This window comes from Herpailurus yagouaroundi, unplaced genomic scaffold (assembly GCF_014898765.1).
Source record: "Herpailurus yagouaroundi ecotype Mexico unplaced genomic scaffold, PumYag 182, whole genome shotgun sequence".
Taxonomy (NCBI): Eukaryota; Metazoa; Chordata; class Mammalia; order Carnivora; family Felidae; genus Herpailurus; species Herpailurus yagouaroundi.
This window is the reverse complement of record NW_024412413.1, coordinates 1833-72475: the sequence shown is the minus strand read 5'-3', so window position 1 is coordinate 72475 and position 70643 is coordinate 1833. Positions and strand designations below refer to the sequence as shown.

The 70643-nt window shown below is 46.6% G+C and overlaps 3 protein-coding genes and 1 pseudogene across 4 annotated transcripts in view; 2 read left to right on the top strand and 2 right to left on the bottom strand.

Moving 5' to 3' along the window:
- The window catches only part of SHANK3 (SH3 and multiple ankyrin repeat domains 3), a gene marked incomplete at its 5' end in the record, with an annotated part of 47355 nt that extends 41721 nt beyond the window's left edge, over positions 1-5634 (top strand). Inside the window, one exon of the mRNA XM_040491807.1 lies at positions 3079-5634. Within this exon, the coding sequence (XP_040347741.1) occupies positions 3079-3670 (592 nt within the window). The remainder of the gene's footprint in view (positions 1-3078) is intronic.
- A 3087-nt stretch (positions 5635-8721) lies between these two features.
- ACR (acrosin) lies at positions 8722-14677 on the top strand. Its single transcript, XM_040490439.1, has 5 exons — positions 8722-8849; positions 9707-9913; positions 10120-10403; positions 13320-13465; positions 14013-14677. The coding sequence occupies exons 1-5, from the start codon at positions 8773-8775 to the stop codon at positions 14568-14570; spliced, it is 1272 nt and encodes a 423-aa protein (XP_040346373.1). The 5' UTR covers positions 8722-8772; the 3' UTR covers positions 14571-14677.
- Positions 14678-24918: 10241 nt separating this feature from the next.
- On the bottom strand, positions 24919-26343 carry LOC121041017 (glucose 1,6-bisphosphate synthase-like; annotated as a pseudogene).
- Positions 26344-41599: 15256 nt separating this feature from the next.
- RABL2B (RAB, member of RAS oncogene family like 2B) lies at positions 41600-65713 on the bottom strand. Of its 2 annotated transcripts, none has more exons than XM_040490437.1 (9): positions 65580-65713; positions 63732-63903; positions 49996-50025; positions 48825-48904; positions 48046-48125; positions 44745-44856; positions 44315-44412; positions 43864-43947; positions 41600-43688 (listed from the first exon to the last, which is right to left on the bottom strand). In XM_040490437.1, exons 2-9 carry the CDS (start codon positions 63836-63838, stop codon positions 43608-43610), a joined length of 672 nt encoding a protein of 223 aa, XP_040346371.1. In that variant the 5' UTR covers positions 63839-63903; positions 65580-65713; the 3' UTR covers positions 41600-43607. The 2 variants fall into 2 exon arrangements, with proteins under 2 accessions (XP_040346371.1, XP_040346372.1); XM_040490438.1 differs by having other exon boundaries at positions 44315-44409.
- Between the last annotated feature and the right edge of the window lie 4930 nt (positions 65714-70643).

The window sequence follows — 70643 nt, the reverse complement described above, 5'->3', positions numbered from 1 at the left end:
AAGGGGCAAGGGGCAAGGGGCGAGGCCAGACCCCAGTGGCTGAGGAATCACCAGGCAGCAAGACAGTAGCAGGTTCAGACGTGGTGGAAGAGACGTCCGGGGCCACGGAGCCTTGCGGAGCCATCTGGAGGAGGATGCTGACGGCATTCAGGGGTGCCCGGTGAGGTACCGCTCGTCAGGGGGCGGGTGGCCCAGAAGCCCTTTGGGAGGCTGGCGGGTGCCGTGATGTGGCCACACCGTGGCTGGGGCCTGGCTGGGGCGGCGTCAGTTGAGAGTGGCGACGGACGGTGACGGCCGTGCCGAAGTGGCGTGGAGACTTGGCTGTGGACGCTGCTGGGGTTCCTGCTCAGGGGACGACGTGGGCAGTTCCCTGCTCCCCTGGAGGAAGGGAGGAGGGGCAAGCACTTGGGCCATGGGTACCCTTGGCCGCTCCCTGCTGTGTCCTGGGGCCTTGGGAGGCCACAGACTTCCTTATGCTCTTCTTGTAGGCCTCCTGCCATGTCCACCATGCTCTGGGCATCCTTAGGACTGGCTCTCTCCCCACTTCCCCACCCGGTGGAATACGGCTCTTCATTCCCTCACTCATGGCACCTCCTGGCATCAGCCACATTTTCTCCAGCAGGTGCCCATCTCCTGGCACCCACCACCTCTCCTCGGGAGGCTCTGCCTGGGTGCCGCTAGAGCCGGCCTCACCCCTCTGACAGGAGGGAGCGCTTCGGCACTGGCCAGAAGGGCGTCCTGGAGCCCAGACCCTGCTCTGGGCTCAGGCCAGGCGTCTCCACTGCCCTCCCCAGCACCCGTCCAGTTCTCTCTGCCTTCACAGCTCGGCTGTGGTCCTGCCAACTTGTCAACATGCTTCTGTCACACCGGAGACCCTGGGCACACCCACACGGTTCCACTGAAACTTAACCCTTGGGGTAGGGCTAAGCAGGATTCCCTCCTGAGACACGAGGTCCTCAGGCCTGGGTCGCTGTGTGAGAGTCGTGGCGGAGCTCTACCGGGACCATCCCCTCCGCACCTTACCCTGCACTGCAGCCCCCACCCTAGCATTTCCCTAGCAGTCCCCGCCACCTGGGCACCCACCACCCCCTTGCAACATCCCCTTGGGTACCCTCCCTCTCTCCTTCACTGCCGACCCGCTTTGCCCCAAAGCCCAGGTGGTGCCAGGGAGATCAGGTGTGGTGGGAGCAGGGAGGGTTTCTTTTGGCTGGTGCCTGTTCCCTGAGCCCACCCCAGGTGTCCTTAGAGCCCCTCGTCATGGGGGGTAGGGCGGAGGGAGGCCTGGTTTCAGGAGGCTCTGCTGTGGGTCTGAGCACTGGGGGGAGGCAGCGGGGAGAGCGGCTGAGGGGAGAAAGCCGGTGGAAAGTGATGGAAGCTGGAAACTGGAACTGAGGTCAAGCGGGAGGGACAGACAGAACTGGATCTTTAGGGAGAGGCTGGTCTTGCCCAGGTGGGAGATGAAAAGACAAAGCCTGCACGGAGGCGCGGAAGGGCGCCCAGGGTGCCCTGTGCGGTGCGAGACTGGCACCAGTCAGGATAGAGCAGAGGTGGATGGGGGCACCCAGAGGAGGCTCCTCAGCCCGGCAGGGGCAGGGGCAGGGGCAGGGAGGGGGGATGGCAGCTGCAGAGGCCAGTCAGGCTGCAGAGAGTGTAAGGGGACATGAAGTGTCACCCAAGTGCCAGGTGTCTGCCGAGCACTTGCCACACAGTGTCCCAAGGAAAGCCTGTGGAGGTCACACAGGCAGACCCGGAACCCACCCAGATCTGCCCACGTGTGGCCTGCAGGTCCCTTTCCCCGGCAGCCCCAGATTTGCTCTCTCCCATTGTACCTGACTGAGTTCCTCCCCCAGTGGGTGTCTGGCCAGGGAGACCTGTACCTGGCTGCCATACTGTAGCTGTGACTGTGGGCCATGTGCCTGCTGTGTGGGCCTGGGCTGCTAACACTCTTTCTCATTGCTCTCTCCTGCCCATCTGCATGTGGCTGCTCTGTCTAGCTGCGCGGTGGTCCCGAGCGCCGGCTGTGTAAGTGAGCATGCCCATCCCATGCCTCTCACTGTCCATAGCTGCACCTGGTCACCCTGGTCTCTGCTCTGCTTGGCTTCGTGAGGCTTCTGTGCCACCGACAGCCCCCTGAGGCTTCCCCTGGGCGCAACTGGGGATAGGGACCGAAAGGAGGGGGTGGGAGAGGGGAGTGGGTTTTCTCTGGAGGTGCCCCCAGGTAGGCCTCCCACCATGGCCATGCTGGAGAGGGGCTGCAGGTCTGGGGGTCCTGTCAGGTGATGTTGGGAAGAGAGGCATCATTTGTGTGTGTGTGTGTGTGCGTGTGTGTGCGTGTGTGTGTGCGCACACGTGTGCTGCTGTGTCCCTGTCATGAGCAGGCTGCTGCCATTCCTGCCGCTGCTGCTGCATGTCTGTGACGCGTGTGGGTGCCGTCTTGTGCAGGGAGGCCGACTGTCATGGGTGTGTCGCTGCCTGACACCTGCACATGCTGCTGCTCTGTGTGGGCATGAGCGCTGCCTGGTGTCTGTCTCTGACTCATGGACTTGGTCAGTCTGTGCAGCCACCAGCCTTCATCACGACTCAGCCGTCCCTGAAGCCTGCCCAGGTTTCTCTGGGTCTCCTCAGGAGAGCAGAGCTGTGTGTGGGAGTGGGGAGAGGTACTGCCAGTCTTACTGTCCAGGACACGGGCGGATGGGGCAGTGCCCAGAGCCTGTGTCGGAGGCCGTCAGGGATGGGGCAGTCGGCCCTTTGCCACGAGAGGCTCTTTCCTCTGGTGGGCTGCTCTTGGATCCCCATGGAGGGAGGGGGCCCTCTGTTTTTACTCTTTATGTTCCGTTCAGTTTAGGCTCCTTCTCTCCCGGCAGGGCCCTGGCTCTGACCCTGGGGGCCAAACAGAGGGGCCCTATCATGACCACAGGACCCCACCCTTCTTTCTTCCTGTGGCCCTAAGGCTACCCCCACCCCAGCCCCAGTACCCACCCGACCTGCGTCCTCCTGGCCACTGGCCCCTCTCCCCTCTGCCTGCCCCCACATCTCCTGGCGCCCCTCACCTGGCCTTGACCCCCTCTCCCTCCGCAGGCTCTTCAGCAGCCTCGGTGAGCTGAGCTCCATCTCAGCGCAGCGCAGCCCTGGGGGCCCGGGCGGCGGGGCCTCCTACCCGGTGCGGCCCGGCGGCCGCTACCCCGTGGCGCGGCGCGCCCCGAGCCCAGTGAAGCCCGCGTCGCTGGAGCGGGTGGAGGGGCTGGGGGCGGGCGCGGGGGGCGCGGGGCGGCCCTTCGGCCTCACGCCTCCCACCATCCTCAAGTCGTCCAGCCTCTCCATCCCGCACGAGCCGAAGGAGGTGCGCTTTGTGGTGCGCAGCGTGAGCGCACGCAGCCGCTCGCCCTCGCCGTCGCCGCTGCCCTCGCCAGCGCCTGGCCCCGGCCCCGGGGCCCCCGGCCCGCGCCGGCCCTTCCAACAAAAGCCGCTGCAGCTGTGGAGCAAGTTCGACGTGGGCGACTGGCTGGAGAGCATCCACTTGGGCGAGCACCGCGACCGCTTCGAGGACCACGAAATCGAGGGCGCGCACCTGCCGGCGCTCACCAAGGACGACTTCGTGGAGCTGGGCGTCACGCGCGTGGGCCACCGCATGAACATTGAGCGCGCGCTCAGGCAGCTGGACGGCAGCTGACGCCCCCTCCCCACGTCCCAGCCGCGCCCTGCCGGCAGGGCCCCCCCCACCCCCACCCCCGGGCCGCGGGCTCGGCCTGCCCCCCACAAAGGCGCCCGGGCCAGGAATGTTGCATGAATCGTCCTGTTTGCTGTTGCTCGGAGACTTGCCCTGTACATTGCTTAGTGCCCTCCCCGGCCGGCGAGTCCCACCCAGCACACGGTCAGGAAGGGCGAGGGCCAGGGAGGCTGGAGCGGGAGAGGGTTGGGGGTGGGGTGCTCCGGCCTGACCATCTCCCGCACAGCTCCTGGTGGCTACTCTCCCAGAGGGGGGGACCTAGTCCAGCATGCGAGGTCAGGACACACCTTGGTGACTCGGGGGGAGGGGGGAGACTTGGGGTTCTCGGTTGGGGGCCTAGGAGCCCCCCCCCTGTTTTGCATATTTTAATCCACTCTATATTTGGAACGAGAAAAGGAACAAATATCTCTGTCCTTAATAGCTTCCCTTCCCCTCCCTTACAGTGCCCCCCCCCCCCCCCGCCCCACCACCACTGGTTCCGCTGCTGCTGCCCAGTCTTCCATCTCTGGCCCCTCACTGCCACTGCCACCCCACATGGGGCGGGGGACGCTCCAGCTGGTCTGGGGTTGGCCAGGGTCCTAGTAGCCCGCCCTGGGGCCCCAGCTCGGCCCTCTCCCCTCGCTGAGCTATAGTGTGCCCCACCGACCCTTCAGGTGCTGTGTGGAGGAGGGGCGGCAGGCAGCGAGTCCTGCTGGGCACTAGCCAGGTCAGGTGGCCTGGGAGACCATTGCCCTGGGGAGGGGCAGGGCCCTGGCATCCGCCCCAGCCAAGTCCCTCACAGGGTCCCTTCCCAGGAGGGGTCTAGCCTCCTCCCCACACTGTTGGGCAACCACAGCAGAGAAGCCTCCCTGCCTCAGACCCCAAAGTCTCCTGTTCCTGCCCTGTGTGTGTGTGTGTGTGTGTGTGTGCGCGCGCACGCACGTGCGAGTGTGTGAAACTCTGGGTGCGGCTGAGTGCGTCGGAGCCCTGTGTGTGCCTGACTGGAGTGTGGTCCCAACGGGCAACTCTGGACTAGTGTGGGGGCTTCAGCAGTGTGCACAGGGTGCATATATGGGTGTGTCCCTGTGAAAGCACCCAATTTCCACTTCCAAAGAAAGTCAGAGGCACCCTAGGACCTGCTGTTTGCCCAGCCCGTCCTTCCAGAGCCTCGTCTAGCCTGAGCGGGCCTCCTTGGTGAGGATCTGCTGCTTGGACAGGCTCCCAAGAGCCCTTGGAGGCAGTGCCCCGCCCCCCACTGGGCTTCTGGGGGGGGGGGATCATAGAGGACCCCTAGAGTCAGGCCACCGCAAGCCCTGGGGAGAGGCAAAGACCCCAGAGGGCACCCCAGCCCCCCTTACTGTGACTCCTCACACTCAGCAATGACCTGTGGGGTGGGGGGCCCTGGGACGTTTTTAAACCTAGGGTTTGGAGTCTGGACTAAGCTCCATCCACGTCACTCACAAGTTTCTGTTTATATTTCTAGCTTTTTTTAATAAAAAAAAAAAAAAACAGAAAACTGAAGTTTCACAGCCCAGGGGCCTGGCACGCCGGTCTGTGCCCGCCTGCCCCGCCCTGGCCCACCGGCCCCATTCCCTGGGCAGAGTCACACCCAGTAACCCTCTCACCGACAGACCAGGTCACACACAGCAGCAGTCACTGTAACAGACTGCCACATACACCCTCAGTCTCACACTCACCTGTGGGTTTTTGGTTCCGTTCAATTTGGGTTTTTAACTTTACAGGGTCAGTCCCGCTTCACCCCTCCTTTTGTATGGAGTTCCATCCGGGGGATTTCACCCCTGCTCCAGTCCTGAGGCCTCCTGACCCTGACGTTGTGATACACCCCACAGAGATCTATGTTTCTTATATTATTATTATTGATAATAATTATTATAATATTATTATGTAATAAATTTATAAGAAATGAAGCCGTCTCTCAGTTACCTGTTTGAGGAGGTATTGGGAGCACAAACTGCTGTCCCCTGAATGGGACGAACCTCAGCCTTGACATGAGCATTCGGCCACATGCACTGGTGACTCTCAGCCCTGTCTCAGTCTCCTTGTTGACCCCACGTCCCCATGCCAGGCTTCTCTTCGCATCTCTTCCGGACTCCTGCTGGGCCTCAGCTCATGCTTCCTGTCTGGAAGCTTTTCTCTCTGCCCACCAGCTCACTGAGTGTAGCCCTCCTGAGGTAGGAGTCCAGTTGTCCTCTGTCCCCCTGCCCCACCTCCCCCACTGTGTCCATTTGTTTCTGAATTCTTTGAACCTTCTCATGTCTGTGCCTGCTGTCCTGCCCCCATGGCTACTGCCCTTGTCCGGGCTTTACAACCCCCCCCCCCCCCCCCCGCCACCCGAGCTGACAGTCATGTGAGCAGCTGGCTGCTACCAGCCAATGATGTGGCAAGGCTAGTGTGGCACCGGGTGGGGCGTGGCCCACCCACAGGAAGGGCAGAGGCACCTTAAGGGTGGAAGAGAGGGTGAACAGTGTGGATGGATGGATATCTTCCCACAGAGTGGGCACAGGAGGCCCAGTGGGAGTTGGGAGAGGGCTCCTCAGGCATCAGTCACCTGACAGGGTCTTGGCAGGGGCAGTGCCTGCAGATCCTGGCCCCACTGGGTCAAGGTGGAGTGCAGATCTGACAGAGTAATAAACGTGGACCTTGACTTGGGTTATCGATGGTCAGGGGTGGGACCAGTGGGAGATACCACCGGCAGGTGTGAAGATCCCAGAGGGAGTGAAGTGGCTGGAAGACGGACAGACTCCAGTGTCTTCACCCAGAGGAGGTGGGGGCAGGCAGAGGTGCTTTGAGGGAGCAAGTGCAGGTCTGGCTGGCCTGGGAGGGAGGGTGAGGCCCCGTGAGGCTTGGACCTTGAGAGGCTTGCAGGCTATATAGAAGGCCCCACAATTTCAAATTTTCAACTTTTTCAAAATTTTAGTTTTCATTTTCTTTATAAATTTTTTTTTCAATGTTTATTTATTTTTGGGACAGAGACAGAGCATGAACGGGGGAGGGGCAGAGAGAGGGAGACACAGAATCAGAAACAGGCTCCAGGCTCCGAGCCATCAGCCCAGACCCTGACGCGGGGCTCGAACTCACGGACCGCGAGATTGTGACCTGGCTGAAGTCGGACGCTTAACCGACTGCGCCACCCAGGCGCCCCTTGGCAGGCATTCCTAAGGTGTGTATATCAATCTCCAAGGTGCCCGGAACACGTAGCCCCAAGGGAGGTCACTGAGAAAACAGGAACAAGATGGAGGGCCAGAGATGGAGTCAGTATTGTCAGCAACCCTAACCCAGTAATAGGAGAGGGAAGATCTTCTGGCCTGCAAGAAGAGTAGACTTGGGGACACTCGTGTATAGAAAATGAGAGCTTCTTGACAATTGGGTAGTGAGATGAGATGTCCGGACAATCGTCTAGTGGAAACGAGACATCTGACAATTAGGGAGAAGAGATGGAAACACTGGACATGCAGGTAGGGAAGGCAAGGACTTGTTACACTCGAATAGGGAAGAGGAGACCCCTTGGTTGCTAAGAGAAAAGACCTGGAACCTCCAGACATAGCAGAAGAGGTGAGTGACAAGATCTCCTGACTCTCTGGTGGAGGAGAGGTCCGGATGCCCTGGAAGGAGACAGAAAACCTTCAGGTAGTCAGAGAGTTGAGACAAGAATATCAGATATTTACAGAGCAAAGGAGACCTTGTGATATTCAGGTAGAGAAGATGAAAGCTCATGACTTTTAGGGAGGGAGGGAGACTTCCTGGCAGCCAGGTGGAGGACATGAGAGTTCCTGGCAATTGAGCATGGCAGGCGAAACCTCAGGGCACTCACAGAGGTGAGATGTACTTCCTGAGCCTCAGATAGGGGATATAGGACCTCTTGGTTCTCAGGTAGAGAAGATGCAACAAAGTGACACTCAGGCGGTCCAGACGAGGCCTTTGGCCTTGAGATGGAAGAAGAGAGACATCCTCACATTCAGGAAGAAGAGATGATAGCTCCTGATACTCTGGTAGGATGTTCAAGACCTGCTGGACATTCAGTTGAGGGGGATGTGACCTCCTGAAAGTTACGTGAGATGAGAAGGTATGACATTCATATTTAGAGGAATAAAGATCATCTGGAAATCTGAAAACCCTTAATACTAAGGACACGAGGTGTCCCGACATTCGGGTAGGAGAGGTGCACCCTCCGGACATTCAGATTGACTAGTGGAGAACTTACACTCAGGTCAAGGATGGGAGACTGCCCTTCATGCAGGTAGAGATGTGATCTCTCACACTCTTACAGAGGAGGTGAAACGTGTTAACACGCAGGTATGTGAGGTGAGCCTTTGTCAACCTCTGGTAGGTGAGACACAGTCTCCTGACAATCAGAAGAAATGAAACTTCCTGATATTCAGTTAAGTGTAATGAGAGTTCTTTACACTTAAGTATAGGAGACACACCTTGTTGCACATAGGTCCCAGAGGGGAGGCCTGGAGACACTCAGGTAGGAAACACCAGAGCTTGTGATACTCAGGAAGGAATAGAAAGGTGGGCTTTGAAGTACTGAATTAAGGAAATTCAGAATGGCTCTCTGAAAAGTGTGCTGATAGCATGTACTTGGAAGAGGAAAGACAGTTTTCCCCACACAGTATTAAGGATCGATTAATCTGACCTGATTAACCTGACCCCTTGTAACCACTGACATGCGCCATCTTGACACAGAGGGACAGAGCTGCCCTTCAATCCATGTTTGGAACAGGAAATGTGCTTACAGCCTGCATGAGGGGCAGACCCTGAGCTTGCACAAAGCTAGAACCTCAGATGATATGGGACCTCAGAAGGGTAACTCGGAATGAAGATCCTGGCCTTGGGACAGAGGGAGGGGGCTGCACCCAGGAGTCAGGGGGAGCCCGAACAGGAAGCTGGGAACTCCTCTGAGCCTGAACCAGTTAAGCGAAAGGGCTCCTGCCTGGGCTGATGCCTGGGGGGGGGGGGGGCCGCGCGGTCGCACTGCTGATTGGTCAGGAGGCCACAGGGCTTTGTGAAGTCGCTAGGGTTCCAGGCCAGGCTGGGGCAGGAGTATGGTGGAGATGCTGCCAACTGCCATCCTGCTGGTCTTGGCTGTGTCTGTGGTTGCCAAAGATAACGCCACGTGTGAGTAAGTGTCAGGGACACCTTTGGGGTGTGTGTGGAGAGAGTGTCTTCTGAATAGTAAGCCCCACCCAGACTCTCCGTCCAGGGCGAGGGAGGAGGCCAAGCGCGGGCCTTAGTCGTTCCTGGGTCTCACAGGTGTGACTTACACCCCCCACTCAGACCGTCCTTGTTCCCAGCTTCATCAGCCCATGGGCCCCAGGGCTGACCCCTGGGTTCCTGTGGCTCCCACAGCACAGACACTGGGACCTCTTCCTCACCTGGAGACTGGCCTCACTGCCTCTGGAACATCAAGTCTTACTTTTTAGGAGGCCTTTTATTCCCACAGATACTGAGGTGTCCCCACCTGTGTATGACTCCTAAGGCCCCAGGATACCATCACGCCATGCCTCTGGGATCCCCCCTCCAACTTAGACTCCTACAGCCTCCAAGATACCCCCAAACTATTGTGGCCTCTCCCCAGCTCCCAGAATTCCTGTCCCTGGACCCCCGCGGCTCCCCATACCTGGGGCCACTGGACCTGCCCTGGCTACTCTGCCTCCTCTGCCACCACCCACCCCTGCCTTGCAGCCTCGACACCTCTAGCCTCCCCGTCTGCCTAGGGCTCTCCTACATTTCTAGGGCCCTTACCATCTGTCCTGCTTCCCGTGGCCCTTTCTTTCCCCCAAACCATTTCCTAGACGCTGTAGCTCCTGGCCTCGCCACCACCCTGACAGCGCTTCTCCTCAGCATCGTCCCCCCTGGACTCTACCTACTCTGGGCCACCCCACTTTCAGCGGACCCCTGGCCTTACCTCCCCCATTGTGCAGGTAGGACAGGCTGGACCTGTTCTCGGTTTGAACCATGCCCCTGGTCTCTCCTCAGTGGCCCCTGTGGGTTACGGTTCAGGCAGAACCCACAGGGGAGTGTCCGTATCGTCGGAGGAAAGGATGCGGCACTCGGGGCCTGGCCCTGGATGGTCAGCCTCCAGGTCTTCACTTCCCACAACAACCGAAGGTATCACGCGTGCGGAGGCACCCTGCTGAACTCCCACTGGCTGCTGACGGCTGCTCACTGCTTCGGGTCCAAAAAGTACGTGTGGGAACGCGTGGAGGGAGGTCTGAATTCAGGAAGGCTGTTCTGGGGCAGGGACTTTCCCCAGAGCTCTCTGTGCAGTCTCCTGGGCCTAGTGGCGACCAGACCTTTGACAGGGGAGGGCTCTGAGGGTCACCATCACCAGAGGTTTCTGTCGAGCCAGTCCCTACTGAGGATAACCTGGCTTGCCTCTGTGCCCACAGAAAAGTATATGACTGGAGACTGATTTTTGGAGCAAGGGAAATTGTGTATGGGAGCGATAAACCAGTGAAGCCGCCTCAACAGGAGAGATATGTCGAGAAAATCATCATTCATGAGAAATACGTCCCCAGTTTAGAGTACAATGACATTGCTCTCTTGAAGATCACCCCTCCAGTTCCATGTGGGCAGTTCATCGGACCCGGCTGCCTGCCCCAATTTAGGGCAGGCCCACCCAGAGTCTCCCAGGCCTGCTGGGTGGCTGGCTGGGGATTCTTAAGAGAGAATGGTGAGTATGGAGGGGGCTCTCAAGGGGGGACACTGCTGGTCATTCTCTTGGTGGTCTCTGAGGGGAAGGGGTAATATGTGCTGCCTGGTGGAGTGACACCCAGACCCCACCGGAGTCCTGTAAGTAGGTTCCGTTTTATAGCCGGAGAAACTGTTCAAAGCCTCACAACTTATGACTAGTGTGGTCGCCGAAGGGAAGGCTGAACGCAGGCACAGGAGAACCTTGGTGCTCTTAGCACGGGGACTAGCCTGTGTCTGTATCTGGGCCTGGAGCCTAGCTGCTGCATTCTGGAAGTGGGTGCTCCTGAAACTTGGAGAAGAGCTCTGGATACGGTTTTGTGGCTGTGGGCCAGTCCCTCTCCTCTCTGGCCCTCCATTTCCCCATCTGTGAATGGAAGGGGCCGGTCACGTGGTCTCTGAGCTCTGAGCCGCCTGAGCCCAGCCCTCCTGGTCCCGATCAGTGCACCTCTCCTCCCCACCCTTGGCGGTCACAATGCCAGAACCCGCCCTGCCCTTTGGAGTTACTTCGTTTTCACTGTAGGAGAGGTTTTTTTGCAGGTCAGCAGTGGGCAGCAAGGGTTTGGCCAGCAGGTTAGGCCTTTTGGGTTTCCAAAGGGGGGGGGGCTCATGGAAATCTTTACCCAGTCACACTGGGGATGTGAAACAAGACTGAAATCTCTTGTGTCCCTTGATGATGGAAAACCGAGGGTTCCCAATTCAAGGCACTGCAGTCGTTTGGAGTCAAAACTCAGGCTTTCCTGGTGACAGAACTTTGGCAGTTTCAGGGTGCTTCCTGGAACTCTTCTCTCTCAAGGCTGGTTCCGCTCTCTGGCAGGTTTGCTGTCCGTTCTGTCCCTCAGGGAGGGGCTTCTCTTCCCAGGCACCCTTGCTCTCACTGGCCTCTGCCGGCCCGTGGCCTTCTCTCCCTGGCCCGGGGTGTCACCCTCTGTCTGGCTGTTGATGTCCATGGCTCTGCCGTGGCCTCTAGAGCATTCTTTTTTTCCCCACTCACCGGCCTACCCTGCTCTGCCCACCCACTTGGACGTGGGCACAGCATTCCGGGGTTCTTGCCATCCCTGGGGGGACTGATCTCAGGGTTCCCATCTGCACCCCCACCCCCCACCCTCGCCTTTGCTATCCTTTCGCTCAAAAGGATTCTAGGCTCCCAGCTACACCCTGGACATCATGCAAAGTCTCTTTTGTTCTAGAATTCCCCTCAACGTAATGGGTTTCCTATTATTTTTTGGTGAACACTCCCCCACCGCCAAGGCCAAGTCTTAAAGAAATCTCCAGCCTCCAAAGTTCTGTGACATTCCTTCAGACCTTTCTTTTTCTATGTCTTCCTTGAACCCATACGCTCTGGGGCTGAAAGAGCACTTTGGGGGTGGTCTTCCTTTTCTACCGAATTTTGAATGCTTGCAGACCTTTTTAGCATTTTTCCTGTAAAGCCAAGGTGTCGGGATTGAGAACCCCCTTTCTGTTTCAGGACACCTGGCTCTTGACAATGAAACTTGTGGCTGTCCAGACTCTGTAGGCTGTGCCATAGATTTAAAAGGTCACCTCAGGGGTGCCTGGGTGGCTCAGTCAGTTAAGCGTCCGACTTCGGCTCAGGTCATGATCTCACGGTTTGTGAGTTCGAGCCCCACCTCGGGCTCTGTGCTGACAGCTCGGAGCCTGGAGCCTGCTTCGGATTCTGTGCCTCCTTTTCTCTCTGCCTCTCCCCCACTTGTGCTCTGTCTCTCTCTGTCTCTCAAAATTAAGTAAAAAATGTAAAAAAAAAAAAAAAAACTCACCTTAAATGAGCAGGCTTCTTGTGGCAATTTCAGTGTCACCCCTGTCTCAGGGACGGGGCACATACAACACTCTCACTGCTGCTTAGATGGTATGCAAAGCTGAGCTAAAGGGACCCGAAACATGTTCAAAGCCACAGAGATGCACATTCAGCTGTTTTCCGGGTGCCTACTGTGTGCCTTGCTGGCCCCCCCCCCCCTTGCTGCACATGGCTCTGGCTTCACGTTGGCCTGCATCGCCATGTTCCAGGTCTGACTGCCACCTCGCCACCTATATGCAGGCAATTTCAGACTCCCCCGCCAGGCGGTGGCTGGGCTGTGGGTGATGCTGTAGGGGGGCCCTTCTGTTTGCGGGGGCCACTGGTGAAGGGGGAATGGCTGCACCTATTCTTGAGCTCTGTCTAAGCCAGATGCAAGGTTGGCTGATTGAGGCATCGCCTGGGCTGGACCTTCCTTAGCCCGAAGGTCATGATGGAGCATCTGGGGCTGTAAAGGAAGTTCTGACTTGGCTTCAGGTCATTCCAACCACCTGCACCCCTGACAGGTCTGTCTGTGTGTGGACACGACCCCACAGCTCTTCCCTTTATAGAATCTCCTCAAAGCAGAAGGGAGGCACGCGGGAGGGACTCCTCCCGTCCACAGCTGAGCAGAGGCATCCCGGGTGAAAAGCAGGGAGGGTGACCCAGAGCTGTGCTATGGGGGATGAGACGTGTGTCTTGGGCTTAAGTGTAGAGGAAAACCTTGGTCTGAATCCCGGCCTCACCACTTCCCTGCCAGGACGAAATGGAGGAAAGGCGAGTCACAGTGCTCCACGCAGGGGGTTGCTGTGGGCTGTAAATGAGGTGACACACTCTGGCTGTTAATCTGCCCTCAGCACACACAGCCCTGGAGCCGCATCTGCATCTACCGACTGCACACGCCCACCTCCACCCCACACCCCGCCTGCTCTTCTCCTCAGGGTTATGTGAGGAGAGGCCAGGGGCATTCGCTCCCACGGGTTTAATGGTTTTATTTCATGGGTTTAATCAGAGCATTTGGGGGCGGTGGGGTTCTGTGGGGGGACGGGGCAGGGCTTTCCCAGCACACGTCTGTGCTCGCTGACCACTGAGCCAGGCGCCTGGCTGCAGCCTACAGGACGTCACCTACACTGCAGGAGGCACGCGTGAACCTCATCGATCTTGACTTATGTAACTCCACCCAGTGGTACAACGGGCGCATCCGGTCCACCAACGTGTGCGCAGGGTACCCCGAAGGCAAGATTGACACCTGCCAGGTAACTCCCCTCAGGTGCCCACTTCCAGCCGACTCCTCTTGTTTGAGTCCCTCTTGTTTGAGCTACACTACCGCTAGGGCCCTGCTCCAGTGACCCCTTCCCTGGCCCCATCTTCCAGCAGTGAGGGTGGGGGGAGACACTAACCTGCTGCCCCTACAGAGGACTAGTCGCCACACCGAGAGCTTTTCTGCCATGGCACGGGGGTCAAACCACCAACCGCCACCCCTGAAGAGAATGCTTGCCTCTCTTCGCCAGAAATCAAAACCTCCCAATCCACGTGTACACAGGCCCATGTATGCGTGAAGCCACATGCACGGACGCATGGGTCGCTTACTCCCTCCTCACTGGAAGGAAACCCACGACAATCCATACCCTTCTCACATTCCAACCGAAGATGTTGGTACCAACTCAAACTTTGCCACAACCACTGTGTTCATGGCAGCAGGAAGTCATGTGACCCAGAGACTGTCCTTCCAGAGCCTATGGCCCTTCTGGGCAGGGGAAAAGTGGCTCAGGCAGAGAGTGACTCCTGTGTCCTTCTGGGCAGGGGGACAGCGGCGGTCCTCTCATGTGCAGAGACAACGTGGCAAATACCTATGTGGTCGTGGGAGTAACAAGCTGGGGGGTAGGCTGTGCCCGAGCTAAGCGCCCTGGAGTCTACACGGCCACCTGGCCCTATCTGAACTGGATTGCCTCCAAGATTGGTTCTAATGTCTTGCACATGGCTCAAGTGCCCACCCCGCCCCCGCCCCCTACTCCCGCACCCCCCGTGAGGCCCCCCTCGGCCCACCCTTCTGCTCGCCCTCCTTGGTACTTCCAACGCCCTGTTCAACCACTTCCCGCGCATCCCCCTGCATCTCAACCTCGACCCCTACCCCGACCCAAACCCCCAGCCCCGTCCCTGCCTCCACCCCCACCCCCGCCTCCATCCCCATCCCCACCCCCTCCCGCACCCCCACCTATCACTAAACCTCCCCAAGTGCTTTCTTTTGCCAAGCGGCTACAGCAACTCATAGAGATCTTGAAGGGGAAGACCTTTTCTAGCACAAAGGGGTATTACGAAATGGAGACCACAGACCTCCCTGAAATGACGGCTGCTTCCTGATCCAACCCCATTCCCAACAGACCCAGTGAGCCCTTCACTCTTGAGAAAAAAAAAAAAAGATGAAATAAATAACTATAACTATAACTATAAATACATATCCATGAAGAGATGCTTTCTGGAGTTCTTCCTACCTGCCCTCTCCAACTCAGTCCAAACCCTCCCACATCAAATCTACCCTACCTCTTTCACCCTCCAACAAGGTGGACTTGCTTATACGTTAACATAAGTTGTGGTTTTTTAAATCTTGATTTTTATCTTTATTTTTATAAAGCCTTTTTTTTTTTTTTTTTTTTTTGAGAGAGAGAGAGCACAAGCAGGGGAGGGGCGGAGAGAGAGGAAGACAGAGGATCCGAAGTGGCTCTGTGTTGACAGCAGTGAGCCTGATGGTGGGGCTCGAACTCACGAACCATGAGATCATGACCTGAGCTGAAGTTGGGTGCTCAACCAAGTGAGCCGCCCAAGTGCCCCTAAATCTTGATTTTTAAAGTTGGAACAAGGTGACCTGGGGCCATAGGCCAGTTATGGTCTTTATTTCACACTCAGTGTCTCTGTATATTAAATTAGTAGGGGTGGGTGCTGGCAGTACTCCTGTGAGCTGAACTGATTCAGAAGGAGGAGTGTGCATCTGAATCCATTGGAAGAATGACCCCAATCTGAAGTTTTGTAGAGTGGCCGACCAGTGCTCAGTCCGCATGGCCGACCCCGGGCAGGAGTCTGCCCTCAACCAGAATTGCTCATGTCCATTTGTAAATCCTGAGAAAGATCTTGATGGGCTCAGGTCAACTGCCTACTCTGGTCTGGGCATAAACCAAACCTAAATGCTGGATTAACCACTTGAGAATTAAAGATGGCAAGCTCCAAGGGGGCCTGGGTGGCTCAGTAGGTTAAGTGTCCAATCTTGACTTCGGCTCAGGTCATGATCTCATGTTCATGGGTTTGAGCCCCGTGTCGGGCTCTGTGCTGACAGTGAGGAGCCTGCTTGGGATTCTCTCTCTCTGTCTCTCTCTCCCCCTCCCCTGCTTGCTCTCTCTCTCTCTCTCTCAAAATATATAAAAGTAAGCTTAAAAGAAAAGATGGCAGGCCCCAGAAAGAAACCCTCTTGGCTCCTGGCTGGGCAGTTGCTGCAAGAAGCATCCATTCTCTTCTCTGTTCACCAAACTGTCTGTGCACGTTTCATGTGCGAGATGGTCCCATGTGCTGGTTGCAAAGACAGATGGCAGAAGGTGCAGGAGCATGAGCGAGGAACCTGGGGTGAGGAAGACCAAGGACCCTGTCCTCTTCCTGCTGGGGCAGCAACAGAGACGGATGAAGCAGCACGCGTCTTCGTTTTCAGGATTCATCAGTCTGACTGGGTTCAAACAAACACCCTGCTTTACCCCTCCTCAGCTGTGTGGCCTTGGGAATATGGCCAGAGGGTTGTGTGACAATGAAATTAGGACAGATAGGAAGCATTCAGAGCAGAGTTGACACGCTGTAAATGCTGTAATTTAGAGCCAACTGGCGAGGAGATGCTGGGTAACCTCATGTTTATCTGCAGAGGCGCTCTGGTGCATACCATCTGCACACTCATGATCCCTGAAATGCTAGGCTACAAAGGAAAGCTTGCAAATTGGTCTGGGTGGCCCATAGCTCTGTAGTGTAGCAATGTTTGATTAAATTAAAACCCCACATCTTATCTGCCTTGGCTAAGAACTGACATTGCTAAGATTGTCCATTATTCTTTTTGTTGGCTTTGGTCTGTCTCTTCTAAAGCCAGTTTCTTACTCTCCCTACTGGGTACATAAGCTTTGTACCCTGGTATCAGATGCTAGATATCCTCTAAACACTGAATAAAACTCAGAGTCAGTCACACAGCGAGACAGAAACCAACTGTGGGCCACGTGATCCAGAACAGAAACAGTCATGGCAGCAGCGCCGGACCTGCCCTCACCCTTCCTGGGCAGTCCTGAATCCTGAGCCAGAGCCCCGTGGATCTGCAGGTGGGAGTGGTGGGGCAAGGTGTGCTCAGGCTAGGGAATGGGGGTGGGTGTGGAGGGTTTGGGACAAGTTTGGAGGAGCTCCAGTGCCAGTGGTTTCCTTCCACCTTCAGATCGTCCCTCCTCCTCAGAGCCTCCCAGGATCCAGAACACATTCTTCTGGCGCTCTCTCTTCTTCTTTTTTTTAAGCATTTATTTTTTTTATTATTTTTAAAAAATTTACATCCAAGTTAGTTAGCATCTAGTCTAACAATGATTTCAGGAGTAGATTCCTTAATGCCCCTTACCCATTTAGCCCATCCCTGCTCCCACACCCCCTCCAGTAACCCTCTGTTTGTTCTCCTTATTTAAGAGTCTCTTATGTTTTGTCCCCCTCCCTGTTTTTATATTCTTTTTGCTTCCCTTCCCTTATGTTCATCTGTTCTGTGTCTTAAAGTCCTCACATGAGTGAAGCCATATGATACTTGTCTTTCTCTAATTTCACTTAGCATAATACCCTCTAGTTCCATCCACGTAGTTGCACATGGGAAGATTTCATTCTTTTTGATTGCCGAGTAATACTCCATTGTGTGTGTGTGTGTGTGTGTGTGTGTGTGTGTGTGTGTATATATATATATATATATATATATACCACATCTTCTATATCCATTCATCCATCGATGGACATTTGGGCTCTTTATATACTTTGGCTGTTGTTGATAGTGCTGCTATAAACATTGGAGTACGTGTGTCCCTTCGAAACAGCATACCTGTATCCCTTGGATAAATACCTCATAGTGCAGTTGCTGGGTCGTAGAGTAGTTCTTACTTTTTTGAGGCACCTCCATACTGTTTTCCAGAGTGGCTGTACCCGTTTACATTCCCACCAGCAGCGCAAAAGAGATCCTCTTTCTCCGCATCCTCGCCAACATCTGCTGTTGCCTGAGTTGTTAGTGTTCGCTATTCTGACAGGAGTGAGGTGGTATCTCATTGTGGCTTTGATTTGTATTTCCTTGATGATGAGTGATGTGGAGCATTTTTTCATGTGTCGGTTGGCCATCTGGATGTCTTCTTTGGAGAAATGTCTACTCATGTCTTTTGCTCATTTCTTCACTGGATTATTTGTTTTTTGGGTGTTGAGTTTGATAAGTTCTTCATAGGTTTTGGATACTAACCCTATATCTGATATGTCTTTGCAAATATCTTCTCTCATTCCATTGGTTGTCTTTTAGTTTTGCTGATTGTTTCCTTTGATGTCCAGAAGCTTTTTATTTTGATGAGGTTCCAATAGTTCATTTTTGCTTTTGTTTCCCTTGCCTCTGGAGACGTGTTGAGTAAGAAGTTGCTGTGGCCAAGATCAAAGAGGTTGTTGCCTGCTTTCTCCTCGACGATTTTGATGGCTTCCTGTCTCACACTTAGGTCTTTCACCCATTTTGAGTTTATTTTTGTGTATGGTGTAAGAAAGTGGTCCAGGTTCATTCTTTTGCATGTCGCTGTCCAGTTTTCCCAGCACCACTTGCTGAAGAGACTGTCTTTATTCCATTGGATATTCTTTCCTGCTTTGTCAAAGATTAGTTGGCCATATGTTTGTGGGTCCATTTCTGGGTTCTCTACTCTGTTCCATTGATTTGAGTGTCTGTTTTTGTGCCAATGCACTCTCTCTTCTTTACACGCTCGAATCCTCATCCCTCTCTCTTCATTGGGCCTGTCATCTGTCGCTGACACTTGGGTCTCCTCCTTGGAGAGACAGAACCTATGCTTTGGGAATACTCGTGGGAGGCCATGGATTGGGTAGAACCTGCAGAATCCACGTGATGGTTTCTTGTGTATCTTCTGGAAACTTTCCATGCCCATGAATATATTTATATATGATCTAATCCCCTTATTTATTCGCTGTTTATGCTACTCTGACTTCCTTTTTCATGTAGCAAATTAGGCATATTTCCATCTTAGCACATAGGGACCCACCTCCTCTAAATTATGTTCTGCAGTAGGGCTCCACATTTCCTTCCTGGGAGGGAATATCTAGCCTTCCGCTTTAGCCTTCCCTCAATGTGCCCATTTCCCCATATGTAAGCCAACACTGGTTTATATCAAACTCACTGATGTTTGCAACACTAACAGATATTCTAATTTACATTTTAAAAATTATGAATGAATTTGTTTATAAGTGAAATGAGACTCTTCTGATAGCCTTCATGTCCCTGTGGATATTGTAACCCTGAAAACGGCTCCCAGATCCCGGAGCAGGTACTGCTGCACAGAGATGGAAAGAACAGGGGAGAAACACACAGGCTGCATGATGAGCCAGCACCAGAGGGCATCAGGGCATCTGAGGGATATGCTCACTGCTTCCTTGTAGGGTGGTTAGGCAAATGATAAGTATTTTTAAAGAATAGAATTCATACTGAATTTTATTGCTAAGAACAGTAACAAAGTGATTTGACAGTGGCTAAATCTGTGCACATGGTAAAACCCTGACTCCTGAGAGTTCGGTGGGGGGGGGGGGGGTAGATGTGCAATAATGAGTGTAGGTACAAGTTCTAATTGTGAATTTGATACATACATGAAATTTTATATTTTCAAGGAAAAAAATGATCCCAATGAATATAATTTTGGTAAATTAAAAAATTAAAAAAAATTTTTTTTACATTGATTTATTTTTGAGAGACAGAGTGAGATGGTGTGAGAGTGGGGGAGGGGCAGAGAGAAGGAGACACAGAATCCGAAGCAGGCTCCAGGCTCTGAACAAGGTGTCAGCACAGAGCCCCACATGGGGCTCGAACCCACAAACTGTAAGATCATGACCCGAGCTGAAGTCTGACACTCAACCGACTGAGCCACCCAGGAACCCCTAATTTTGGTAAATTTTAAGTGGAAGCAGAAAAAATGGAGGTAGTTCATTCTTTTTTAAAAGTTTATTTTGAGAGAGAGAGAGAGAGAGCGAGCGAGAGAGAGAGAATCCCAAGCAGGCTGTGCACCACCAGCACAGAGCCTGACCTGGGGCTCGAACTCCAAATCATGAGATCATGATTTGAGCCAAAATCAAGAGTTAGACACTCAACTGACTGAGCCACTCAGGCTTCCCAGTAGTTCATCTTTAATGTGTAGAAAACTGTTCAAGAAACAGAAATCAGCTTAATGTAGTTTTCTGCAGAAAGTACTCTTGGATCAAGAATCATCAGTGACCTGCTTCTGGTCACTATAGTTGAGCCCATATACGTCTCTTGGGTAAATACTCAGACTGTGCAATGGCTGGGTAGTATGTCAATGTAAATTTTGACATATGAATGCACCCAGGGCACCAGCACCACAGTCAAAATAGTGAACCTGCCCATCACTTTGAAGGCTCCCTTCTGGTGTTCTGTCATCCCTGCAACCCCATTGGCCCAAGCAACTTCTGATCTGTTTCTCTCATTGTGTATTCATTTGCATTAAAAAATTATAAATGCAATCATACAGTGACCGCCCTTTTTTTTGTCTAGCTTCTTTCATTCGGTGCAATCATTTTGAGATTTGTCTCTGTGGCAGTGTGTTCCAGCAGTTTCCTGGTCACTGATGAGTGCTCCACTGTGTGCCTGAACCACAATTTGTTGTTCTGTTCACCAGGCGATGGACTTTCAGCTGTTCACAGTTTTTGGCCATTGCAAATAAAGGAGCTATGAGCATTTGTACACAAGTCTTTGTGTGGGCATATGCTTTCGTATCTCTTTGCTAAGTACTTATGTGCTGGATCATGTGGTAGGTGTGTGGTTAGCATTTTTTTTTTAAAGTTTTTTTTAAATTTTTTTACATTGATTTATTTTTGAGAAACAGAGTGGGACAAAGTGTGAGCAGGGGAGGGGCAGAGAGAGAAGGAGACACAGAATCCGAAGCAGGCTCCAGGCTCTGAGCAAGCGGTCAGCACAGAACCCGATGCGGGGCTCGAACTCACAAACTGTGAGATCATGACCTGAGCCGAAGTCGGACGCTCAACCGACTGAGCCACCCAGGCGCCCCTGGTTAGCATTTTTAAAAATTGCCAAAATGTGTTTTCAAGGTGGTTGCCACATTCTACATCCCCATCAGCTATGTCTGAGAGCCTGTACCTTTAACGCCTCGCCAAAACTTGGTGTGCTTGGTCTTCTCATTTTAGCCATTCTTATAGGTTGTGTGGTAATATGTCATTTGTGGGTTTCCCCCACACAAATGTAGTTTATAAGTAAGTTTGAAGTATTATCAGTGAGGTAATAGGGCAAGAATATTTGACAGTAGCAAAATGTGGGAGGGCACCTAGGGAAAGAAGGAAGCAGAGAGAAAAAGGCATAAAATTAAATTTGTCCAAATAGAATTTAAGTTTTTCAAGCATCATAAACATCAATGGAAAACATGTGAAGGGCACACGATAGCGACAGCCGTTAAGTTTCGCCGTTAAGATCCTGCTAACGTCTTTGCTGCATCAGTTCCAGGCGAGGCCCGATGAAGAAGCTGGCGGTCTGCCTCCCATGTAAAGATATTCCAGTTTCCAACCCCCCAGAGCCTCCCTGAGGGAGAGCAACACTTTGTGTTGAAAACAAAGTTCTCAGGGCACCTGGCTAAGCTCAGTGTAGAGTGTGCCACTCTTGATCTTGGGGTCCCGAGTTCAAGCCCCATGTCGGGCATAGAGATTACTTTTAAAAAATTCAAAACAAAAACAAAAACAACCAATAGTAAACAAACACACACAAGTCAACAACTTAGCCACAGTTTATCCCCCACTTTTAGGGTGATGATAGGTTTGTCCTTCACAAGAAGCATTTCCTGTGCTGCCTTATTGACCTTTCTATTGTTCGTTTAGTTCCAACGTATGCTTTGGTCTTGCTCCGCAAAGTCTTTCCTTCTCCCCAAAGCTCTAGGAAATCCCAGTTTTGATCTGCGTGCTCAGTGAGAATTCATTCATTTCCATGATGTTTTCATAAAGAAGAAGATAAACAGTGCAGAGAGAGCCCAGGGCTGGGACCTAAATTGGCCCTAAATTCTCCTGGGTGGCTTGAGCTGTTGCTCAATTGACCTTGTTAGGCAAGTGTGTGCCAGTGTGTCAGATTCATGCTACATATCAGCCCAGACAGATCCGGGAGTGTGGTTAGGGTAAAATGATTCTTCAGGCTATATACTTCAGGAATGTTTATAAAATTTAACCTAATTCTGGGTTTTTAAATTTGTGAGATAAGAATCCAAGCTTCAATAATTTTCACCTTGATTAAGATGACTTAACTGCTGCATTATATTAAAGCAGTTAAAGTGTTCTTGCCGTACGGAATGGGATCGTGAAGACGGCCTGGTCATGGTGATGTGGGGTCAGTGATGGTGAATGGGCTGTCCTACCGTTTCAGCTTCTACTTTGCTCTCCAGTCACCGAAACACTGTCTACTCACAGTAAATGTATATATTTTTCACATACACAGCTTGGTTCAGATTACTTTGTAGAATATAGGCCACTTTCAAAATTGTTATCAACATTCCTAAAAGCAAACAAAACAAAACAAAACAAAAATTCTACACATTTCTTCTTCCAAAGCCTTTGAAAACAAACCTCAAACATTCCGAAAAGTGGTGCTCTGCATTTATGCAAGATGCAGCTATTAGAAAGTAAGGAAGGAGCAAATTAATAATTGTGGTAATACAATAATTTGAAAATTATACTTGGATCCTGTGAGTTCAACCAAATGTTAGCTTATGGCTGCATCAAACCAAGATTTAATGAACATTCTAATCAGTTTAAACTTTGTATTATTGCTCTTCTTTTAAGGAAATAAATTCTCTAATACCAGTGCCATATTCTCTAGGTAATTTGTTTAGTGTGATTCTACCCAAGACTGGTGATTGTTACCTCCTAACTACGCCCCAAGTGCATAGGTACTCTGTGAGCTATACAGGACAGGATGCACTTTGGGCAGATTAGACCGCACTTCTCTGTTAAGTCTTGTTCAGAAGACCATAGAATGCACCCAAAGTGACCTTCCGGAATGTTTTTCCACACTAGAGGTGATAAATAGAACTCATGTGATCACAAATTCTTATAGAAGCCAGCAAATGTTAGAATAAACTGGCTCTTCAATTTAGTGTTTCATTAATACCTAAAATCTGTTTTTGTTTATTAGTAAAATTAGCATTACTTCATCTGACAAAAGAATAAATATACTTATAAAGGTATAACTCACAAGTTAGAGTTTTAAATAGACTCAGAGCTTCTTAATTCTTTTCTTAAATCAGCAAATCTCTCTGATGTAGAGGGGAAGCCCCTATGCAGTTTGACTTTCTTTAGCTGTGTAAGGGTTAAATTAAATGCTAAATTCATATTCAATGCAGGACACTGTTTCAGTTCACACCAGACCCTGAGAATTCACTGAGAAATCTGACAAGAGGAGTGTCGCCATTATTGTTTTGTTTAATGAACGTCATAATTGTAAATACATATAAACTTACACTGCACCAAGAGCATCTTTTTTTGTTTGTTTGTTTATTTTGAGAGAGCATACACGTGCATGTGCGCATGAGTGGGGGAGGGGCAGAGAGCGAGAAAGCGAGAGAGTGAGAGAGAGAGAGAGAGAAACAGAGAGAGAGAGAAACAGAGAGAGAGAGTCCCAAGCAGGCTCCGTGTTGTCAGCACTGAGACCGATGACTTGGGGCTCAATCTCATGACCATGAGATCATGATCATGAGATCATGACCTGTGCCGAAATCGAGGGTCGGATGCTCAACCGAGTGAGCCACCCAGGTGTCCCCACACCAAGAGCATCTTTTTTTATTAAAAAAAAATTTTTTTTTCAACGTTTATTTATTTTTGGGACAGAGAGAGACAGAGCATGAACGGGGGAGGAGCAGAGAGAGAGGGAGACACAGAATCGGAAACAGGCTCCAGGCTCTGAGCCATCAGCCCAGAGCCCGACGCGGGGCTCGAACTCACGGACCGCGAGATCGTGACCTGGCTGAAGTCGGACGCTTAACCGACTGCGCCACCCAGGCGCCCCAACCAAGAGCATCTTTAACAGAGGTGCTGACGGCACATATTGTAACACTGTTTTAAACTACAAATGCTAAATACCTATTTCAAATACTCTAATTTGTAAATATCTGTGATGTAACAATGGCACTTTACCACAGTGAATGGGGAACAATGCCACTTTTTTTTTTTGCCCACTTTATGATTTAATTTCCTTAACCAACAATTACATTAACACTTATATGCCTTTCAAAAATGTGCAATACACAATCACAAGACTATGGAACTAAGTTTAATCATACTTTAATTAGAAAACTCACTTTTGTATTCTTATGTTTCTGGTAAAGGAAGAACAAAGTGTTAACTATAATACTTCTAATGTAATGACTTTTGTTCAAGATTATGAAAAATTTGAATATTTTCCCTCAAGACCATTTCATTTCAAATTTATGCCGTTTGTTTAGTCACCTGACCAAAAAGAAAGGAAATAAAAGGAAAAAAGATACTTGTCCAGATTAGAGAATGCTAACAAGCATTCAATGCATAGCTTTCTTGGTTGATCTGCCCCACATACCAGCGCAAAGTACTGTCGCACTGGGGCATACCAGGAAGGAAGACCCGATCGTCTCACTCTTAACTAGGCTCAAAAATTTTCATTAAAAAAATTTTTTTTACTGTTTATTTTTTAGAGACAGAGCACGAGCTGGGTAGGGTCAGAGAGAGAGGGAGACATAGAATCCGAAACAGGCTCCAGGCTCTGAGCTGTCAGCACAGAGCCCGACACGGGGCTCGAACTCATGAACCTGAGCTGATCATGACCTGATCATGCATGACCTGAGCTGCAGTCAGACCCTCAACTGACTGAGCCACCCAGGCACCCCTGGGTTTAAAAGTTTTTAAATCAGAGCTTTACTAAGTTTCTTTAATCCTTCTTCCAATAAGGCACTGTCACCCTGGTCAGGAAATACCCACAGCTCTGATAGTACTTTATGTTTGGTTCTGTCCTGCTCATCCAAGCAGCAGCAACACAGCCCTTTTGAGAGGTAAAGGTAATCACCTGGCTGTTCTGATTTCTCAGGAGGCTGCTGCTGTCATATCCAGTGCTAATGTCCTGTACCTGCACTATAACAAGTATCACACAGAATTGTGGATAGTCTTTTGGAGAATAAAAATTGTGAAACCTTTCAAATACACTTTTGAGGTTAGTTGGAGCATAACACAAGAACTGAGAAGTCTTTTAAACTTTTTTTTTTTTTAAAGGGGTGCCTGGGTGACTCAGTCAGTTAAGTGTCTGACTCTTGCTTTCAGCTCAGGTCATGATCTCGTGGTTCATGAGATTGAGCCCCTTGTGGGGGCTCTGCGCTGACAGTGTGGAGCCTGCTTGGGATTCTCTTTCTCTCTCTCTGCCCCTACCCTGCTTGTGTGCGCGCACGCTCTCTCTCTCAGAATAAATAAATTAACTTAAAAAAAGGAGTCTCTGAATTTGATAACCATATTTTCATAACCCTTAATCAGTCGCTGTTTCAATGTTGTGTTCATGGTTTCCAGGTATGATACAATCTTAGCAGCAACAATGGCTGTACTCACCCCATCTTTATGCAAAGGGAAGTTCCACATGGACAACCAATGAACTAAAAGGACTTCTTTCCCATTTTCCAGGAGGCCTTCCCACCACCCACCCCTGTTTTACTGAGAAATAATTGGCGTATGTTACTCTATACCTTTAAGGCATGCAGCACGATGGTTCGATCTGCAGCTATTGTGAAATCATTGCCAAGTAGATTCAGCTAGCACCCATCTTCTCATACAGATATAACAAAAAGAAAAGAAAAAAGGAGAGAAAGGAGAAACATGGTTTCCTTGTGATAAGAACCCTCAGGCCCTCCCCTCTGTTAGCCCCCTGGCTGTGCACCACGCAGGTGCTCCCTTTTATTCTACTCCCAACCCACTTAAAACCTGCTAACGTTTCTTCACAACGAAACCCTTCTTTCGGTGCAGTGGCTTCAGATTTTTGGAAGAGACTGTGGTGGCTAGCGTATACACACCCTTCACATCGGCATTTCTTGACCTAGTTTTCCTCCCGCAATCAAATGCCCACCCCCAACACAGCCACCAACGTGAAAACTCTCCAGCGGCCGTCCGCCTCGAGTTCTGCCACTGCCGTCAGGGTCTGCAGCATTTAGCCGTAGACGAGTCTGGAACAAGTCCTGGATTCAGGAATTGTAGGCTTAAAGCCAAACGTGTGAAGGGCCACCTCCATGGTCACATCTGCCCCCGTGAAAAGATGCATGTATAGCATTTCAAGGTGGTCTTTGAATTCAACTCCCTGTGCAAACAGGTCTTTTTCAGACCCTTCATGTACCTCTTGCAAGTGTCCCACAGAGGATCTCTCTCCAGTGGGTTAGTACCCACCACATTTTCATTCCAGGGATCGTTGCAGGGCTCCACACAGTTTCCATACATTTCAGGATTTCTTTATCATGAGGAGCTGTGCACACCAGTTTCCTGATAACCCTTGTATCTGTTGTCTTGCCTGCAGTTGTGAGAGGCGCTCCTGGGCTGCATCTGACAGAAAAGGTGCAGGGGTTGTACTGAGGGAAGCAAGAGGCAGGGAGGGACAAGGGCAGCCGGCACAGCGAGCTGAGCAAGTCTGTAGCTGCTGGTTACTTGACACCGGGGTCCTACGTTCCCAAGACGAAGTCCCTGTGAAGTCTTAGCAACAGCCCTGAAGGCATTTGTGCATTCTCTGTTTGTGTTGGCGTTTCACTGTAAGGCCATTCATACAGCAAAACCCTGCCCCCATGGCAGAGTCAAGTCCTGAGGTTCTAGAAGTCATTTGGCGACAAAGATGATCTCGAAACTTCTTGCTTGTCCCACGCCAGAACAGATCTTCAATTTGCTCTTTTGTTTTGGGATTGTTCAGCGTTTTATTTAAAAGGGTACGATCCAGGAAGAGCCACGTGGAAGAGATGAATAGGGCAAAGTATGTGGGGGGACGCGCTGTGGAGATCTGTGCTGTCTCAGGACCCCACGCTCCCAGCACTGCTATGAACTCACCAACCTGGAAATCGCCCGGTTTCAATGCGCATTTCCCTAAAGACTAGTGATGTGAAGCATATTTTCATGTGTCTACTGCCATTCACATATCTTGTTTGGTGGTCTGTTCAAATTTTTGCTTTTTTAAAAATTTTTATGGTCTTTTTTTAGAGTTTTGAGAGTTCTTTTTATATGCTGCACATAAGTCCTCTATCACATATATGGTTTGTAAATACTTCCTCCCAGTCTGTGGCTTGTCTTTTAATTCTCTAAATAGTGTCTTTTTAAGAACAGAAGTTTTACATTTTGATTAAGTACATTTAATCAATATGTTCTTTTATAGAGCATTCTTTTTTAAAAATTTATTTATTTTGAGAGAGAGCACATGTGCAGGCCAGGATGGTGGTGGCAGAGAGAGGGGGAGAGAGAGAATCTCACGCCGGCTCCGTGCTCAGCGTGGAGCCCAACACGGGGCCCGATCTCACGAACTGTGAGATCATGACCTGAGCCGAAATCAAGAGTCAGATGCTCAACTGACCGAGGCACCCAGGCACCTCTGCAGATCATTTTTTTTTGCATCATATATAAGAAATTTTTGCTTCATTCAAGGCCTCAAAGACTTTATTTCATGCTTTCTTTTGGAAGTTTTAGAGCTTTAGGTTTTACATGTAGGTCTGTGGTCCATTTTGGGTTAATTTTTGTGTATGGTAAACTACGGATTGAAGTTCGTCTTTTGGTGTGTGGATATCCAGTTGTTCCAGTGCCACGTGTAGAAAAGACTTCTTCCTCGAGTGAACTGCCTTTGTATCTCTGAAGAAAATCAGTTGTTCACGTATGTACGGTTCTACTTTGATCTATTCGTTTACCTTGATGCTGATATCACACTATCTTACTGAGTACAGCTTTACAAGAAGTCTTGAAATCAGGTAGTGTACATCTTCCAATTTTTTTTCAAAGCTGTTTTGGCTATTTTAGGTCCTCAGTATTTCCATATGACTTTTAGAATCACCTTATTGATTTATACAACGAATCCTGCTGAAGCCTTTATTGTGATTATGTTGAATCTATAGATCAGTTTGAGGAGACATGACATCTCAACAATATCGAGTCCTCTGAATCATTAATGCAGTATATCTTCCCAACAAAATTTATTTAAGACTTCTTTAATGTCCCTTAGCCATGTTTTGGTCTGAGTGTGCAGGGCCTTTTGTCAGTATTTTGTCAAAGTTATTCCTAAGTATTTCACATTTTGATACTACTGTAAATGTAATTTTCAATTGTTCATTGCTAGTATACAGAAATATAATTATTTTGTGTGTGTATATTAATTATGCATCCTGAAACCTTGGTGCACTCACTTCTTAATTCTAGCAGCCTTTTTTTATTGATGTGTAGTTGACACATAGTGTTACGTTAGTTTCAGGTATACAACATAAAGGTTGGACAAGCCTAGGAGTTATGCTGTGCTCCCCACAAGAGTAGCTGCCACCTGCCACCATATATCACTATTACAATGCCACTGACTGTGCCCCTCATGTTGTAGCTTTCATTCCCGTGACTTATTTATTCTGTAACTGGAAGCCTGTGTCTCCCACTCCCCTTACCCATTTTGCCCATCCCCCTACCCCCAGTCCTCTGGCAATAATGTGTTCTCTGTATTTATGGGTCTGTTTCTGCTTTTTGTTTGTTTTGTTTTTTAGATTCCACATGTAAGTGAAATCGTATGGTATGCGTCTTTCTTTGACTTATTTCACTTAGCATAATACCCTCCGGGTCTATCCAGGTTGTTGCAAATGGCAAGATCTCATTATTTTTATGGCAGAATAATATTCCATTGTGTATATACACCACATCTTCTTTATCCATTCATCTCTTTATTTTATTTAAATTGTAATAATATTACAATATTTACTGTGAACAAAGACAGCACGGAGCCTGCTCAGGATTCTCTGTCTCCCTCTCTCTCTTCCCCTCCCCCCAGTTGCACTCTCTCTCTTTCTCTCTCAAAATGAACTTAAGAAATGAATGTTGGGGGCGCCTGGTTGGCACAGTCGGTTGAGCGTCCGACTTCAGCCAGGTCACGATCTCGCGGTCCGTGAGTTCGAGCCCCGCGTCAGGCTCTGGGCTGATGGCTCGGAGCCTGGAGCCTGTTTCCGATTCTGTGTCTCCCTCTCTCTCTGCCCCTCCCCCGTTCATGCTCTGTCTCTCTCTGTCCCCAAAATAAATAAATGTTAAAAAAAAAAATTAAAAAAAAAAAAAAGAAATGAATGTTGGATTTTGTCAAAAGCTTTTTCTGCTCTATTGAGAGGGTCACATGGTTTTATTTTGTTAATCTGGTAAATTATATTGGCTTCTTTTTAAAAATAAACTTTTATTTCAGAATAATTTTAGATTACAGAACAGTTGTAAAGTAGTACAGAGTCCCCGTATGCCCCTCATCCAATTTCAGGTTCCTCTGTTGTTAATATCTTTATCACCGTGGTATATATGTCAAAGTTAAGAAATCAACATTTGTATGTTACTATTAGCCAAACTCCAGACTGTATTCAGATTTTCCCAGTTTTCCCATTACTGTTATTTTTCTGTTCCAAAGTCCAATCCAGGGCACCATGTTGCTTCTATGTGTCAGGTCCCATTAGTGTCCTGTGGTCTGTGACGGTTACTCACATTTTCACTTTGATTTTATGTGGCCTTGACAGTTTTGAGGAATACTGGTTAGATATTCTGTAGAAAGTCCCTCAATTTGAATTGTTCTATGTTTTTCTCACGATTATTTGATTATGAGTTTTCAGAAAGAATCCCATAGAGATGAAGTACCCTTCTCATCACTCCTATGGGGAGTCCATGATGTACACGTGACATTAGTGGTGATGTTAACCTTGGTCACTTGGGTAGGGTAGTGTTTTCCAGGTTACTTCACTATTCCCTTTCCATATTTATTCTTCGGAATTGAGTCACTCCATTTAGCCCACTCTTGGGGGGTGAGTGGTGGTGATGAAGTGTCCGCTCCTGCAAGGTGTAGTATCTATGTATATTATTTGGAGTTCTTCTGTAGGGAATATTTGTCTCTTCCTATTTATTTATTTATTTATTTATTTCTTATTTTAGCAGTTTTAGACTCATCTATATTTTATACTTTGGATTATAATCCAACACTATGTTATTTAATCTGTCAGTCACATTGCTCTAGCTTTGGCCATTGGGAATGTTTTCACATTGGCTACTGTGTCCGTTTCATGTGACATTTTATTTCTTTGAATATATCCTTACTTTCTGATACTACAAATACTCCAGGCTTATCTTGTATTTTCCCTGTCTCAGTCCTGTTATCAGTCATTTCTCCAAGATGACCTAGTTCCTTTAATTGGAGAATGTTATTTGGAAACCAAGACCAGGACACAAGGCTTGTTTGTTGATACTGAGATGCCATTGCTTTCAGGGCCTCTAAGCTAGGTAAGACAAAACTAGGTAATGTAGGCGTGTATCTTAACCCTTAACTTTTGAATGTTTAATAGACATTGCATTCCTGGAATAAACTCCACTATGATTATAGTGTATTATCCTTTTTACATATTGTTGGATTTCATTTGCTAAAATAAAAAAAATGGTGCATTTATGTTCATGAGGAATATTGGTCTGTAGTTTCCTTTTCAAGAAACATCTTTGTGTTAATCTTGCTATCAGGATAATGCTGGCCACATAAAATAAGTTGGGAAGTGTGTCCCATGCTTCAGCTTTTTGTAAGAGCTTGTGTAAAATTCATATTATTTCTTCCTTGAATGGTACAATTTGCCAGTAAAGCTATCTGGACCTGGAGTTTACTTTGTGCAAGGGTATGAAATTGGGAATTTAATTTCTTTAATATGTATTTGGTGGGCAATTCAGGTCCTCTGTCTTCTTGAATGAGCTTTAGTAGTTTTTATCTTTCAAAGAATTTATCCCTTTCATCTAGCTAGTCAGATTTATAAGCATAACATTGTTCATAGTATTCACTTATTATCCTTCTAATGACTGCCTTTGTGCTATATTTCTACTGATGTCACCTTTCTAATTCCTGATATTGGTAATTTTTAATCTTCTCTCCTTTTTTTCTTCTTGATTAGTCTGACTGGACTAAAGTCAGCTTTACTGACTTTTTTTTTTTACTGATTTTTTTTTTTTTTTAATTTTGAAGTTTGAGAGAAAGAGAGAGACCGAGAGGGAGCATGAGTAGGGGAGGAGCAAAGACAGAGAGTCCCAAGCAGACTCCATGCCCAGAGCAGAGCCCAACGCCAGGCTCAAACCCACAAAACATGAGTTCATGACCTTAGCCAACCAAAACCAAGAGACTAAGCCACCCAGGTGCCTAGCCTTACTGATCTTAAAGAGCCACCTTTGGCTCATTAACTTTCTCTATTCCCCCCCTCCCTTGTTTTCTATTTCATTGATCTTTTCTCTTATCTATGTTATTTCTTTTCTCCTACTTGGGCTTATTCTTTTTTTAGTTTCTTTTTTTAAGTTTTATTAAAAAATTTTTTTAATGTTTATTCCTGAGACAGAGAGAGACAGAGCATGAGTGGGGGAGGGACAGAGACAGAGGGAGACAGAATCTGAAGCAGGCTCCAGGCTCTGAGCTGTCAGCACAAAGCCCGACACGGGGCTCAACTCACAAACTGTGAGATCATGACCTGAGCCAAAGTCAGTAGCTCAACCAACTGAGCCACCCAGGCGCCCCTCTTTTTTTTTGGTTTCTTAAAGTGGAAGCTGAGGTCATTGATTCGATATCTTTCTTTTCTTCTAATATAGGTATTTAACACTATCAATTTCTCCATAAGTATTGCTTTAGTGACATCCCACATTTATATATGTTGTTTTCATTTTTAGTTGGTTCAAAATACTAATTTCCTTTTTGATTTAATATTTGATGCATGAGTTATTTAGAAGTATGTCATTTAGTTACCAAATAGTTGGGACTATTTCTGTTATTGATTTATAATTTAATTCCATGTTATGGCCAGAGCACATATTTTGAACAGCTTGATTCATTTTTAACTTTCTGAGACTTGTTTTATCGCCTAGAATATAGTCTATCATCATAAATGTTTTGGCTGTACCTTAAAAAAAGATGTATATTATTCTGTTTTTGGTAGAATGTTCTATAAATGTCTATTAGTTCAGGGTAGTTGAGAGTGTTCACATTTTCTATATCCTTACTGGTTTTCTGTGCATTTGTTCTCTAAATTTTTGGGAGGGGTTATTGAAATCTCTGAATATAATTGTAAATTTGTCTACTTCTCCTTGTAGATCAGTTTTTCCTTTGTATATATTTTTAACAGGCATATTGATAAAATAATTCACATACCGTACAGTTCACCTCTTTAAATTCAGTGGCTTTTGGGGCGCCTGGGTGGCGCAGTCGGTTAAGCGTCTGACTTCAGCCAGGTCACGATCTCGCGGTCCGTGAGTTCGAGCCCCGCGTCAGGCTCTGGGCTGATGGCTCAGAGCCTGGAGCCTGTTTCCGATTCTGTGTCTCCCTCTCTCTCTGCCCCTCCCCCGTTCATGCTCTGTCTCTCTCTGTCCCCCCCCCCAAAAAAAGTTGGAAAAATAAATTCAGTGGCTTTCAGTATACTCACAGAGTTCTGCACATCACCACAATCAATTTTAAAACATTCTTATTCCCCTAGAGAGAAACCCCACACCCCTTAGCTGCTAGGAAGGCAGCTATGCTCAATACTATACAACCAATGCTTCCTTAGCTGCTAGAAATGTAAAATGGTACATTCTCTCTGGAAACAGTTTGTCATTTCTTCAAAAAAATTAAACATAGAATTATATTACCCAGGAATTTCACTCCTAGGTTACTCACTCCCCAGATTACTTGAATGGGGATCCAAACAGATACTTTAACACCAGCACTATTTACAATAGCCGAAAAGTGGAAACAGCCCAGGTGTCCATCAACAGATGAATGAATAAACGAAATGTTGTGTATATGTACAATGGAATATCATGCAGCCATGAAAAGGAATGAAGTTCTGACACATGGTACTATATGGATGATCCTTGAAAATATTTTAAGTGAAATAGGCCAGATACAAGAGGACAAATATTGCATGATTCCACTTATATGAGGTAGCTAGAATAGGAAATTCATAGTGACAGAAAGTAGAATAGAGGTTACCAGTGTCCAGGAGTGGGTGGAATGGGGAGCAATTACTTAATAGAGTTTCTACTTGAGGTCATGAAAAAGTTATGGAATTGACAGTGGTGGTAGTCACACAACTTTGTATATGTTCTTAATGCCATTGAAAAATTTTTTCATGTTTATCAATTTTTGAGAGAGAGTGCAAGCGAGGGAGGGACGGGGTAGGGGGTGGGGACAGAGGATCTGAAGCAGGCTCTGTGCTGCTAGCAGTGAGCCTGATGCAGGGCTCGAACTCACAAATCATGAGATCGTGACTGAGCCAAAGTCAGTTGCTCAACCAACTGAGCCACTCAGGGGTCCCTTAATGCCACTGAATTGTACACTTAAAAATAGTTAAATGCTAACTTTATGTTACTGTATTTATATTTTAATACCAAAGTGAAGAAATTTACACTACAAAAAATCAGCTAAATACAAAAGAATTCAGCAGTGGAGAAAAGGAGGGACAGAAAAGTAGAAGAAAGGTTTGTTATAGGTGTCTCCTGCACTGTGCGCCAACCCATGAGACTGGCCAAGTTCTGCTGGTGGAGCTGGGGCTGCTCCAGATGCAGGTCAGGCAAGCTGCTCCAAGCAGCTCGGCATCAACAGAGTTAATTTTCCTGAGTGAGTAGTAATATTGCAGTTTATGCATCCACTTGCATTCACTGTGATTGAGCCAGTGTTGGAAGAGGAGACACCCATGGATGGTGGTGAGCAGAGGATAGCACCCAGAATGCAAGAATAGGAAAACTCTTTGAAAATGATGCCAAGAATACCCTCAAAGTGGACTTCCCTGGGAAATCTTCAATATGTCCGCTTCAGATTGGAAAAAGGACTTTGATTTTTAGGTCACTTATTTCAGCAATTTAAGGTGATATTGAGTAAGCTAAGAAACAACTAAGTTTACTGGAACATTTTAAACTCAAAGAAGATGATGTCTTCCAGGTTCCTAAAAGCAAACTAAAGAATGACCTCTGGTGAGAAATCATCTATTTTATTCATTCACTGCTCATAACTATGCAACCTCACTTTGGTTATATTCCTAAAGCTGTGAATTGTTTTAATGTAGTTACCATATTATGCTTTAATTATTAAGTTAAACCCATCATGTGACAGTACTAAAAAGAGTCATCTTAAAAAAATCAAGATTTTTAAAAGTGTTATGTTAATTAAAAACTCATCCAAAGCTTTGTAAAATATATAACCAGAAAAGTCTTAAAACTGTTGGAAATAAAACCTACATAAGTATGGGCAAAAAGGCTAACAGTTATTGATTTGAGTTGAGAACTGTAATTCTCACGATAAAATCCAGCACTTGTATAGCACGTGCTGTGAAACAGAGAAGGCTTATCAAAGCTAATGCACTGAATAGAGGTTTCAGGTTTATTATAAACCTAAGAGGAAAAAATCCAGACTTTATACGTTTTTTTCATTTTTTTAAAAATTTAAATTCAAGTTAGTTAACATACAGTGTTGTCATGCCTTCAGGAGTAGAACCCAGTGATTTATCTTTTACGTGACACCCAGTACTCATCCCATCAAGTGTCTTCCTTAATGCCCACCACCCATTTAACCCACCCCCCACCTCCCGACTCCAGCAACCCTGCTTGTTCTCTGTATTTAAGAGTCTCTTATGGTTTACTGCCCTCTGTGTTTTTATCTTATTTTTCCTTCCCTTCCCCTATGTTCATCTGTTGTGTTTCTCAAATTCCACATGAGTGAAATCATATGGTATCTGTCTTTCTCTGAATGACTTATGTCACTTAGCATAAGACACTTTAGTTTGCACATTATTGCCAATGGCAAGATTTCATTCTTTTTCATCACTGAGTAGTATTCCATTGTGTATATGTATACATACCACATCTTCTTTATCCATTCATCAGTTGATGGAAATTTGGGCTCTTTCCATAATTTGGCTATTGTTGAAAGTGCTGCTATAAACATAAATTCAAAATGGATGAAAGACCTAAATATGAGACAGGATACCATCAAAATCCTACAGGAGAAAACAGGCAGCAACCTCTTTGATCTCAGCCACAGCAACTTCTTATTGGACATGTCTCAAGAGGCAAGGGAAATAAAAGCAAAAATGAACTATTGGTACCTTATCAGCATAAACATCTTCTGCATGATGAAGGAAACAATCAGCAAAACTAAAAGGCAACCAATGGAATAGGAGAAGATATTTGCAAATGACACATCGGATAAAGGGTTAGTATCCAAAATCTATAAAGAACTTACCAAACTCAACAAACAAAAAACAAATAATCCAGTGAAGAAATGGGCAGAAGACATGAGTAGACATTTTTCCAGAGAAGACATCCAGATGGCTAACAGACACATGAAAAGATGCTCAACATCACTTATCATCATGGAAATACAAATCAAAGCCACAATAAGATACATCCTCCCACCTGTCAGAATGGCTAAAATTAACAACTCAGACTTTGTGTTTTTTTAATGTTTATTTTTGAGAGAGAGAGAGAGAGAGAGAGGTTGGAAAGGGGAGGGGCAGAGAAAAAGGGGCACACAGAATCTGAAGCAGGCTCCAGGTTCCTAGCTGTCAGCACAGAGCTCAATGTGGGGCTCAAACCCACAAGCTGTGGAGATCATAACCTGAGCGGAAGTTGGATGCTTAACCGACTGAGCCACCCAGGTACCCCTTTTTTATTCATTTTTTAAAGACAAAGTAAAATGAGTGTTTTTTGTTCTATAGGTCTCATTTTTGGGTTGGGTAACACTTTTCATTCCTTTGTCAGAGTACACATTTTTATTCGTCAACATTTTTCTTGACTTAGGTTTTTCTTTCCTTTATTTTTTGATTCTTTCCTTTAAATGACTGTGTCAGTTTTTTTTTTTTTCTCCATGTAGAATATTTTACAACTATATTTACAGGACATTGACTCTTTGATACCATTTCATACTTTCACTGTATTAACATGATTATCATGCATATCTGTATTGTAGTTTTAGAGAAAAACCTTTGTTGTAGGTTTCTTCAAGGTTTAAATAATACATAGCAGTTCACTTATATATCCAGTTTCTCAAAGAACACAGAATGCTTCTTTTGTCCCTGGGAAAACCATTTAAGAGCCAATTAAATTCTGAAATATTTAGAACGTTATTTATTTTAATGTAATCATATGTTCCTAAGCAAGTCTAAGCTGTTATAGGTGTGTATGCACTATAATTTATTGATCATTTAAGGAGAGGTTGTGCCTTGGAGGAAAGGCATAATAAACTTATAGTTAAATAATCTTCATACTAATACATTTTTCTTTGACTATATGATTTTTGATTCCTTGAGTCTTTTTGTTTGCATGGGCAGAAATTTGAGATCATTGTATATTTAGGAAGCTAAGGTCACAGATTGCTTTGGGCTCCTCAGACAGCTGATTGCATCAGTGTTCACCTCAGCGACAGATCTGGTGGGCATGTTGGAGGGAAGGCATATACAGAAGATAACTTTAAAGATGGCATTATAAATCAGTTTCCCCAATTTACATAAATTAGAGCTGATTGCAATAAAGATATTTACAAAAGCATATAGGAAAATATCAAAAACTGATGTTGGAGAAGTGGGGGAACATGGATAAATGCAGCTGGATTGTATTTTCCTTCTTGGTGTAGGAATTTGTGGTAAACAGAGTAGTGTGTGGCAGTTTCACTTCTTCTTTGTTAAAATATTCAGAAATCCTGTACTTGAAAGAAAGATGCCTCAATTGTCAGTCACTTTATGAGGTGAAGATTAAAAATAAACATGAATAGTGTAAAGACAAGTTTGGTTTGGTTTGTTTGAATAGCTTGCTGCTGATTATGTCCTCATTAACTACCTGGAAGTTCTTTGCTGTGTTATTTTGTTGTCACCTTCCATGACTCTTACAATGTGCCGTTAGGGGTTAGGTCATTGTAGGTCTGCCCCATTGTAGGCCTGTGTTTGAAAATTTCCATGTTAAGTATTAAAGTACTATAAGAAATTACAGTAGCACCATTTTGATTAGTCCAAATGTTTCAAGGTTTGGAATAAATCTTGACTAAAGACATATAGAACACAACAAACAGGAAATGCATGAAGTCAGTCCTTCCTTATTAGTAATTACTTCTAATGTAAAGGAACTGATCTCTCCAATTAAAGGCAGAGCTTGGCTGACTGGCTTAAACGACAAGATCTGGCTATATGCTGTCTACAGGAGCTTCACTTTAGACCCAGTGACACAAACAGGTTTAAAGTGAAAGGCTGGAAAAGATAGTCCATACAAATAGCAAGTGGTGGAGAGATGGTGTGGCCATATTAATATCAGACAAAATGGATTATAAGTGCAAGCAGTTGAAACTGTTGTAAGAGACAAAGAAGGACATTAGGCATTGAAAAAAGGGTCAATTCATCAAGAAGATAATTAGAAACATAAAGGATAAATACAGATACTCTAAAAAACATATATGCATATATGCACCAAACAACAGAGCCCCCAAATAATGAGGCAAACATTAACATAATTGAAGGGAAAAACAAACAGTGCTACAACAGTATCAATTGAAGGCATCAGCATCCCACTGTCAATAGTGTACAGAACATGTAGACAGGAAGTCTATAAGGACATGCAGGACTTTAACCACACTACTTGTCAACTACACATAATAGACATATATAGCACACTCTACCCAATAGCAGCAGAATACACATTCTTCTCAAGCCTACATGGAACATTCCTTAGGACAGATCATGTTTTAGGCCACAAACAACTGTCAATAAATTTAAAAGGACTGAAATCATACAAAGGATCCTCTCTGACTACAGTGGTTGAAGCAGAAATCAACAACAAAAGAAAAACTGGGAAATTCACAAATATGTGGAAATTAAAGAAATGCTCTTAAACAAACAATAGATCAAAGACTACATCACAGAGAATACAGAAGATACTTAGATACAGACAAATGAAAATGAAAACACAACATACAAAAACTTACGGCATGCAGCAAAGGCAGTGCTCAGAGGGAAATTTATAGCAATAAATGTCTGTTAAGAAAGAAGAAAGATCTCAAATAAGTAACCTAACTTTATACTTTTAGGGAGTGGAAAAAGAAGAGCAAACTGAACCAAAGCTAGCAGAAGAAATATAGAGAATAGAAAAGCCACAGAGGGGCACCCAGGTGGCTCAGTCAGTTAAGCGACTGACTCTTGATTTCAACTCAGGTAATGATTTCAGGGTTCATGAGATCAAGCCCTGAGTCAGACTGCATGCTGAGCCTGCTTTGGATTCTCTTTCTCCCTCTCTCTCTCCCTCCCTTGCTTGCACTCTCTCTCAAAATAAGTAAGCATGAGAGAAAGAAAGAAAGAAAGAAAGAAAGAAAGAAGAAAGAAAGAAAAACAAGAGTAATTACACCAGAAGTTAGTTTGAATAGATCAACAAAATTGACAAAATTTTAGCTATAATGACAAAGAAAAATGAGAAAAGGTGAAAATAACTAAAATAAAAAATGAGAGTTGTATCATTAAGACTAATTATACAGAAATAAAAAAATAGGAAAATCTATAAATAAGTACATCTTCCAAATTATGTAACCTAGATAAAATAAACAAATTCTTAGAAAAACACAAATTACCAAACTGATTCAATAAGAAATAGAAGAAATTGAAAGTTTGAACAGACCTACAAAGAGCAATGATTACATCAGTTTGGAAAAAGAGAGAGAGAAAAAAAGACCTTCTAGGAAAGAAAAGTTCAGAACCAGATGCCTTCACTGGTGAATTCTGAGCAATAAGTCAAAGACTTGATCTATTGAATTCTGAGCAATAGATCAAACATTTAAAGAAGAATTAACACCCATCCTTCCCAAACTATTCCAAAAAACAGAAGAGCAGCCATTTCCTAACTCATTCTAAGAGGGTAGCATTATTTTGATATCAAAGCTACATTGCAAGCAAAGAAAATTACCATCAACAGTTCCCTAAAATCCCTTAAGAATTTACCTAAAATATCTCTAAAATCCCTTAAGAATACAGATGCAAAAACCTTTTGCAAAAGACTAGCATATTCAATATCATATTAAAAGGATTATATGCCATCAACAAATGGGTTTGTTACAGGAATGCAAGGGTGGTACAATATGCAAAACTCAATCAATGTAATATATGACATTGATAGAATGAAGTGGATAAACACACAGTTATGTCATTTGATGTAGGAAAAGCATTTGCCAAATTTCAAGTCTTTGATAATAAACACACTCAGAAAATTAGCAACGGAAGGGAACTTCTACGACGTGATAAAGGTCATATGAAAAACCCATAGCTAACATCATACTCAACAGTGAAAAACTGAATACTTTCCCCCTAAGATCAGGAATGAGGCAAAGATGCCTGCTTTCACACTTTAATATGATATTGGAAGTTCTAGTCAGAGCACTTAGGCAAGAAAAGGAAACAAAAGGCTTCTAAATTAGAAAGGAATCAATAAAACTTTTTCAGTATGCATATATGATACTATTTGTAGAAAATGTACAAGTATCCACAGAAAACTACTAGAGTTAATAAAATAATTCATGGGGCGCCTGGGTGGCGCAGTCGGTTAAGCGTCCGACTTCAGCCAGGTCACGATCTCGCGGTCCGTGAGTTCGAGCCCCGTGTCGGGCTCTGGGCTGAGGGCTCAGAGCCTGGAGCCTGTTTCTGATTCTGTGTCTCCCTCTCTCTCTGCCCCTCCCCCGTTCATGCTCTGTCTCTCTCTGTCCCAAAAATAAATAAACGTTGAAAAAAATTTTTTTTAAAAAATAAAAATAAAAATAAAATAAAATAATTCAGCAAGGTTTCAGGGTACAAGATCAACACAAATAAATGATCTGTGTTTCTATAACCAGCAATGAGCAATCAAAAAAGGAAATAGCTTCCACAGAATATCTGGAAATAAATGTAAACAAGAAGTGAAAGCTTTTTACATGAGAACTACAAACACTGCTGAAAGAAATTAAAGACCTAAATAAACAGAAAGAGATCCCATATTCATCGATTGGAAGACTTAATATTGTTAAGATATCAAAACAATCTTTAAAAAGAACAAAGTTGAAGGACTCATACTTCCCAAGCTCAAAATTGTGCTATGAAGCTACGGTAATTACAATAGTGTGTACTCACATAAGAATACACATCTAGACCAACAGAATAGAGAGTCCAGAAATAAATTCATATAATCATGACCAATTGATTTTTGACAAAGGTGGCAAAACCATTCAAAGAGAAAACAATAGTCTTTACAGGGGTGCCTGACTGGCTCAGCTGGTGGAGTGTGCAACTCTTAAATCTTGGGGGTTGTCGGGGCGCCTGGGTGGCGCAGTCGGTTAAGCGTCCGACTTCAGCCAGGTCACGATCTCGCAGTCCGTGAGTTCGAGCCCCGCGTCAGGCTCTGGGCTGATGGCTCAGAGCCTGGAGCCTGTTTCCGATTCTGTGTCTCCCTCTCTCTCTGCCCCTCCCCTGTTCATGCTCTGTCTCTCTCTGTCCCAAAAATAAATAAACGTTGAAAAAAAAAATTAAAAAAAAAATATTGGGGGTTGTAAATTCGAGCTCTATGATGGGTGTAGAGATTAGGAAAAAAAAAAAAAAAAGGAATAGTCTTTGCAAAAATGATGCCAGAACAATTGGATGTCCACATGCACAGGCATGAAGTTGGACCCCTATCTCACACCATATACAAAAATTAACTCAAAATGGATCAGTGACCTAAATATAAGAGCTGGAACCATAAAACTCTTGGAAGAAAACATAAAGGTTAAGTCTTCATGAGTTTGGAATTGGCAATGGATTCTTAGATAGGTGAGCAACAAAAGGAAAAAAATTGGACTTTCATGCATCAAAGACATTATCAAGGAAGTGTAAAGACAATCTATAGAATGGGAAAAAATAGTTGTAAATCATAAATATGATGAGGATTTAGATCCAGAATATATAAAGAATTCTTATAACTCAACAACAAAAAGACAACCCAATTTAAAAGCAGGCAAAGTATTTGAATAGATATCTCTCCAAAGAAAATTTACAAATGGCTAACAAGCATATGAAGAGATGCTCAACATCATGTCATTAGGGAAATGCAAATCAAAACCACAATGAGGTACCACTTTACAACACTAGAATGACAAAATGTGTCTTTAAAAATGGAAACTAACAAGTGCTAGCAAGGATGTGGGGAAATTGGAACCCTTGTCCATTGCTTGTAGGACAGTAACATGGTTCCACTTTGAGAAACATTGGAAGTTCCTCAAAAGTTTAAACATGCAATTACCATATGATCCTTCAATGCCACTCCTAATTATGTATTGTACCATGGTCTGAATTATGTCCCCTTGGAATTCATGTTGAAGCCCTAACCCTCCATGTGATGGTATTTGGAGTCAAGGAATTTAGGGAGTTAATTAATGTTAAATGAGGTAGGGCCCAATCTGGATGTCAAAGGATGTATGGTCTTTTAAGAAGGCGAAGAGAAAGAGATCTCTCTGATCACAAAGAGGTCCTGTGTGCACACAGTGAGAGGGCAGCTGCCTACAAGCCAAGAAACAAGGTTTCAGAATGAAACCAACCTTGTTGGCGCCCTTAGAGTACCCAGGCTGCAGAACTGAGAAACAAGCATCTGCTGTAAGCGTCCCGGGCAGTGGTAATTTGTGACAGCAGAAGCCTGGTGCTCATGGAAGTCCACGTACAAGCCTGTTTGTAGCAGCACTACTCATATAGCTAAGAGGTGGAAACGGCCCAAATGTCCATCAACGAATGGGGGGGGGGGGGGGGTGGTGGTGGTGGTGGTAAACAAATGGTGGTAGATACATACAATGGAACATGATTCTGTCCTAAAAAGGAATGAAATATTTGATACATGGATGAATCTTGAAAACATTGTGCTAAGTAAAAGAAGACAGACACAAAAGGTCACAGTATATAATTCCATTTATATGAAATATTCAGGATAGGTAAATCCATAGACAGAATACAGCTTAGAATTTGCTAGGGGCTGAAGGGAGGGGGTCTGGGGGAGAAACTGCTTGATGAACAAGGGGTTTTACTTTTGAGTGATGGAAATATTTTAGAACTAGACAGAGGTGATAGTTGCACAGCATTGAAATTGTACTAAATGGGACTGCGTCGTTTACCTTAAAATGGTTAATTTTATGTTACGTAAGTTTCGCCTCAATAAATTATTTAAAAAAAGATCCAGGGGTGGCGTTCCCTGTATTAGTCAGGGTGGAATGAACTTTAAGCAGCAGGTGGGTCTGAGCATGTGAAGGTGGGTGGCCATGGGTGCTTCTGGCACCCTGCCTGAGCACTCCTCCCCTGGCTGCTTTAAGTGTTGATGGATAACCCTGCCCTTTTCTCCAGAGAACTGCCCTTTGCTGACTCGCAGCAGGAGCCACTTTGCTTTGGAGGCTAGGGGCCACCACCTGCACCCCCCTCCCTGTCCCACAATAGCTGACCTCCACGAAAAGCTCCTGGTCTCTAAGTGGGACCAACTCTGAGGCAGAGGAGACTGAAGCTGGCCTCCCACCCTCTCCTGCTCCCCTCACTTTGGAACCTGACTCCAAATGGTTACATAAAACCAATACTGATGGTGAATTCTATGGTCTTTGAATGATATCTCAATAAAGCCATCATGTTAAAAAGATACTTACGAGTCATTCACAGCACCAAAGGTTTTTTGTTTTGTTTTTGACATTCTTAAAGGCCCACCTCACCAGGGTAACACATTCCCCCAAATCCCAGGTCACGCTACATCTTTTCAGTTGAAATTGTAAGAATTAGTAATTTAAAGGCAAATAAGGTTTGTTCTTGTTTCTCGTTCTTCCCAAATACACACTCATTCTTTTTAAAATGCTGAATTCCATTGAAATGGTCAGTAAAGCTGACCAGGGCTGCCCTCGCATGTCAGGTCAAGGCAACCTTCCTCCTAATCAGCTGATGATCACAAGTTCTTTCTGGGGGTTTTTGCTCAGTGAAACCCAGACCCACAAGCATGCACATAACGTGTAATGTCTGTGTGAAGTCAAGCTTTACTATAAAAATGAAAGCAATGGAAACAATGCACAGGATGATCACACACACCAGTGAGCCCCAAGTCCAGGAGAGAAGTGGAAAGGCAGTAGGGCAGCCCTTCTCCCTGCCCCACAAAGCAGTGCCCAAATAGTCTCAAAAAACAAGGGGGGGGGGGGGGCCCCACGGGAAGCTCTTCTAATCCAAATAGGTGAGCCATGGTATTAAGTGTCGTTAGACATGTCACCTGTTTCCCTGACTTTAATGGCCAACCTGTCCTGTGATCTAGACCTCAGTTTACCAGTGTGCTGGCAGTACCCAGGTACCCTGAGAAACATGTGGGATGAACAGCTGTCTGCTCAAAACCATTTCTAAAAAAAGGTGGTTGGGAGACTAAAGAGGAAAAAGAATGGAGCACCCCCCCCACCCCCCCAAATCTGTAGAGGTGGGAATGGGATGGTAAGGGATTAGAAATAATTCCCTTGGTGGAAAGGCAATGAATAGGCCCTGAGGTCAGTTCTGGGAGAGAAAACACACCTCAATTTCCTTTTATTTGAGAGATACACAAAGCATGTTCCCTGAAGCTCTTCACTGCCCCCACACAACATAGAGAGGCTTCGGGTACTGATCTCTAACTCTGCTTGACGCTCTGCTTGGACTTCTCATACCTGTCGAGGGCGCTTCCTTGTGCAGACCCCATCCCTGTCCCTGAGTACGGGGGTGGGGGTGGCAACTGTGGAAAGGTCAGGTATCATGGGCCATGGAGGTGGGGGGTGGGGTGGGTGGGCTTGCAGGAGGTAGAGAGGGGGATGGCCTGCAAGAGTTTTTCAATTCAGAGCTGGAGGGTTGTTGAGGGGAGGGTATTCTGAAAGAACCCCCACCCCCCAAGTCCATGAAGAGAGGCTTCCTTCTCTCAGGAAGGGGAGAGGCTCTCAAGACTGCCACGCTGCACTTGGTCTGGCACATCTTCTTCCTTCTGCTCCAAATCAAAGTTCTGTGAACAAGGTTGCAGGTGAGGTCTGGCCCTGTACATGCCGAGCACAGCTCTGATAATTCTAGGGGCGCATGCATGATGGGCATGTGTTGCCTGAAAAGGCTGGGTTATGTTCCACGTCCCTCTGAGGAGAAGCCGCGTTCCTTATCCCACCCAAAATTTTGGCCCGACCTACCTCAAGCTCCTGCAAAACCTCGTCCATGAAGTCCCGGGAGCTGTGTTTGTACGACACAGCTAATCGAATCGCATCATTGAAGAGCTGGAGGTGAGGTGGAGGTGGTGGAAGGAAGGAAAGAAGGAAGGAAGACATGGCCGTGGGTGCCAATGCCCTGTCCGTGTCATATGTCCACCCAATACTCTGCCCCTAAAGTCGGCAAAGTCACCCCTCAATTCACCTTCTCCCCATCAATGTACTTTTTCTCGCCAAGCTCAGCCCATTACCTCCCTTACTGTCAATACAATGACCCCTTCCTATTCTATTGCTCTGGATTGCCCACTCATAGTCCCTGCAATACCTGTCCTCTCCACCGTCCCTGTGGCCAGCCCTTCTCTTTGCAGCTTCCCTGGTCCCTTCACCATTTGGCCTTCCCTAACCTCACTAGACTACCTCTGCAGTCCACCATTACCTTCACAACATTGGTACCATCAGCAGCTGAGACAAAGTACAGGGGAAGGGAGAACTTCCTGGCAAAATTGAAGCTCTTTTGGGTCATCTTTATGTCTGCTGTAGAGAGAAGGTAAAACACTGGCCTGTCTATCAAGCGACAAGGACAGGAATTGGCAGGACAGGTCACTGGAGGCCCCCATTCCAGAAAGTGGGGCAGGCAGGGGCAATCAGGGGACATGTCCTAGAAAGAGTTCATTTAAAGGGATCTGTGTCTCGGGGAGAGGGAAGATTGCCTCAGTTGGTATCTTTACTGGCAAGAGATTGATGGCAAGCAAACAAGGGAAGGAGGACAGATCACTGAAGGTTCACTGCCCCAGGAATGGAGGGGGAAATGTGTGGTGGTGGGTCCCCCACGGAATGCTGACACGCAGATGCAGGGATGGCCCCACCATCAATTTTATTGGCCACCACGATGCACGGGATCTCTGGCCTGAACTCCCGAAGCTCTGTGTACCAGGTGCTCAGGTTCTTGTAGGTGACTTTCCTCTGCACATCGAACACCTGCAATGAACACAGGAGGGGAGAGAGCTCAGGTTGTCGGTGTCTGCACCCCACCCACACGTGATGTGCACATGCAGACAAGCGGCCCCGTGAAGAAAGGCTGCACTTGTTCCCGCCCTTCTAAGGGAAGTCCTCAGAGCCTCAGATCCAAAAGTGGTTTTTAAAATGTTTATTCCAGGGATGCTTGCGCGGCTCAGTTGGTTGAATTCCAGCTCAGGTCGTGATCCCAGGGTCATGGGACTGAGCCCTTCGTTGGGCTCCGTGCTAAGTGTGGAGCCTGCTAAGAAGTCTCTCTCTCCCTCTGTCCCTCTCTCCCGCACTCTCTAAAAATAAAATAAATCTTAAAAAAAAAAAGTTTATTCCTTTTCTGTTGTCACCTAATTCCGTTTACCTATTTTAACCAAGTTGTATCATTGTACTAATCAATAGTCTGTTACAAATTGTAAATTTTTGCTTTGTCTCCCCCTTAGTCTATTCTTATTTTTATTGCTTAAACTTTGTCTTAAAATTTCTTTGTGATAATTTTATTTTATTTTTTTAAAATTTTTTTTTTAACGTTTATTATTTTTGGGACAGAGAGAGACAGAGCATGAACGGGGGAGGGGCAGAGAGAGAGGGAGACACAGAATCGGAAACAGGCTCCAGGCTCTGAGCCATCAGCCCAGAGCCTGACGCGGGGCTCGAACTCATGGACCGCGAGATCGTGACCTGGCTGAAGTCGGACGCTCAACCGACTGCGCCACCCAGGCGCCCCTCTTTGTGATAATTTTAAATGCTTGTAGAATTCCCCTTTAGTTACTATTGATGTACTTTTAATTTTAAACTTTTGTTTAATCTCGTATTCATTTTGTATTTTAAACTTCCTAAAAGTAGTTTCTATCCATCATCATCATCGTCGTCATCATCATCATCATCATCATCATCATGAGGCAGCCGGCATCTTTCCTGCTTTGGCGGAGGGGGCAGGTGTGTCTTCGCCGCCGCCAGGCTCTGGCTGCGGAGGACTGCGCTGGCTCTGGGAATCGCAGTGGTGCTTGTTCCTGCAGATCCTGGGCCTGATGCTGGGAAGGTCGTCCAAGCGTTCTTGTTGTCGGTAGTGGTCCACACGCAGGAGGCAGTGGGTGTTCACTGGCCAGGTCTCCACTTCACGACCACCACTAACCACCACTAACCCCTGCTGGGCCGCAGGCTCCTCCTCACAGTCTTGGGGAGAATCAGCCAGTTGTAGCGGAAGGAGCTGCGAGCCCTCAAGTGACGAGGCGGGTGCTGTGTGTCCGCTTGTCCCTCGGATCAGGAAGCTGGAGCAGTTCCACACGACCATCCGTTGTAGGTGGCCGGAGATGGAAACACTATCTTTTATTATTTTGTAGCTTGTAATTTGATTACCAGTTTACAAGTTATAGTTTTTTACCTATTTTATTTAAAAAAAAAATTTTTTTTTTAACATTTATTTTTGAGACAGCATGAACAGGGGAGGGGCAGAGAGAGAGGGAGACACAGAATCGGAAGCAGGCTCCAGGCTCTGGGCCATCAGCCCAGAGCCCGACGCGGGGCTCGAACTCACGGACCGCCTGATCGTGACCTGAGCCGAAGTCGGGCGCTCAACCGACTGAGCCACCCAGGCGCCCCTACCTATTTTAAAATATTAGCAATAAACATGAACACTGCAGACTAGCTCAAAGGACAAGGGAGGCCAGAAGTCCTGAGATGCTTCAAGTTGCTGCTGCAGGGATGGAGTCCCTCCAACCCCCGTGGGAGCTCCTCAAAGGCCATCCTCCAGGATGGACTCAAAGGCCCCAGCACATAGTAGATAGAGCTGGACAACCCTGGAACCTGCTGGAATGGCTGCTCTTACTTCCAAACCACCTAGTCCTGCATGGGACCAAATGGATCTCACCCGGGGCCAGGGGCTTGCTCTGCATGGCAGTGGGCATGGGTCCCCACCCTGGAGGCAGCAGGAGGTCCCCCGGAGGTTCTTCCGTGGTACCCACAGGCCCCATTTCAACAAATGACCATGCTGTCTTGAATTTAAATGACACTTGTAATGAGTCTTCTGCAATCGGCTTCACATCAGGCTGCCTCCCATGATCACTGTCGATCACCTTTCATCCAGGTCTGGTTTCCTGAGCTGCCTCTCCTTGTTTTGAGAGCTGAGGAAGAGCTGGCTGGGACGAGGAGCAGCCCCATCAAGACCTCAAGGTGGTTCAAGGTGGAGGGTGGAAGCCTAGCTCCCTCTGGGACTAGCAGATCCCCAGGTGCTCATCGCCAGGTGAGCGCTTCCTACCTGCCTGGCCCCATGCAGCAGGCACCGGCAGATACAGGCATGCAGGAAAGCTAGCAGGACAGACATCCCCAGGTTTCAGAAGACAGTCCAAATGGAGCCAATGGAGAGGGGTCAGAGGCAGGAGGAGTACACTCCCAGAGAGAAAACGGAGGTGGGCTCAAAGCCCCAAATGCCAGAGCAGAATCAAAACAAATGGCTGGGCCTTGCCCTCCCAGTTCTCCAAGGTCAAAGATGTTGACTATGTCAGCCTCCAGGTGAGACTGCTGGCCTGCGCTGCCCCCATCTGCCTTTCCCAGTCACCTCCTTGTTCTGTCCCCTTAAAGATACTACCTAGTATTACAATTTGGAAAATTTCAAGAGATTTTGTGTTACGGGATAGTGGAACCTGTGAATGGAGCCAGGACTCTGGGCAGGAGGCCCTAGAGACACAGCCTTGCACAGCTCTCCTGTGCTTCCCTAGCCCTCCCTCAGGCCCTCTTATGGCACTTTTTATCCTGTGGCTCTGGGGGGACCTCTGAAGACTGTGTTCTGGACAGCACAGAGGAAAGGGGCCACTTGGGAGCAACACCAGCTGGCAGTCAAGGGGGCCTCGAGAGCCTATCCGAGCAGGTGGCTCCATCAGGAAAGGATTGTATTTGCCTTAGATGGCATGCCTGATGCCGAGGCCCGGGGTGTGTTCCTCCCCCTGGATGGGGGTTCCTCATCCGGACCCACTTGAAGCGAAGCTCACCTGGGCCTGCTCACACTCAGCACCTCTGGAAGCACGTGTAGTTTGAAACCTCCCCAGGCTTCCCTGTTCCCCTCTCCCCCAGCACCCGGCCTTGGTGAGGAGGGCTCAGCACTGCTGGGTCACCCCTCAAGCTTGCCCAGAGGGCAGCCTGTCCACTGCCCGGCTGGTTTCATACCATGATGCAGGCGTGGGCCTTGTGGTAGTAGGAGGCATGCATGCTCTGGAACCGCTCCTGGCCGGCTGTATCCCAAAAGTCTGCAACATGAACACAGCTCTGACTGCCTCATGGGGCCGGAGGGCAGAGAGACCCGAACACACTGAGCATCTCTGTGCAGATCTCTGTGTGCAGATCTCTGTGTGCGGGGAGGACAGGGAGGGACGAAGACCACACCGCGCGCATGTGTGCGTCATCAGGACACAACGCACCTGGGTGTGCCGTGGGAGGTGTGTGTATGGGGGTGCATGGGGGTGGGTGAGAAGAAGGCACATGGGCAGGCCAGGAGGAAGGAGAACGCAGACAGGAAGTCCCCAAAGGGAGAAGGCAGGTGTCCCTGTTCTCCCACCCACAAGACGCAGGACCTTCCGAGGTCAAAACCAGGCTGATTTTCCACGTGTGTTGCCCACAGATGGCCGACACAGTCAGGCAGGGTGCGTGGCCTAACCAAGCAGAAGGCTATGACCCCACAATCTTAAAAGCTTTTGTGGAAGATGATATTCAGACCACAACTGTTACTTCTTTATGCTGGTTAAATTAGAATACCGGGTCAGAGAGCTGGAACGGAGGTCTTGAGTGCCTCCTCCCACCCTCCCTAGGCTCCTCTCACGGTCCTTCTTACCACCCTTAGTCTCTGCTGGGGGTCTCATTTGCTCCCTGCCTGACTCTCTCCCAGGGACTTCCATCCCCTCCCCTTTCCTCGCCCTTGAGAGTCTACGGCTCGGCCTTGTGCTGCTCACCCACAAGGACAGTCTTGCCGTCCACCGTGGCCGTGTGCTTGTACAGGGTCAGGGCATACGTGGACAGCTGTTGCGGCTGACTGCATTCAGGTTAAGGAAAAGAGATGAACGAAAAGGAAGGCAAGGAAGGTGCTTGGGGGGGAGGCACTGGTGTGATGAAACTGGCCCTCTCCTTTTCTTTTTGGAGTTCTTTAGATTTTAAGCTGAATGAATGTGGCAGACAGGATCACTTTCCAGTATCACTGGCACAAACTCCATGGAAAGGGGAAGGGCAGGAGAGGCTGGGAGACATCCCGGCCATCTAAGTACCAGGGACAGCATGGAATGGAATTTTACAAGAGAAGCCATCATAAACAGCATCACGTACTTGGAAAATGCAACCATGGGGGCCCCAGCCTCTTCATGGACGGGGCTCTTGCAGGCCAGAGAGGAAACCCAGCCGTAGGCAGCAACATGACCATTCCAGGGAAAATTAGTCTCTACAAGCTAGACAGCTGACAAGCTGTTTGTGAACTGCCTGTACAGGAAACCCCAACAAAAAGCCCTGGGGAATTACTTCCTGAAGCTGCAAGATGCAGGGTGGTCGAACCAGCAAAGCTGGGATGATGCAGGGCGGCTGCAAAGAAGCACTTGGTGGAAGGTGAAGCAAGATATACTCAGGCTCCACCTTGGGGGTCAAGGCCCAGGGCAGGAAGCAGGACACTCCAGGGCTCTTTTCTGCCACAGTTCTTAGTAGATTGACGTGGGAAGCTTTTTAAAACCATCCCAGTTGCCAGGGAGTGTCTCACTCCAAGCCTAGACCTTGTGACAATCCATAGGAGGAGGGAGCAGTTCCTGTTTTACAAAGTTCATTCATACCAGAGAATTTTAAAGCATTAGCCCAAGCTTTGAGGTCAGAGAGGTTAAGTGACTTGCCCGAGGCCAGAGCTACTGAGGAGGAGGAGGTGGGGTTTGAATCCGGGCACGTGACCAGGTACTATTAGCCATTCTATTGTCTTTCTGATGTAAAGCAAATGCAAATAGGACACTGGTGAGAACAGTCACGAAGGAAACCTATGCATTCACTCACCTAGCCCTCCTCCTCAGAGCAAAGGGGTGAACGGTGAGGTTGAGTTGGCAGGAGGGGAGAAGGGCCCCAGGAACAAGGAGCACTTCAAACTTTGAAGGATACAATCCATCCATGAGAAACCTCTCCATAAGTCTGTAAGGACAGTGTGCAAGGTGATCAGGGTACATCCTTCAACCTTCCTCCTCCTTGCCCCGCGTCATAACCCCTGTCCAGGCTGACAAGCTGGGGCCATTGATTCCACAGCCACACAGTTTCCTTTTGGGACAATGCCCAGGAACCGCCCCCCAACCCTCTTCTTGACTCCCCTTAAGTGCCCGGCATCCCTTAGTTGTAACACCGATCCAGCACCCACAGCTGCTTTGCCGGAGGGCAGGGACCCCACCTTCCTTCTTTTGGAGCACCACAACAGCTGGTAACCTATATTAGTTGAAGGGATAAAGACCGATCTTTGGAGCTCTGCCATATGTCTACACTGGAGAAGTCTGTGTGAACCATGAACTCAATAAATCTAAAAGTGAGTTTGTTTAACCCACTCATCCTGTCCTTGTTCCTGAATTATCTAGTTAGTGGCATCACCCCATTCTCCAAGTCTGGAACCTGGAATCAGCATTACTAGCCCCTCATAACAAAACAGGCTACATTACCACAAGTGCATATACCAGTCCACGCGAGGCTCTCAGACCCACTGTTCCTGCCTCTGCACACTACTGACAAACACCATGATCCCTGCTTTATGCCTAGGAAACTGACACCAGGCAGACTGTGCCCTCTGCCCAAGAGCCATTCCCCTAATATTATGCAGGTCCTCCAGGGCTTTGCTCAAATGTCACCTGAGCAGTGGGACCTTCCCTGGTGATCTTACTTGTAATAGGCAAGTTCTATCTTACCTTGTACTCTGTCTTACCCTGTAGGTAATACCAACAGAAACACTCAGTATTTTACTTATTGACAGTTTACCTCTCTCGACTAGAATGGGAGGCCACGAAAGCAATTTTAGTTTATTGCTGCACAGCCAGTGCCTAGGACAAAAAGCATTTAGACTATGACTAGCATGCAAACACCACAGGAAAAACTGTAGCCTCAGTGGGGAGCTTAGATTTCCACCCTTGGGGGGTACCTCAACAACATTACCAAGCTGTCCTAATAGGGAGCTGGAACTTTCTTCTCTACCATATGGCAATGAGACACCCTCCCGCTGCCGCCATCCCATAGTGCCAGTGGAGACCACAGGTGCTGCCTCCCCCCTTCTTCTACTGAAGCAATGCTGCAGGAAGCCAGCTAAAACAGGAGGTTCAAATAAGATTCAGAGTCTCATAACATGATCTTCAAAATATCCAAGTTCCTTCCAAAAATCATTCATCATATTAAGAATCAAGGAAGATCTCAAAGTGAATGAAAAAAGATAATCAATAAATGCCAACACTGTGCTGATACAGATGTTCAAATTATTTGTCAAAGTTTTTAAAGTAGCTGTCATAAATGAGCAACTATAGATGTGCTTGAAATAAATGAAAATACAGAAAGCTTCAATAATGGGCCAATTCCTAAAAGCACAAACAAGCAAAACTAACCTAGTAAGAAAGAGATCATTTGAATAGCTCTGTAACTATAAATCTCTAGGCCCAGATGGTTTCAGGGTAGAATTCTGCCAAACACTGTAAGAATTAATATCAATTTTGCACAATCTCTTCCAGAGAACAGAAGAAGAGGGAATTCATTTTATGAAGTCACTTTATCCTGATATCAAAATCAGTCAAAGACAGTACAGGAAAAGAAAAACAACCCTACAGACCAATATCTTCCATGAATATAGCATCAACAAATTATTAACAGAATTCAGGAACATACAAAAGAAGTTATACACCACGACCAAGTATGATGCATTTCAGGCGTGCAGGACTAGTTCGGTATCTGAAAGTCAATGAATGCAATCCAACATATTAACTGCCTAAAGAAGAAAATCACAGGATCATATTGATTGATGGAGAAAACGCATCTGCAAAACTCAACATCCATTCTCGATAAAAAAAAAAAAAAAGAATCGAGGGGAATTAGTATGTTGAAAAGTACAAAATACTGATGAAAAATTTAAAGATCTGAATAAATGGAGAGACATACTATGTTTATGGATTGGAAAACTCAATAAAAAAACGATGTCAATTCTCCTAAAATTGATATACGGGCTTAACGCAATGCCTATTAAAATTCTAGCAAGATGTTTTATAGGTATCGTCAAGATTGCATACAACTTATGTAGGCAGGCAAAGGAATTAGAAAAGCTAAAACAAATGTGAATAAGAATAAAATGGGAAGAATCAGTCTACCCAATTTTAAGACTTACTATAGCTACTGTAAGCAAGATGTGTGGTACTGGCAGCGGGACAGACACACAGACTAATGGAATACAAGAAAGAACCCAGAAATAGTCTCACAGAAGTAAAGCCAACTGGTTTTTCACCAAAGTGCAGAAGGCAATGGCGGAATGACAGTCTTTCAACAAATGATGCTGGGCCAAGTGAGTATCTACAAAGGAAAAAATAAACCTTTACCCCAAACCCTCATACCTTAAACAAAAGTTAATTCAAAATTGACCACAGATAGGGGCGCCTGGGTGGCTCAGTCGGTTAAGCGTCCGACTTCAGCTCAGGTCACGATCTCACGGTCCGTGAGTTCGAGCCCTGCGTCGGGCTCTGGGCTGATGGCTCAGAGCCTGGAGCCTGCTTCTGATTCTGTGTCTCCCTCTCTCTCTGCCCCTCCCCCCATTCATGCTCTGTCTCAAAAATAAAAAAAATAAACGTTAAAAAAAATTAAAATAAACAAAATTGATCACAGACTTAAATGTAAAATGTAAAAATACAAAGCTTTTACAAGAAAACACAGGAAAAAGATCTTTGGGACCCAGGGCTTGGTAGAGATCAAAGTCCATGACTTCAGTAACATCAAAAGCATGATCCATAAAAGAAACAAATGGACTTCATGAAAAGTAGAACCTTCTGCTCTATGAAATAGCTTGTTACAAGACAGTGGAAGACAAGCTCTCAACAGGAGAAAATGTTTGCAAAGAGCACATCCAGCAAAGACCAGTACCTGGAAAAATACTAGCCAAAACTCTACAAGGAAAAAAACTCTCAATTAGAAAATGAGCAGAAGGCATGAAGAGACACATAACCAAAGAGGAGATGTTCTACATCACCAGGCATTAGGGACATGGAGAGTAAGACCATGCTGAGCTATCACTACATGCCTGCCACGATGGCTAAGATAAAAATTAGCAATAACACTAAATGTTGGCAAGGATGCAGAAAAAACTGCATCTTTCACACATTACTGGTGGGAAAACAGACATTTTGGAAAATAATTTTATTTCTTTTTTAAAACATTTATTTATTTAAATTCAAGTTAGTTAACACACAGTGTAGCACTGGCTTCAGGAGTAGAACCCAGTGATTCATCTCTTACATATGACACCCAGGGCTCATCCCAACAAGTACCCTCCTTAATGCCCATCACCCATCTAGCCCATCCCCCACCCACTTCCCCTCCAGCAACCCTCAGTTTGTTCTCTGTATTTAAGAGTCTCTTACGGCTTGCTTCCCTCTGTGTTTTTATCTTATTTTTCCTTCCCTTCCCCTATGTTCATCTGTTGTTTCTTAAATTCCACATATGAGTGAAATCATATGGTATCTTTCTCTGACTTATTTTGCTTAGCATAGTACCCTTTAGTTCTATCCACGTTGCTGCAAATGGCAAGACTTCATTCTTTTTGAATGAAATTCTTTTAGTCTTCTTTTAGTATTCCATTGTATATATACATACCACATCTTCTTTACCCATTCCTCAGTCAATGGACATTTGGGCTCTGTCCATAAGGTGGCTGTTGTCGATAGCACTGCTGTAAACATTGAGGTGCATGTGCCCCTTCAAATCAGCATTTTTGTATTCTTTGGATAAATACCTTGTAGTTTCTTAACAAATCAAACATATACTCACTGTATGGTCTAGCCATGAAATGAAATAAAAACTTACATCCGTGCCAAAACCCACACATGTGTTCACAGCAACTTCATGTGTACTAGCCAAGACCCAGAATTAACTGAAATGTCACTTAACAGGTGACTGGAAAAGTCTGGAAAACCATACCGTGGCCATCTACCATGAAATACTATTCAGCAACAAAAAGGAGCACACTATTGATAGTGCAACAACTTGGATGGGTTGTAAGGATATTATGCTGAGTGAAAAAGGTCACAGGTTGTATCATTCCATTTATACAATGTTGCCAAAATGACATGATTATAGAGATGGAGAATGAATTGGTGGTTACAGGGGTTAGGGATGGTGGAAAGTGAGGTGGGGTGGGTGTGACTATAAATGGGTAGAATGACCAAAGTTTTGTTATCTTAATTCCATTGATAGTTGCATAAATCTGCACATGTGATAAAATGACACAGAATTATACATGCATCAAACCAATGCCAATTTTCTGATTTTGATAATGTTCTACAGTAACTTAAGATATTATCATTGAGGAAGCTGGGTGAAGGGTGCACAGGCCCTCTCTGTACACTCTGTGCAACATCCTGTGAATCTGTATTATTTCAAAATGAAAAGAGAAAAAAAAGCAAAACAGAGAGGGACAAAAACCACAAGAGACCCTTAAATACAGAGAACTGAGGGTTGCTGGAGGGGAGGTGGGTGGGGGATGGGCCAGATGAGTGATGGGCATGAGAGAGGACATTTGTTGGCATGAACACTGGGTGTTATATATGTAAGTGATGAATCACTGAGTTCTACTCCTGAAACCATTATTACACTGTATGTTAACTAGCTTGGATTTAAATTAAAAAAAAAGGCAAACAAAAACCACAGGTTGGGAGATGTCTGCAATGCTAGTAACTGATGAGCATGAATACACAGAAAATATGAACAGCTCTGATACGCAAGTGAGAGAGCACACAGACAGCCTGTGCACTAAGAATACAAACAGGTGAATGGCTAATGAACATATAAAAAGATGCTCAGTGTTTTAATAATTTAATAATTTTAACGCAAATTAAAATGAAGTAGCTTTCACATCCCTTCAGACTGGCACAATTCAGAAAGTCACATGACACTGAATGTTGGGGATTTTGTACTGTGCTGGCAGCAGCATAAATTTAATATAACTATTTTGGAGAGCAATTTGGATATCTCAATGTTTGAGGTAATCTTGAAACTAGGCCATTTCACCCCAGGCCTAAGTGTGTGCCCAAGATGGTAGGCACAAAAATATTCACGGCAGTATTGTATTAAATATCATAAAAATGACAACAGTGGAAACGTTCTTCAACAGAAGAGTAGACAATTTTAGTACAAACTAGTTAAAAACAAATTTACTAAGTTGCTTACCACTTAGCAGATACTATGGTAGGTGTCATGACATAACACTGAACAAAACAGATGAAGATCCCTGTCAAGACAGACAATAAATAAGCCCTTAAAATACATGCAACCACATGTGTGGTCATTGCACTTAGGACAAAGGCATCGCTATAGTTGAGTGGGGTTAACCGTTTCATCAATTAAGCATGTGGGAGCAATTGAGTATCTGTACCGGGAAGAGATGAACCTTGAGGCCGTTAATGAAATGGGGAAGTAGGAGGTTCTAGGGGGGTCAACCCCCACCTGAAATATCCAGTAAACTGGAAAAGATGATCAGAACGAACCAATTCAGAACTCCGGAACCTGAGTGGACACACAGAAGCAGGACAGCACTAGGTGGCAACAGAGTGCTGCTGATCCCCGTAAAAGGGCAACGTGTGTCAACCAGCGGCAGCTGCCCATCCCTCAGGCCTGCCGCACCAACTTGGTGAGCTGTGCTCCAAGGTTCTGGCTACGGTCTGGGGTGCCGGAGAGATGTTGCCCTCAATAAGTCTGGGTCACATGTTTTGCTCAATTAGGTCTCAGCTCTCTCAGGCTTCAGGTTTCCCGTGCTGGTGTATATTGGAGATTTCAAGGGCTAGGAAGATCTTAGTTTTTCTTTCTATTTTTGGAGCCAGAAGTTTAAGGAAATCTTTGTCAGGTCACTATCTGACCACAGATAATAGAACAGAAACATCAGTGACCACACACAAGGAATACACACTTTGTGAAAATAGTCTGGAAAAATTACAAATAGACGACTCTAGCCCCAAACAAGGGGAAATCAGCAATGCCTGAAGAGTGGGAGAATCTGATTTTTAAAATTGTCACATTAAAACACTCAGACTGTCTAATTCTCATCAAAACAACTCCAAAGCTTACAAAGAAATGAGAAGATATGACCCATTCTCATGATAATAAGTATCTGGCAGAATCAACCCCAAAAGAAATGCAAACATTGGAATTACTCATCAATTATCAAAATTGAGTATCTTAAATATGCTCAAAGGGCTAAGGGAATTCATGGACAAAGAATTAAAGAAATCAGGAAATGATACATGAATAAAATGAGAATATTAATAAAGAGATAAAAATTATGAAAAGGAACCCAACAAAACTTCTGGAGCACAAAAGCACATTAATTACAATGAAAACAAAACAAAACAAAATAACCTCACTAGTGGGTTTCAACAACATATTTAAGCAGGCAGAAGACAGGGTCAGCAAACTTGAAGATAAGGGGGTTGAAATTATCCAGTTGGAGAAGCAGAAGAAAGAAAGAATAAAAATGAGCAGGGTCTAAGGAACGTGTGGGACAACACAAAGCAAACTGACATATGCATCATAAAGAAAACAGAGATCTGAAGAAACAATGGCTAAAAACTTCCTAAACTTGACACGAGACACGAATACACACACCCAGAAAGCTTCACACATTCCAAGCACAATAAACCCGGAGATCCACATTGAGACACATCATAGGCAAACTGTTGAACCCTAAAGACAAAATCCTCAATGAGACAAACAGCCCCTTTCTCATCAGACACCACTGAAGTCAGAAGGCAGTGGGATGACATATTTAAAAGGTCCTGAAAGAAAAAAGCTGTCAACCAGGATTTCTATATCCCGAAAACTATCCCTCAAGAATTAAGAAGTTAAGACATTCCCAGATAAAGATAAGCTGATGAAGCTCATTACCAGTGAACTTGCCCTACAAGAAATGCTAAAGTGAGTCTCTTTTAGGTTAACACAAAAGGGCACTAGATGGTAATTGGAAGTTGTATGAAGAAGTAAAGATCTTCAGTAAATGTACCTATGTAGGTAAATATAAAAGCCAGTATTCTTGTACTTTTGGTTTGCAACTCCCCTTTTTCCTATATGATTTAAAAGGCAAATACAGGGGTACTGGGTGACTCAGTCGGTTAAGCGTCCAATTTCAGCTCAGGTCATGATCTCAAGGTTCGTGAGTTTGAGCCCCGTATCAGGCTCTGTGCTGACGGCTCAGAGCCCGGAGCCTGCTTCTGATTCTGTGTCTCCCTCCCTCTCTCTGCCTCTCCCCGGCTTGTGCTCTGTTTCTGTCTCTCTCAAAAATAAATAAACATTAAAAAATGTTTTAAAGGCAAATACATAAAACAATAACTATAAATCTAAGTTAACGAGCACTGAACATATAAAGATGCAGTCTGTAACAAACCAATACGAAGCTCTGGGATGGAGACATCTAGGAACAGAGTGTTGGTGTACTACTGTAACAAACTGGTAATATTTAAATAGGTTGTTATGAGTTTAAGATGTTAATTGTAGTCTTCAGGGCAACCACTAAGAAACAATTAAAGAATTATACAAAAAAAGGGAAAAGAGAATCAAAATAGCACACTGCAAAAAAAAAATCAATAAAAAAAATATTAAAGTAATTGAGGAAAACAACCAAAAGACACAGAAAACAAAGAGCTAAATGGCAGAAATAAGTCCTTCTTTACCAGTAATTGCTTCAATTACTGTTGTTTCAAATGTCCATGGATAAAGCTCTCCAATTAAGAGTGAGAATACTGGCAGAATACATGAAAATAGCTGATCCACGCATGTACTATCTGTAAGAGACTCACTTTAGACCCAAAGTCACAAAAAGGTTGAAAACAAAAGATGAAGATAATCCATGCAAACAGTATCTAAAAAGGAGCTGGGACAGCTGTACTAGAGTCAGACAAAATAAACTTTCAGTCACAAGTTACGAAACAAAGAAGGATATTACACATTGATAAAAGTTTTTTTAATCTACCAAGGAAATATAAAAGTTATAAACATATATGCACCTAAAAACAGAGTCCCCAAATACAGGAAGCAAACACTGATAAAAGTAAAGGGAGCTGTAGCTAGCTGCACGAGAACATACTAAGATCTCAAACCCCACTGTCAGCGATGGGGAGAATGGCTGAGGCAGAACCACAAGGAAACCAAGGACTTGAAGAATAGCACACACCAGTCAGACCTAACACACATACAGAGCACACTACACCTAACAGCAGCAGCACATGTCTCTCAAGTGAACATAGGTGATAACATAAAACAAGTCTTAATAAAATTAAAAAGACTGAGATCATAGGAAGCATCTTTTCCAATAGAATGGAAGGATACTGGGGCGCCTGGGTGGCGCAGTCGGTTAAGCGTCCGACTTCAGCCAGGTCACGATCTCGCGGTCCGTGAGTTCGAGCCCCGCGTCGGGCTCTGGGCTGATGGCTCAGAGCCTGGAGCCTGTTTCCGATTCTGTGTCTCCCTCTCTCTCTGCCCCTCCCCCGTTCATGCTCTGTCTCTCTCTGTCCCCAAAAAATAAATAAACGTTAAAAAAAAAAAAATTTTAGAATGGAAGGAAACCAAAAATAATAGCAGGAGGAAAACCAGAAAATTCACAACTATGTGGAAATTAAACAACACAGTATTAAGCAAAAGGTCTAAGGAGAAATCATAAGGACAATTAGAAAATGTCTTGAGACTTGGGGTGCCTGGGTAGCTCAGCCAGTTAAGTGTCTGACTTTGGCTCATGTCTGTGAGTTCTGTGCTGACAGCTCAGAGGCCTGGAGCCTTCTTCTGATTCTGTGTCTTCTTCTCTCTCTGCTCCTCCCCCACTCACGCTCTGTCTGTCTCTCTCTCAAAAATAAATAAACATTAAAAAAAAAAAAAAAGAAAATGTCTTGAGATGAATGAAAATGAAACACAGCAAACCAAAACTTAAGGATGAAGCCAAAGATGTGCCAAGAGCAAAATTTATACCCGTTCAGCACATACCTTAAAAATGAACGAAGATCTCAAATCAATGACAAACTACACCTTAAAACACTAGACACAAAACAGCAAACTAAACACAAGTTCATGAGAGGAAGGTAGTAGTAAAGATTTCAGTGAAGATAAACAAAATAGAGACTAAAAAGACAATGGAGAAACCCCTGAAACAATAATTAGGTCTTTGACAAGATCAACAAAATCAATAAACCTTTAGCTGGGCCAAGGAAAGAGAGAGAAGGCAAAATCTGCTCAAAATCAGAACTGGGGACACTAACATCAATTTTACAGAAACAAAAAACACGATAAGAGAATCCCATGGCGACGCCTGGGTGACTCAGTCGCTTAAGTGTTGGACTCTTGACCTTGGCTTAGGTCATGATCTCATGGTTTGTGAGTTCGAGCCCCATGTCGGGCTGTGTGCTGACGGCATGGAGCCTGCTTGGGATTCTCTCTCCCCAACTGTCTCTTTCTTGCCTCCCCTGCTTGTGGGCTCTGCCTCTCAAAATAAATAAACTAAAAAAAAAAAAAAAAAAAGAGACTACCATGAATAACAGTATGCCAACAAACTGGATACTCTAGAGGAAATGCACAAATTTCTAGAAATATGCAAACTACCAAACTGATATAAGAAGAAACAGAGAATCTGAATGGACTATACCAAGTAAGCAGTATCCAAAAATCTCCCATAAAGAAAAGGCCAGGACTGGATAGCTTCACTGGTGAATTCTACCAAGCACTTAATGAATTAACACCAATCCTTCTCAAACTTGTCCAAAAAATTGAAGAGGAGGGGCATTTCCTAATTCTTTCTAGGAGGCCAACATTACCCTGATTCCAAAGCCAGACAATGACATACAAGAAAAACAAACAGTATCTTTAAACATAGATGTAAAAATCTTCAACACAGCAATAGCAACCAAATTAATATTAAAAGGATCATATATCGTGCTTGCTTCAGCAGCACATATACTAAAAAAAGGATCATATACTGTGACCAGGGGAGATTTCTCTTGGAATTTATGGGTGGCTCAATGTAGGAAAAAACACACCATATTAACAGACTGAAGGAAAAATCCTACCTATTCTCAATAAATGCATAAAAAGCATTTGCCAAAACTGACACCATTTCATGACAAAAACACTAAATTACTAGTAATAGAAGGTATTTCCTCAACAGGAAAAAGGCCATATACGAAAAAACTGTAATAAATATCATACTTAATTGTGAAGGACTAAAAGCTTTTCCCCTAAGATCAGAAACAGGAGAAGGATCCGACTTTTGCCATTTCCATTCAACACAGCCGTAGAAGTTCCAGTCCAAGCGCTATGGGGAGAAAACAGCCATTCTGAGCTGCTGCTCAGGCATCTGACAAGCAGGACAAGGCTGCTCACACCGAGTCTCGAAATGCAGATAAGAACCTGAGCTTAGGATGCCCGCCCAAGTTCCCACTTTGTCTTTCCCTGGCACCTTCTAAAATAACCACTTAGGGAGTGCCTGACTGGCTCAGTCATAGAGCACGTGACTCTTAAATCTCAGGCTTGTGAATTCAAGCCCCACACTGGGCATGGAGCCTCCTTCAAAAAATAAGTAAATTAATTTTTTTTTTTTTTTTTTTTTTAAACAGCCACTTAGATTTGAGCCTGCAAAAAGTGAGTGACCTCCACCCCCAAACACCTTACAAGTGCTTGCTGGTGACCCAGGATGGAGGGCTGCCCTTCCCCTGGCTCATTTCACTCCCACTTCTGGGATCCGTAAGTAATAAATCTTGGGACTTTTTCTTGTGGGTGTATTGAAAGTGCACCTCAGTCAAAACAAGCCCAGGGCTTTCACTTCCCCAAAGTGGGAGCTCAGGGCTGGCTTATACCTCTCATCCACCCTTATCCATCAGGTCATAGCTGGTATATTCTTTTTTTTTTTTAATGGTTATTTAGAGAGAATCCCAAACAGGCTCCATGTTGTTAGTGCAGAGCCTGACGTGGGGCTCAATCACATGAACTGTGAGATCATGACCTGAGCTGAAATCAAGAGTCAGACGCTCAATTGACTGAGCCACCCAGGTGCTTAAGTCAAATACACCAGCTGCAAGAAGCCCCTAACACAGGCACCTTTGCAAGAAAAGGAAATAAAAGGCATCCAAATTGGAAAGATGGAAGTAAAATTATTTCTATTTAAAGATAATGATTTTATACATAGAAAATGCTAAAAAGTCCACAAAAACAGTAATAGAGCTAATAATTCAGCAAAGCTGCAAGATATAAATTCCACACGCAAAAATAGTATTTCCATACACTGGCAATGAAAAGGGAATTTAACCAAGGAGACATAATACTTGTACACTAAAACTATAAAACACTGCTGAAAGAAATTAAACTAGACATAAATAAAAGTAAAGATATCAGTGTTCATGGATTTGAAGGCTTACTGTTGTTAAGTAGATAACACTACCCAAACCAATCCACAGATTCAATGCAATCCTTATCTCAATCCCAATGACATTTTTGCAAAATAAAAGAACATATCCCAAAATTCATATGGAATTTGAAGGGATCCCAAGTAGCCAAAACAATCTTGTGAAAGAATAACAAAATTGAGGGACTCACATTTCCCTGAGGTCAAACCTTCACACAAAGCTATAATACTTAAAATAGTGTGGTACTGGCACAAATAATATGAACATACAGACCAACTGAATAGACACTTGAGAAATAAACCCTCACATACATGGTCAACTGATGTCTGACAAGGGTGTCAGGACCATTTAATGTGGGGGGAAGCATTGTCTCTTACACAAATGATGCTGGAAAAACTGGATATTGCCATGACAAAGAATGGAGGTGAGTCCCTTCCCTCACACCATATACAAAAGTTAACTCAAAATGGATCAAAGACCTAAACTTAAGAGCTGAAACTATAAAACTTTTATTTTTTGTTAACATTTGTTTATTTGAGAGAGAGTGTGCATGTGAATAGGGGAGGGGCACAGAGACAGAGAGAGAGAGAGAGAGAGAGAGAGAGAGAGAGAGAGAATCCCAAGCAGGCTCTATGCTCAGCCTGGAGCCCGATGTGGGGCTTGATATTACAACTGTGAGATCATGAACTGAGCTGATATAATGAGTCGGACGCTCAACCGACTGAGCCATCCAGGTGGCCCAAACTATAAAACTTTGAGAAGAAAATGTAGGATCGTATCTTAATGATACTCCCCTAAGAGCAGATATATAGACCAATGGAACAGAATAGAGAGCCCAGAAATAAGCCCACACATATACAGTCAAATATTTCATCAGAGAACTAAGATCATACAATGGAGAAAGGATGGGGGCACATGCAGGAGTGAAGGAAAAGCCCCCCTCAGGAGGCAGTGACCAGATCTGAGGACGCCTGCTCACAAGCAGTGGAAGAACTACATCATTAGAGTCCACCCTCAACAGAGGCTTGGGGGGCCAAAACACAGGTGCAAATAGGAAATGGAATCAAGAGGCACGAATGTGCTGTGTGAACAAGAAAGGCATTTCAGAGAAAGTCTGGTGCTTGGGGCGGCCCCAGTGGCCAACACTGTGGTAATCGATGAAGTCTTGTATTACTACTTTGTGTTTGTCGTCCTAAGTGAGGCTTGTAAGAAACTGGCATTGAACTTGGGGCTGGGCAGCACCAAGGAAGCTGGCAAGGTGGCCATCTTGGGGCTCACACCAAGCTACACTCTCTACAGCCCCCATCTGCTAATGAGCTGACAGCTTGCTCCCTGCCTGCCTGCCATTCCTGCTCCCTGTGTGCTGGCAAATACTAAACTTGGTTGGGGAAAAAGGGGGTGTTATTTACTATGTAATCTCCCCGTGCTACAACACTCACCCACATTTTCGTTGTACAGGCATGTTGTTGAGGACGGTCAGAGTTACTGCAAGACGCTAAACTAGAGCTGCAGTGTGTACGTATGGGGTAGGGCAGAGAGAATGTGAATTCATGAAGATGGCCTAAAAACCAGCAAAGCCCTTGGAATCAAAGGGTAAGGTAATAAACGATGAAGCTGGAAGACAAGGTAGCTCTGGAGCACCTAGGAGACAAGACTCAAGCTGAGAAGGCAGAATGGGAGGTGTGGGATCTACCAGCATTGTAGAGCCCCTCCTCAACCCTACAGGTGGGAGTCCCAAACTGTGCACATGGGCACTGGAGCCAGTTATGATGCAGCCAGTCTCCACACTGATCACAGCCAGTCGTCATTTCTTTCTACTCTGCTTAATCTGGATGGGTTCCTCCAAGAAAGCATCTGCACCACTTCTAATCAATCTGTCACCGGGTCTCCATTCCCACTGTTTCTGCCTCACAGACTCGTCCACACAGCACATGCAGGATCCCCTGGCTCTGATGTCCTCACCCTGGACTGCTTCAGTAGTCTCCAGGGTGACCAGCCCGTATCTGCTGCTAGGACTCATGGAAAAAGCTTGATTTATTCAGTCCTTATGACTTGCTCCGCCCTCCTGCAACACACACAGCTGCTGATGTGTTCCCCCTCACCGCCCCCCCCCCCAACCTGGGCTCCAACCAAGACTATTCCCTACCACCCCTACAGAAGTCATGAGCCTCTGTGCCTCCAGCAGGTTTTTCTAATAATCCTGACCTGCGCTGGGACTGGTCTTTCTTCCCTCATCTCCCAACATACTTGGATTTTCCCACAGCGCTGTCTCCTAGGCAGATGATCTTCACGTTGTCATCAGCATCATATTTCTCTTGGTCGAGCTCACAGGGTTTGGCTCTGTCGCTGGCCATTGGCTCCCGGCTCCTGGCTGTTCAGCCTGGGGTAGGTGTGTGTGTGTAGGGGGTCTTGTCACTGTCTGGGAAGTTCAAGAAGAGGCTGTTGTTAAAATGATGGGAAGTTTCCAAATCGATTTCTTCCTCTTCCTGGACTGAGGAGAGAAGGAGCTGATGAGAGCAGGGCCCAAGGACACACTTACATCCTTCTCTACTCACCACCAACCTGGCTGTTACTTGCTTCACCGTGGGGTTGTAATCTTGTCCCCACCCAAATCCTCTTCAGGTGGTGGACCCTATGTCATCTCTTTACTACAGCTATGTTCACGGCCACACCTTCCACTCCCACCTCAAAAGACAGTATTTTACAAACTGTACATAGACAAGTTTCTCACTGGTAAAACAAGGACAAAAACCAGTGCCCATGTCATACAATCAGTGTGAGACAGAGACAGTCCTCTGTAAACCTGAGCTCTTCTCACTGAACGACAGCCCACACAGCCAGAGACACCTAATGTGCATTCCTGACCACTCACCTCATGCCTCTCACCTCCCCTTCACTTTTCACCCTGCTTCAACCAGTAGCTGTTTCTTCCTCTCTCACTGTGGACATTCCACAGACCCTCTTCTCTAAGGTTATTTCAAGTATCTTCTAAATGCTGACGATGCCAAATCTGTACCTACACCAAGACTGCTTCTCTTGGCAGCAGACTCAAGTAGGCAACTGCCTACCAGACTTGGACTAGTAGATTCTGCCACACAGGGACAAATACCATGTGAAAACACAAATACTTAAGTCCTGCCCACCCCAAACATCAATCCTCACATCCCTCATCTGTACAAGACAGTGCCGGCCACCCAGTGACAACATCTAGGTGTGACATCATCTCTAGCTCTGTTCTTTCCTCACTCCCAAACAGAACCTTTAAAATTGTATTGAGAATGTACAATAGTCCAGACTCTGAGGTAATTAGGCACACAGAAATGACGCCATAGGCTCTCATTGAGCATTCACCATGAGCAGACCTTGTGCTGGGTTCAGAAGAAAGGAGACACGATGTTGGCAGCCTACTGTGGCAAGAGCGACGGCAGGGGTGTGAATACCGTGGAGGGTGTAAAATACCAACAGGATCCCGAGTTTCCCTGATTGTACCACTGCAGTGCCATTGCCTCTCCTCAGGTAGGTACTGAGCCTCCTCAGGTAGGTACCTCCTCAGGTAGGTACCTGTTTACCCAGGTACCCTCGGCTTCATGAGCAGTGCCTGGGAAGTGGCAGATGCTTGGTAAGCATAATGAAGGGGTGCCCCTTCCACTTCACCCTGGAGCAGAGTGACCTGTTCCAAAGCCAAACCCAACCCTGTTAACTTCAAGCTCGAAGAGTTTCAATGGTTGTCACTGTCCTCCCCATCCAGTGCGCAAGCTGTCTTTCATTCAACTTTTTTTTTTTGGCATTCAACACATCTCGGAACCAACCTTCCCTGTTAGGCTGGACTGCCCTCGCCCCCAGATCGCTGCGTGCACCCAACGACGCGTCCTTCTCCTGCCTAGGGCCTAGGGATGGTGGGTCCCAACGCTGAACCTGCCGGGGGGAAACAAATAAGACCACGGACTCCGCAGGCTGGCCGGCCTGTGGCCAACCATTCCCCAGTCCGCGCCCGCCGGTTAAGCATCCCGATCCTGTCCCGGTCCCCGGACCACCCCGCGCCGATCGCGTCCCGCCCCAGTCCCCGTTCCGCCCCGAATCGCGTCATTCTCCGACCCGGTCCCGCCTCGGGCCCCGCGGGCCAGCCGGGGACTTACCCCGCGCCGCGCGCCGCTTCCGGCTCAGTCGGCGTCCTCGCAGCTGCTACGCAACCGCGCAAGGACCCGGAGGAGGGCTGCCCGGCCGGAGGCCTGAAGGACCCCTCCTGGGCGCGGGCTGGCTAGCGCGGTGCCGGCCGGGAGGACCTCAGGTGATTGCGTGCACCGCCGCCGGTGCTGAGTCGGGCGGGCTGGAGGTCGGGCGGGGCTGGAGGCCGGGCGGCGGGAGTGTGTGGGGTGGGCTTCCTGCGACGTTCAAGTCGGGCAACGTGGATAAATGCAGCTGGATTGTGTTTTCCATCTTGGTGTAGGAATTTGTGACAGAGTAGCTCGTGGCAGTTTCATTTCTTCTTTGTTAAAATATTTAGAAAGCCTGTACTTGAAAGATGCCTCGATTATGAGTGACTTTGAGGCGAAAATTAGAAATAAACATGAGGGGCCCCTGGGTGGCTCAGTCCGTTAAGCGTTGGACTGGGCTCAGGCCATGACTCATGGTTTGTGGGTTCTAGCCCCGCATCAGGCTCCACAGTCTCAGTGCGGAGTCTGCTTGGGATTCTCTGTATCTCCCTCTGTCTCTGCCCCTCTCCCACTCTCTCCCTCTCTCTCCCTGTCTCTCTCTATCCCTCTCAAGTAAACTTAAATAAATAAGTAAGTAAATAAATAAACAAACATGAGAAGTGATGGGATTTTGGTGTCGTGGTGATGGTGGTGTGTCCTGAGCCCACGGCCAACAAAGAATTCTTAAGAAATTCTTTGGTGCAAAAAGGTGATTTTATTATAGCACGGGGACAGGACCCCTGGGCAGGAGGGGCTGGGCTGGACTGGTTATATACTATGGACTTGGCGAGGTAAAGGCCTCAGAGAGTTTCCCAGAAGGACTTTGATGTGCCAAAGAGGACCCCTAAGATACCGGAGACCTCCCTATTGTCAAGCTAAGGTTGTTTTCTTCTAGTAAGGCATTAACATTAGGGCAGTATGGGGTTCCTGGAGAAATGTTATACTCTGTATTTGCCTCAAATATTTGTCAGTAGGCTGCAGGTAATAACTTTAATGTTATTTACATTTTTTTCTTACCTTTGTTCCCATATCACATGGAGGGGATACATATCACATGGAGGGGATACGTATCACACGGAGGGGATCACATGGAGCGTGATACTAGGGGCTCCAGGAAACTGAGTCTATAGGTTTCTGGAGATTAGGCTATTGATAAGATTGCCTTTTCTTGTAATTTACTAAGACATTTGTAAACTGATGGAGACTCCTGTCCTGTGATCTCTATCAGCTAACCAGTTGTTTTCTATCCTTTCTTTTGTTCTTGGGCAGCCAGGAGTGCCTGAGGAATGTCACACATACTCCACCTGAGGGGGGGGGGGGTGGGGGTGTCAGCTTGCCTTATGCTCCCTCATCAAGAAGTGTAAAAAGAAATTTGCATTTGGTTTATTTGAATAGCTTACTGCTGATTATGTCATCATTAAGTACCCAGAAGTTCTTTGCTGTGTTGTTTTGTCACCCTCTGTGACTCTTACAATGTGCTGTTAGGGGTTAGGTCATTATGCCTAGGTTTGAAAATCTCCATGTTAAATACTAAAGTATTGTAATAAATTACAGTAGCACCATTTTGATTAGTCCAAATGTTTTCAAGGTTTGAAATAACTCTTGACTACATGAAAAAGAGTTTAAGACATACAGAAAACAAAAAACAAATGCCTGAAGTCAGTCCTTCCTTATTAGTAATTACTTTTAATGTAAAGGAACTGATCTCTGCTATTCAAGGCAGAGTTTGGCAAAATGGCTTAAAAGACAAGATCTGGCTATATGCTGTCCATGGGAGCTTCACTTTAGACTCTATGACACAAAAAGGTTTAAAGTGAAAGGCTGGAAAAGATAGTCCATACAAATAGCAGTGGTGGAGACCTAGTGCGGCCATATCAATATCAGACAAAGGGTGAGAGTGGGGGATTGTCTTCAAGAAGACAGACCTGAGGTTCTTGATTGCTGTAGCAGCCGGGGATCCCTTCAGGCAGCCAGTCCAAATTGGAGTCTGACTGTTGTCAGCCTAAAGGTGCTGCTTGAGCAAAATTTTCAGGGTTTTATCCCTCTACCCGGGAGGTATGCAAGTGGTTTAGGACTTGCCCTGGATCTACAGACCTGCAGGGTGCAGGCTGACCTCTGCAGGCTAAGGGGGCGTGTAGTGTGTAAGCTGGGCAGATCCAAGGAGCCAGGGAGCTGGAATAGGGTTAGCTGTGGAGAGAGGCCATGCATGTCCCAGGAGCTGATTATTTGGGGGCACCAGACATCTGCCTAATTCCAAGAATTATCCTACTCAAATGCACATATTCCCCCTGAAGGCAGAGCTGGAGGAAGGTGCACTGTCCTGCCTGTGTCAGGCTCCACAAACTTGCTTTGGTTTCCTCCAGTAAAACAGCTGGGAGCACTGATTGTTGTGGAAGTCAACATCCCCAGCATACTGATTAAATCTGCCCCAGTTTAAATCTGCCACTGTGGAATGATTTTGGGGGTGCACTCCCTCCTTTCAATCAGTTATACACTTTGTTGGGGACAGTCCAAACTCCACTGGCTTGTCGGGCCCTGGATGCACCAGGCTGGCCGATCAATGTGTCCTGCACAAGCATGTCCCACACAGCTGGATTTACCCAGGGAATCTGTACAGAGAAAAGTTCAGGAGAAGACTGGTCTCAGGAGCAGGCTGTTGTGGATGCATGGACTCTACCCATTTCCAAGCCTGAACCAACACAAATGCACCTATTCCCTTTGAAAGCTGAGCTAGAGGAGAGTGGACCTCCTTGCCAGGGTGCAGCCGGATAGACTGGCTGTGTTATCCTCCTATAAGAGACACTTGGGAGCCTTGATGGCTGAAGAAGCCAGGCATCTGTTGTGACTGATCTTCACCGTTTAAAACCCCTGTTGCAGACGTGTTTGCGGGGTTTTGATTCCAACAGTCAGGTAACCGAGCAGGTGGTTTGCAGCCAGCTTGCCCTCCACGGGTCTGAAGGACCCCAGCTGACCTTGGCAGACTGAGGAGGTGCGTACTGTGTATGCTTGGACTGTAGAGGTTCAGGTAGTGAACATCCGGAACCAGGGCAAGTGTCTTGAAAAGCTGGGTGTTGGGCGTGGGCTGTTTCCAGGATGAGACACCCGCCTATTCCCATGTGCTACAAAAGTGTGCATCTTCTCTCTAAAGGTACAGCTTCAGGTGACTGGACTGCTTTTCCAGGATTCAGCCTGGTGGGCTGCTGGAGTATACCTCACTAAGATACCTGGGAGCTATAAATACTAGCAAGCCCTGGAACCTATTGGGTATCCATTCCAAACGGGGACTGAGCTTGGCCAGTTGAAAGGTGGTGAAAAGACTTCTGGGTGGTGATGTTCCCCCCTGCTGTGCAGGGGGTTCCAGACCAACCGCAGCTCCACAGGCTTGGAGGGCACCCAGGTGCTCTCGATAGGCTGATGGGGTGCTTGCTTATTGTGCATGAACCATGGAGATACGTGTAGACAGGGACCTGGTACAGGGCAAGTGTCTGGAAAGGCCTATTAACAGGAGTTGGATATTGCCAAGGAAGGAAGAGGTGGAGGAGTTTGGAAGTCTTGAAGTGCCGATTCAGGTAGCTGTAAAAGGTATCCTCAGTAAAAGACAACGGGGGACTTGATTGTGCAGAGGCTCAGAACTTTGCAAAACACAGACATGGGGACGCACTGTCCCCCATTTCAATGGCTACTGCAAAAGTAATCCATGGGTGGGTACCAACAACCCTCGAGCAATGCTGGAGGATGGGAATAAGAATGTCAACAGTAGGTGGGTGCATGTAGGGGGGAAGAGGGCAGGTGATCACATACGGTGGTGCAGGTGGTTGTGTGCTGGTGGGCATGTGGCTGCATGCAGGTGGAGTGAGTGCATGCAGGGGGCAGAGGGGGGTGGGTGGGTTCCTACAGAAAGTGAAGGCATGTGTGTGCTGGGGTACAGGTGGGTACATGGCGGGGGAAGGTGGGTGTGGGGCAGGGGGCAGGTGGGTACATCAAGAGAGGCAGATGGGTGCATGCAGGGGTTGGGGGGTGAGTGGGTGTTTGTAGGTGGAGTGCGAGCAGGGGGACAGGTGGGTATGTGGCGGGGGGCAAATGGGTGTATGCAGGGGGCGGGGGCAGGTGGGTGTGTGAAGAGGCGCAGATAGGTGCATGCAGGGGTGTGGGGGCAGGGAGGTGCGTGTAGGTGGAGTGAAGGCAGGTAAGTGTGTAATGGGGTCAGGTGGATGTGTGCAGGGAGGTAGGAGGGTACGTGCGGGGGGGGTCATTGGGTGCGTGCGGGGGAGCATGTACGTGTATGCAGGGCACTGGGTGTGCACAAGGGGTCAGTGAGGCTGGTGGGTGCGTGCAGGGGTCAGCAAAGGCCAGTAGGTGCATGTACGGGGGAGCGAAGGCTGGTGGGTGAGTGTAAGGGAGCACTGAGGTCAGGCCCATCATTGTCCTGGGGTCAGTCCCGGGCAGGGTCTGGCCGGCTCAGGGAAGTCCTTGCTGCTTGAGGGTGTGGTGTGGGTTCCAGCAGAGGATGCTTTGTCTGTGGGGTCTCTTGCTGGAGTTTAGGGGTGGCTGGAATGAAGAGCTTGTCAATTAGAGAGTGCAGACCCTGATTAGAGTGGAGGCAGTGAAATCCTCTTTCTGTTCTTCTTGGCGTCTTCACTGTTGACACTCTGCCCACCACGATGCCCCTTTGGGGAGGCAGTGTGGCAGTTTGTGTACCTGAATTGTGCAGGTGCAGGCCTGTGACTGAGCCTGTGTGGAGGCATCCCTGCAGACACATGCAAGGATCCTCATTGAACGTACTCGGCCGCTGTGAACGATGGAGAAATCACGGTGGCCGTCTCCTTGTGGCCCACAGGGACTAATACATGGTGTGCCCCACCTCCCAAGGGCACACGTGGCTTTCAAAGAGAAGGGTGTAAATATGCCCAGACACGGGAAGACACTGGCATCAGTGATCTTGGCACATGACAACATTAAGTGGACT

What these genes read in the sequence shown, in the direction of transcription:
- ACR (XM_040490439.1), top strand. Translation starts at nt 8,773, where the DNA reads ATGGTGGAGATGCTGCCAACTGCCATCCTGCTGGTCTTGGCTGTGTCT. An exon ending in CACTGCTTCGGGTCCAAAAA is followed by an intron (nt 9,914 to 10,119) that starts GTACGTGTGGGA and finishes CTGTGCCCACAG; the next exon opens with AAAAGTATATGACTGGAGAC. An exon ending in GCAAGATTGACACCTGCCAG is followed by an intron (nt 13,466 to 14,012) that starts GTAACTCCCCTC and finishes CCTTCTGGGCAG; the next exon opens with GGGGACAGCGGCGGTCCTCT.
- RABL2B (XM_040490437.1), bottom strand. Translation starts at nt 63,838, where the DNA reads ATGGCCAGCGACAGAGCCAAACCCTGTGAGCTCGACCAAGAGAAATAT. An exon ending in AGGTTTCTCATGGATGGATT is followed by an intron (nt 48,905 to 49,995) that starts GTATCCTTCAAA and finishes ACCTGAATGCAG; the next exon opens with TCAGCCGCAACAGCTGTCCA. An exon ending in CGGCAAGACTGTCCTTGTGG is followed by an intron (nt 48,126 to 48,824) that starts GTGAGCAGCACA and finishes TTCATGTTGCAG; the next exon opens with ACTTTTGGGATACAGCCGGC.